This window comes from Uloborus diversus, chromosome 6 (assembly GCF_026930045.1).
Source record: "Uloborus diversus isolate 005 chromosome 6, Udiv.v.3.1, whole genome shotgun sequence".
NCBI classification, from domain to species: Eukaryota; Metazoa; Arthropoda; class Arachnida; order Araneae; family Uloboridae; genus Uloborus; species Uloborus diversus.
In genome coordinates this window covers 78,323,335-78,395,423 of record NC_072736.1, presented here as the reverse complement: position 1 = coordinate 78,395,423, position 72,089 = coordinate 78,323,335, and the positions used below count along the sequence as shown (strand labels likewise).

The following is a 72,089-nucleotide window of genomic DNA, read 5'->3' as shown; positions in this document are numbered from 1 at the left end:
AAATAAACTAAATCAAATCCATAGTTCTGTTAATTAAGCTGATTCAAAACAACTTCTGTGCAAAATGTTCCATTCTAAATTTAAAATTCCAATTTAAACAACAACTGTAGGGGAAATGACCGATAGTAACACTAATAAACCATCACAACAAAATTTGATACTCTAAACCTAGTTATTTTACTAACAATATGGAAATATAAAAATTTTAAATTTCTACATTTGGCGGTAGTCATCCGATTTCGATCCTTTAGGAGGTAATCTTTGCCCTATTTGTGACAACACGGCAGCACCAAAATTATATATAGTGTAAAAAGCTAATCATATTTCGGTGACAAATATAAAAGGTTTATAGGTAGTTTGAAGACTCAATTAGGAAACATTTTGCTGTAAGTCATCAGATGTTATAATCTAAAAGTTTAAACGAAGACAAATCTCTTGTAAAAACTCTAAGAAAAGTTGTAAATTAAAAATCTAGATACGATTTAAATTGATATTTTGAAATTATATAACAACTAGAAAATCGCCCGTCAAGATATGATGGATGAAAATTGATTCCACATTTGAACGAAGAAATTGCCTGTTTGGTGACATTTTGATAGTTGACATTTTAAACCGTAACTCCAGTGGATTAACCCTAAGTTTCAGTAGATAACGTTCATTGTTGCCACTTTTTCGTTTCTTTAGTGCCCTGAAATGACACAGTCTCACAGTAAAACAGTTAAGTTACTGGATCCAATTCAGCCTTGTTATAATAAAGTCTTTCCCTGCATTTTAAACATTACCAAAACATGTTATCAAATTATCATGGCGTGTAGCAAATTTCATTGTTGATGAGATCAAGAGCATTACTCAATCATAGGCTATTATATATATGAAGATTAGAACAACAACTATTATTCTTGCATTCGGAGTCGACTGTGCTTTTTAACCATGAATGTACAGATACTTATTAAATAATTCTTGAATACAAAGAAGTCAGTAAATAGCTGTCAAAAAATTTGCTAAATGAAGCATATGCACGAATATTATATAGTATTTATTTCGAAAAATGGAACCAGAAGATAGAAGAAAATACATATTTTCAGTTAAACTAATTAATAACTTTTCCTTTTGACCTCGTGAACACAATTCAGTTAGTATTTTAAAATAATGATTTAAAATAATTTCATTGTGAAATATATATGTATAAATAAACTTATACATCTTTACACATGTGTTAATCATTTCAAACTTAAAACTAAGAAAACCAAACACATCCATTTTTTTTTAATTCAATTTCTTTGTTTTTTTAAACTTTGATATCACTGAAATCAATTTTGTTGCATTAGTATTAACCTTTATTTATTCATCTTTTTTTTACTACCTCCAGATACATATTTTTTCTTTTTTTTATAAATCATATATAAAAACGCAAGAGATAAAACATTCGTAAAAATTCTAGTTCTTTTAAGTACATTTTTGCTCAGAAAGAGTGAAAGAAAAAAAAATCTCTATTACCTTGTGATGAAAATGAACTAATATTCAGAACGAATTTCCAGACATTATTTCCATGGTTGTAGAAAGGCAATCTACAACCATGTTGTAGAAAGGCATTTACAACTTTTCTTAGAGTTTTTACAAGAGATTTGTCTTCTTTTAAACCTTTAGATTATAACATCTGTTGACTTAGAGCAAAATGTTTGCTAATTGAGGCTTCAAACTACCTATAAACCTTTTATATTTGTCACCGAAAAATGATTATCTTTTTACACTATATCTAATTTTGGTGCTGCCGTATTATCACAAATAGGGCAAAGATTACCTCCTAAAGGATCAAAATCGGATGACTACCGCCAAATGTAAAAATTTAAAATTTTTATATTTCCATATTGTTAGTAAAATAACTAGGTTTAGAGTGTTATATGAATGCTAAAAGTTGCGAGCTATCGGGACACAATGATATAAGTAATTCATCATTGTTGCGAATGAAAATTATAAGTGAAATAAATCGAATTGATTGGTTAAAAAATGAAATGATATTCGATGCTATTTTGTCTGTACAAAATTTTAAATAAATAAGAAAACAATGCATAAAATTGCTTCTACTGTTAAAAAAAAAAAAAAAAAAAAAAAAAAAAAAAAAAAAAACTGCAATACAACTTACTTAGTGGGGGTTGGCTAATTTTTTCTTATGTGTTTGTGGTTTTGCTCCTAATTTTTCCCTTTAACTTTGGAGGAAAACTTTCGTGCAACCAACCCATACCAATGGCAGTGATAAAGTGAACGTGTGATTTCTGCACAATCCACGACTCTAGGAGCCTTAGGCACCTTCTAAAAAGACGGCGCTATATTACAAGGGCGGCTGACCTCACAAGTGTCGCTTTCCTCTTTGTATGACCTTCCTGCAAAAACATTCGTACAAATTTCCTGTCTTCAACATTTTCATCATTGATGACTCTCATCAATCTTTCGTTGAAAATAAATGTTTGTTTACGAGCTGCCGGCGATTTCTTTGCGAGGAGGGGCACTAAGATAATGTCTCCTTTTTTTTCGGATAGCTGCTGGCGATTTTCTTGCGGGGCAAAGGGTTAATGTCTCCTTTGGGCAGGTCTGCGACGCGTACCACGGGTTAAAGACTTCTGTCGCCCCTCCCCCTCCCCCCACCACTCCCAAAGTTTCTGTTGTTCTGAACTAAACTGAACGTGAGAAAGTTGTCGGTTAATGAAAATATTTAGGACAAAAGAATTAATTCATTAATTAATTTTTTTTGAAAAATTCTGTTTATGTAAGTGCGGGGGGACCAGAAAACACGAAAGCTTGAAATTAAGAGCCTTTTCAAAATTTTTAATACTAACTTTTTTCTGATTTAGACATGAAATGATAATTTGGGAGGAAATTGTCTCTACATTGTACGCTTTACAAAAAATCTTTTTGGTTCTTAACATTTTTAAAACAAAGCCATTAATGATAAAAATATAATCTATATATATAAAAATGAATGTTTGTCTGTATGTCATCCATGAACTCAAAAACTACCCGGCAGATTTGGCTGAAACTTTCACCGTTTGTTATTTTTGGTACTGGGAATGTTTATAGACCAGTTCGAAAAAAATCCGATCGATAGTTCCTTTTTTATTCTAATTTAAGTCACAATCCATTGGATAAATACGAATAAAATTATCGGCAGCAGAAATTAATTCGCGTGAAAGATCTCATTGATAAGAAGTTAGTTGTTGCCATTTTTCTTGAGTTTGAACAAATAAATTCTTTTTTTATTGTTTTATGGCTTTTCAAACTTATTATGGGATTTAAAACTTTTTATATTTGATATTTTTAGCTATCGATTGATCTTGCAAACTGCGTGAGTACAAAATTTGAGTATAGTCACGGCTTCACTTGGTACCTGGACCGATAATTATGAAAATTGCTATATATATGTATTTTTCCACGGAGAAGGTGCATAATATGCTCATTGAAGCCACTCGCCACCAGGTGGCACTGCAGAGTAGCAACTTCTGCCCCGTTCAACCGATTGTCATGAAAATCAGTATAATGATGTATTTTTTTGTTGGCGTAGCAACGCGCGTCGGGTACAGCTAGTGCTATATAACGCTTAAAATTTTAGAAAGAGAATTGAGTTTGTTTCATAAATGTGTTAATTGCTTGAAAAAATGTTTTGTTTGTTTAAACGACCAGGTAAATCTTTTGCCTGGTTAAAAAAAAATGTCTTTCCAGACATTTTGGAACATGTTTCTCGTGTAACTACTAAATGCTCAGATCATGAACGAGTAAGGTATGTGTGAATTACTTGTAGCCTCGTTTTTGGACGATAAAGAATGAAAAATATTCGCAATAATCTAATTAATTATCTCATCTACTTTTAAAAACGTATAGATATCTTCAGATCGTATTGTCATACGCCCAGCTTAATCATGCCAATCTTAAATTTATATTTGACCGAAAAGTTCGATGAAATATTTGATCCCGCACTACTTTCTTTTTTGCTTATTAGTGAATTCCAGCGGTAACGGTTTCTGTTTGTAAGCATATCAAAATGCATATTTTTTTAAAAACTGATGCATAGACCTTTATACACGTCATAGTAAGTTGCTAAAAAAAAGCCAAAGCCGAGAATTTTTTGTTAGTAACTTCTTTTTTAAATCAAATTTAAAAAACGGTATCGAAAGAACATTTTTGCGACATGATTTTCATGCTACCATGTTCTCCTCAAAAGTTCAGTCAAACTATAAAAGATAAAATTCTATAAAAATTAGAGCTCATACTGGAGTGTTCAGTAGTTACAATTCCAACTCTAGTTTTTAAAAATGTTTATTTTTAGCATATAAATTATGTATTTGTTAAGGGTAACGGAAGGACGAGAAGTCCAAAACAATTAAAGGTGGAAAATTTCAACTTACAAACATTTGTTCAGCTAATACAATGATATCTAATGCCTGGGCCATCTGTTATAATTCTGAATTCTTTTAATACTCAGTAATTTTATCATAATCCATAGACCATTTACCTTCTTTCTCAGTGAACGCGAAGATCATTCCCACATTATTATGCATTCTCAAACAAGTTGTTTCAATTTCTTCATTTTCTATGTGAAGTACCTGTCCAACATTGTTCTTGTTAATTTCTTTCCCTTCCACCCAACTAACAAAAAACTTGTCCAAACGTTGATGAATCCTTTGGCATATTATTATGATTTTATGTTTTTGATTCAACACTATCTTCATTTTTAATATTATTTATAACTGAGAGTATGTTGACTTTGAAGTAAAATCTCGTTCGATTTGTTGAAGTACTTACATATATTCAATAACATATAACACTTGTTACAGGAATAAAATAGCGCATATTTTGTGTGTAAGGATGAGAATGGATCTCTTTGGACCTTTATTTCTCCATGTTTTTGAAAGATGATCTATGAATTTACTGATCTCTTCGCAGTGCGTTTAACGGTTAAATCAATGCTCTCAACAGTCGTTTCCTGTGACTTGTGGCAACAAATCTGAAAGCAGTTTCAATATTGTATTGTTCAATATAAATTTCAAGTTTATAAGCAAATGTTTCTGCTTGAACTGGCTTGTCATTTCTCAAACATGTCAAAATGATTTTCACATGCTTAGGAATTTTTAAGTGTAGTTTTCATGGTTTTCATCACATACAAAAGCATAAATAAAATCACGGAGCATTTTTTAAGAAAAAATAAATAAAAGTATGATTTTTAAATAAAAGCACACATAATAATAAAGCACAAATATTACTCTTATATGTTTTAAATATAATTACTAACTTTAAACAATAGTTTTTTTTAATACTAGCATTCTAAAATTTCACCCCTTTATCAGCTTATAGTTAAATGTTTTTCCGTTACCGTATTTTTTTTGTCTTTCCGTTACCATTCAAAACCATATAAATTAAATAACCACTAAAAATATAAATATGCCTCCTTGATCAGGAGCATAATTCTGCTTCGCATAAAAAACATTAGTTTCTATACCCAATAGGTTCTTGGTGAACTGACATGTAGAATTTTGGTAACGGAAGGACATTAAATTGCCACCTTAGAAATGGACCTATTTCATGGTTGAAAACAAAGAAATTTAAAATTACTTACCAAAAAGTTTAACTAGACATTCAAAAGATAAAAGTTAACCTGAATATTATATGCTAATAACAAGTTTATTGAAATTATAATTTCAATAAACCAGTGCGTAACAAAAAAGAGATTTTTTGCTCTGTCAAAATACAAAGAGAAATCTTGATTTTTGCCCTTGATTTTCTGGAAGTTATCAAGCTATTTGGGAAAAGCAGGTTAAAATTCAAGTTCATTGATTTCTGAAGAGAATGGCATATTACAAGTGGCAGAATATTAAGTTTTAAAATTCAAGTGTCATATCGCTTCTTTCCTGGAATTCACCTATTATATAATCGATACGCATTAATTACTCAAAAAAAAAAAAAAAAAAAAGAGTGTGTACTTATGTAGGGGAATGTGGGGAAAAGTGAAATGGCTAAAATGACTGAGCATATATCGGAAGTTTGTTTTGAAAATTATAGCACAAAAAGAAAGAATATTGTATTTTATAATAAAATTTTCATTGAAACATTATTTTTTACCTTTGGTAGTAGCTTTGAGTCTTCAAAAAATAGTGGAAATTTTTCACTTTTTTTTATGGGGCAAAGTGAAAAGTGAAATATTTTGCTAATGAAATATTTTATAATTGATGGTAAAAAATATTTGGATCAAATGAATCAGTAAATAAAATTTGGAATGAATAAATAAAAAGAAAATGGAACAATAAACGAATAACTAAAATAATTAATTAATTAATGTATATAGAAAAATAAATGAATGAGTAAAAAAGTAAACGAAGAAGAAAATAAGAGAATGAATGAATAAATAAGTGAATTAATAAAGGAAGGAATGTAAATGAGTTAATATACACATGAATACGTAAGTGTTTTAGTAAATGATTGAGTGAGTAAACGAAATAAGCTATTTCACTCTGCCCCATTTACTTTGCCCCGCATGTACTCGACTATTTGAGCAAAATATTTAAAACACGAATAAGCTTAATATTAACTAAATAAATATTGCACTACATATTAGAAGGTCTCAAATAATACATCAAACGTTAATAACAAGAATTTATTATTTTATAATAATAATAATAAAAAAATGACTTTCAACAATTATTACAGTAAGAGTATCTATTTTTGAAAATTACCTGTATTATCATATGCTTTAATATTCGGTGGTGTTTTTTCCTGACTGGAATAGACTAAATGTGCAACTACATTCTTAAAATATTACCAGATAGGTGGCGCTAAACGTAGAGTAAGTAATTCATCTTTTCACTATGCTTCGCTATTTCACACTGTCCACATTCCCTTACTTGTGTTAGAGGCAAAAGGACTAAAAAATTATGTATTGTTAAATACTTAATTTTTTTAGTCCTTTTCACCCACTTTTACAAGTATAGAAAACATAGGGAGTAGAGAACGGCAGTTTGAAATGTAAAGAAATAAATGTATTTGGTAGGATTTGAGATCTACAATAGCATAAATATCGAATGGAACGTATACAAAGAACAAAAGTACAACATTAAATTACTTTAGATCACATTAAAAGCAAAAGGTGCACTTGAATTTTTATGCATAACAAACGACGAGGGACCCAAAAGAAACCGGACCAATGGTGCGATGCCAGTCCTAGATGTAGTAGAGTGTTCTCCAGCTAGATGGCTCAAGTAGAGACCTTCACAAACCAGCTGTGCAAGTGGCATCAGTGTAGTTGATAACATCTGATTGTAGGGTTGGTTTTCTCAGGTGTTGTTGCTTTGCGACTGCGAATTTATTATAGCAAATTTGGAAGAACAAACTGTAAGCTAAAAATTTTGCTTCCTGCTTGAATAGTCGGCAACGGAATAGCTTACCAAATGCTTCAACAAGATTTCAAGGACAATGCTACGAGCCGTACAGAAGTTTTCGAGTGGTTTGGGCGCTTTAAACGTGGTAGCATGAGTGTTGAAGATCATGCTCGTTCTGAACGCCGTTCAACGTCTCGAAATGATGAAAACGTTGAAAAAACCCGCCAAAAAATCACCGAGAGTCATCATTTTACGATTGACGAAACTTTAGAAGAAACAAGAGTGAGTTGGTGCTTGCACGGGCGATCAGAAGAATGGTTCCTTCATCATGGTAATGCTCCCGCATACTTGAGCCTGCACCATTAACCGCTACTTGGCCTCTCAGGGGTGGCCAGTCGTTCCTCGACTCCCGTATTCACCAGACTTAGGCCCCTGTGATCTTTTTCTGTTCCCGAGGATGAAAAAAAATTTTGAAATCGAAGCGTTTTGATGATGTAGAGACTGTAAAAACTGCTTCGCAACGGGCACTGAAAACACGGTCAAATCTAAAGAGTTCCAGGGGAGCTTCTAACAGTGGAAAAAAATAAATAACAAGTGTATTTCATCTAAGGGTGAACACTTTGAAGGAGACAAAAGAAAATTTATGAACAAACTAATATATAAATATTTTAGAACAAAAATCCGGTTACTTTTGGGTCCCCCCTCGTATGATTCACGCGCGCAGAATGTTTGTTGTGCCTAAATATAGTCACGTAGATTCTAACTTGAGAAGCAAATTAGAAGTACCAAGGCAAGGAACTAACTAGAAAAGCAGTTTCCAATATTTCAATTGGAAACTTTTTACGTAGGGTGACGGCACCAGTAACATACAGTCGTAAGTTTGGATTTAAGTAGTAAGACTTTTAGGCGGGAAAAACGGATGTTGTTGCGACCCATGAATATGGTGCAACCATCTAGTGTTGTTATGAAAGTGAATTTTATGAGCTGGTTGGTATTTACACGGAATTCGTGGAAAGTCATGAATAGCCATTACAAGGTCTGCCGATGTTTCATGTCCGTTTAAATTTAATGAGGTTTTAAATTTAAAAATAAAGAACATTTGTACTTTTCAAAGAGAAAAGGGGAATTCTGTCCACTACTCATCCTTTCCTTATCATATTTGTTACTGGCAGGGTTGGCAAAAACCCGGGTTTTTTTTAAAAAGCCCATGGACCCAGGTTTTTTTAAATAAAACCCCAAAAAACTCAACTAAAGCTGGGTTTTAAAAACGAAATGTGGTTTTTTTTGTCTTTTTTTAAAGGAAAATGTGGGGTACTTGTAGCATATTGTAGCGTAAGTATATGGACAAAGTGAAAAAAGTTGTCTTAGGGTGAAAAAAGGTGGAAAACTAGCTAAAATTCAGCGTTTTCTGAAGAAAAGTGTAAAAGACGACACAACCCAAGAATGGTGAAGTTTCAGATTTTTTAGTTTCCATCATTACCAACAGTTAAGGCAAAGTTACTTCTTGAGTGATAAAATCTATTGTTCGTTTTTAATTACTACATTTTTTTATTTTATTTTATTTATTATTATTATTATTATTATTATTATTATTTTTTTTTTGCGTTTTACTTTATTGTATTTCATTGTTATGCAAAACTACTGTAGAAGCTCAAGTAGTTTAAAAATCCCTATTTACTGAATTCCAGCTTAATCAAGACATTTCTTTGAATTTTATGTTGCCTGTTTTTCTATTTCTGTGTACAGAGTAAGAAATATTAAACTTTTTCGTAAGATAATGAAAATACTGTACATCCTATTCTGTTTCCTGTCCGACTGTTTGTAAAACCTGTTAATTTGTAAAAAATATACCTTATTTATTCGAGATTTGTGATGTGTTGGGTTTCCGAAAATAATTTACATGAAAGCTTTTTTGTTCAAGTAGTTTCCTATGTACAATCTACAAATATTGAGAAAATCAGAAGTGCCAGGACTTAGTCAAGATAATTTGAGTTATTTATTGACCAGTTAAAGAAAAAAGTTAAATATATATTTTTTAAATCTTTGAAGTATTTTGTTAATGCCGTTAAGAGTTAAAAAATACTATTAAAGTTCAAAATTTATTTTTTATGTCCATTGTCTGTGGTTCAGAACAAAAAAGAAGTTTAAATTGTGAAAGTATTTAAATTAATTACTTTTTTAAAAAACTTCTCAGAAAATTTAAAAAAACCTAAAAGTGGGCTAAATAATGTTTTTCTTAAACGGGTTTTTTCAAAGAAAAAAAAAAAAACCCATTGGGTCCAACCCAATTGGGTCCAATCCGGCCAACCCTGGTTACTGGGTATCATTAGAATTGCCGGTGTCTGTTACTGAGGGTAAGTCTTTTTTTCGAAATTGAGCAAACAAAAATAGAATTATCTAGTTTAGAGGATTCAGAAGCAGCCAAGCGTTAGATGAGATGTAGTTGCATGAGAGAAAAATAGTTTTAAGAGTCAAAATACATTATGAGGCTCAGAAAACTGAGTTAACCGGAGAGCGATGTCTTAACATGTCTGTTATTGGTGCCATTACCCTATTTTCTGTTGATAATTGCTCTAGAAACAGGGACCTACATTCGGTCTTCAGATTTTGAACGAGTTTCGAAACATTTTTTAAAAAGTAATTTCGTATCTAAGCAACAAAATTGAAGCGATAAGAGAGTTGGAGCATAATTTTTTCTTGCTAACTTACGCTGGAAAAAGTTTCCGATTGTTTCATAATATCTAATCTTTTTATTTCAATTGTTGCCGCAAAATTGGATTAAAGTGAGAGTATAACAAATGTTCTCTGATTTTCCTTTTAAAAAAAGTCCTTATTATCTAAATTTTATTTAAATGATAAAAAACATGTGCAAAAAGTTTTGCGATAAGTATTCAACATTTTCTTTATATATGGAAAATTATGCAACTTATTTCTGCTCACGTAATAAGTTCTTTCATCATGGCGAGAATTATGTTCATTCTTTTGCTGTCCGGTAAGAATTTATTTTTAACCTAAAACGATGTCAGTGAAATTTTCGGATATTCTGTAAAAGTCTTCTGATAGCATATAGAAGCACAAAGTGTTTTTATGCATTTTCATGTGATTTAAGTAAAAATATTTCAGTGACGTATCTTAATACAGTGAAACCTGTCTACAACAATACTGTTTGGACCTAGAGGCGGCAAGTGCAGGGGGAGGGGGCAAATTTTTTTTTTAGGAAGTTTAAGACTATTTGAGGCTATCTTTAGTGACTGGGGGGGGGGGGGGGAGGGAGGGGGTTCTGATGTTCTCTCGCGTAACTCTTTTGGAATTGTAGTATGAAATCCTAAGAACTCAGTTTTGAACTTCCTTTGGGGACTTCAGAAAAAGATCCTATTTTTATAAATTGGAATCTTAAAAACGCACTTTTACGCTATCTGGGAGGATTATTCTCTTGCATTTTCCCTCTGAAACTGGAGTCTTTACAATGCAAATTTAGGTCATCTTTGAACTGAAAGGAAAGAGTGAGTATAGGCTCAGAGATTTTCTCCCGGAAAATTTTCAAAATTGAAGTTTTAAAACTGAAATTTTAAACAATATTTGGTGACGCTCGGGTAATTTCACCCAGAATGTTTTGAAATTAAAATCTTAACGTTGAGGCAATCTTTGATGATGAAAAAAGTGCGGGGCAGTTGCCCCCCCCCCCTCCTTGAGCCCCCGAATAGCTACCACTGTTGGGATCTAAAAAAGTAAGGTTATAGACAAGTTATCGTTGTAGACAGTTTGATTATTTATGCTGAGATTTTGCTGGGAAAATATCGTTATCGACAGGTTTATTGTTGTAGACAGCATTGTTATACATAGGTTTCACTGTACATAAATATCTTCTGTGCGTGTGTTTGTCACCGAACTTCTCCTAAACGGCAGGACCGATTTTGATGAATTTTGTGTGTGTGATTACAATGATTCGAGCATGGTTAGCGTCACAATTTGACCCGATAGTGATCATTTTTAAAATTAATTAATTAATTTGAACATAGGATGGTTATATTTCCCAAATGACTAATATGTACTTTAGCCTATTGTAGAGCGAGAACTGAAATAAATATTTAACCCGTTACCGCAGTATAATAAGAAATTCAGCTTTTCTTTTTGTAGTGAAAATTTCCTACCGTAATACATCAATTGAGAGTAGATAACAAGTAAGAAAACGAAGTCTTCATTTTTTAAGCTACGATCTCAAGACCTGTGATAAAGTTAGAATTAAAGTACTGAAAGAAATTGAGCTCCTTTCATTAGGTTCACATAAAACATGTCTTACAATCCTATTAGTTGAGCCGCATGACTTGAGATTATTGCCTCAGATTTTCCTCACCAAAAGATCAAAAACTACCGCCTATAGCAACCTCACATCCATCCGAGTCTTGGTGCCACTGGCAAGATGACTTTAAGGATTTTAATGGATCTTTGTTTTTATAACGACCTGTATATCTGACACATCCATTTATTTTATGCATGCTAACTCATACACCAAATTTTACCTTAGTGAAAAAAATAGAGGTATTTAGCATCAAAACCAGATCAAACCACTTTTCAAGATTTTAAGGAGAGACAAAAAGCATTCACGGATTGAGCTGTTATATTAAAAAAAAATAGCTTTTTTGACACTCGTTTTTAACTTAATTTCATTATATGCACTCTAAATCGTTTTGTAGATTGATAGCCAAAAAGTATGAAGGTATGGAATAAAAATACTTTGGAAAATTCTTGGATTGATCAGGAGTTTATACTGAATGTTTTATATACTTTTCGTACAATTAATAAACATACTCTTTTGCTCTTTTTTGCAATTTTAAGATCTGTTTTTCAAATCTAGTACACCAGATGCATTGAAATTACGAGTACGAAGTAATACGAGCAACAAGTGCTCTATTTGCAAGTGTCTTGAGACAAAATTTTTGTAAAATTAGAATCGTTATTTGTGATTTTGTAATAGCTTCTAGATAATCTCTCAAAACCATATAGGTGTGACAGACAATGAAAAAACCCGAGGTAGATAAAATAGGAAATGAAACAGGTTTAAATGAATTGCGGTTTTACATTTGTTTTTGTAGTTTGCAATAGCAGGGTACATTTTTTGTTGTGTATTTCTAGTTCTTGGATGTGTACTTGCTTCTCCAACCTGTACTATTGAAGAAGTCAACAAATGCTTAAGTGACAACGAAGACTTTAAGTTTATGGTTCTTGGAGAAACCTACCCGGAAGATGATGAACACTTAACGAAATTTTGCTTGTAAGTTAATTTTAACTAATTTAGAAGTAGAGTTGAATTGAACTATAAACATTTTTGTGTCGAATTTACAATATGAAAAGCTCTCAATTTGTGTTCTGTAGCTAGCATGCGACGCGCTAAATCCTCCAAATGTAATCTTAAATCTTTTAGAAAGAAAAGTCAGACGAAAATTCAGTTATGCGCTTAATTTATGCAGCTTTGAACAAGTATAGTAAATAGAAAAAAGAATTAAAAAAAAAAAAAAAAAAGAAACACTCTTACAAACGCTTTTAAACTGATGATTTTATTTGAATCAAAGAAAGCTCAGGAACCTGCATTATTTAAAAAGTTTCAACTGCCCAAAGTACAAATATATGCTCGCTTTCATGTTCAAGATTGAAATTAATTAGTTAACTTTGTAAACAAAACTAGTTTTATAATTACTACTAGCTGCGCCGCCCGGCTTTGCATGGTCTTCCTCAAATATAGAAGCTACGTCAAGTGATGCGTGTTCAACAATCAGGTTTAAACAAAAAAAAAAAAAAATCCAAAATTTCTCGACAAATCTCAGAAAAATTACCAAACAGGAAAATCTTTAAATCCTCCGATTAGAGGAAAATCCACTAAACAAAAGCAAGAATATTATTTGTTCATAGTCGAGAGAAAATGGCAACATATTTTTTTTTAAATGATTTGTTTTATTCACGCTAATTAAAACTGAGCTCACAGCAGATGATAAATTTCCAATTTAATATTGACGTTCCTTTACTTAAAAATACTTAATAATTACTTAAAAATACGTAAATCTACTTCCGTAGCATTTTTCTCGGGCTTTCAAATGAGACTGCAACCAAAGCAGTTGAATAATTTTTTCGGGTAGAAAGATCTAGAGGGTTCTAAAATTCAAATTCGAACGGTTCAGTATTTATTTGGAGCACGAAACCCTCCCCCCCCCTACGTTCTTTCTCTTGTTCCCAAATACCTTCATGCCAAATTTGGTCAAGATCCGATGTAAACTGTGGATTTGTATAAGGAACATACACAGATACATGTATACAGGTATATAGATATATTTTTTGTTTTATAAAATAGATTATTTTTCATCGTTTTTGCCAACAATTAAATTGGGAAGAATAATACAAGAAATACACCTCCAGCTTGTCACTTCCTAACCAGGTTGTTGAGTGCTAATCAGCACGAAACTGCAATCCTCGGCTGGACTGACTGAGCTGGCGTTGTATTTTTTGTATTTCTGCCTTAACAATGCTATAGGGTTGGTAACTTACTGAAAATAGGAAGAATGTTATCTATCCATTTATTATTATTTTTTGTTGTTTTGTTGTGCAACAGTTACAAATAAAACGCAGACATTATGACAGAGAAAATAAGCTAAGAAAAAGCCTTTTAATGTTCCTTCTTAGAATAATGAACTTTCTTTCAGAAAAGCTCTTCCACAGCTGGATTGTGCAATTGATTTTATTGAGCGATGTCCAAATTCTGAAATATCAAACTATCTTGAAGGTTTGAAGGATCAAAAAGCAGCTTTGGAAAAGTTATGTGACACATCTCTCTCATTTAGAGCAGGTAGTAACATCAGAACATTGTTTTTTTCTCTTCAAAATATGCGAATCAATTTATGCTTCGCTCACACTCACACACACGCATTTATTAACTTACACGCTAAGCTATATACAGGTCAGCTCTGTACTCTTAAGCAAAACTTTAAAAGTGTTGAAAGTTTTATGACTGTAGGTTTAAGGACTTATTTATTAATCAACAGTACTAAAGAACAACCAAGACTTGTGAGAAGAAAAAAGAAAATTTTGTCGCTAAGAAGACGAATGAGCGTAATTCAAAGAAATCGAAAAATGAGTTATGGCCACCACAGAAATGTCCAAAGTCGATTTTATAATGTTACCAATGGGCGTATCTCTAAAATAAACAGTAAAAAAGTCACAGATTCTCAAAGTGGTGGCAGTTCTCAAGCGATACTGTAAACTGGAAATCTTTAAATCGGTTTTCTGCAAAATGCTTAAAAGTGAGATACGTCCATTCGTCTTTTTAGCGACGATTTGTTGACTACATGGATACAAACACGGTCGAGAGTAGTTCGACTCTCTGCTGAATGAAAATGTAAACCCCTTTGCCAATACACAAAGCACAAACATTAAGATTGATTATGATTAAATGTATAAGTTGAATTGCAGAATGCATCTAAACAAGTAATTTTCGTCACATAACGTACGAGGAAAACAATAGGCTGTTGAACGGTGCTGAAAATAAAGGTACGAATCTTTAAGATTGCTTTCAGAAACAGTCCACCGGTTACACTACGAGGTTAGTCATGTTGCGGTTGTGATGTCACCAGTATTTTTCTGGTGAGCCCGGTAGAACAGCCGTGTTTTTAAACACTCGCGGTTACAGCGCGGTACGTTCTAGTTCAGCTATAGACGACGCTTCAATCAAAGAGAGTGCATAATTTGAAACATGACTGGATTGGACAAAAAATACCACGTGATCTCGCAGAAAACGTCGAGATGGGTGAGGACGGTTACAACAGGATCCACAGCCAGGGAGTGACCGCAAGCATTTCCGAACCTTTGTAGGTGACGTCAAAGGTTTAAATTTCCGATAGCTTGCGGAGACACTGGTGCGATCGCTCCTTGTTTTCAAACGTACCCTAAGAGCTGCTGTCTTGCACTCTGTCATTTTTAATCGTGAATTCTAGAAAAGAATTATTTGGTTTCACCAAGTGAAAGAAAAAGACATGCAGTTTATTTATAAATAGTGATACAGACAGGAACTCTCAGCTGGCTCAAAGATTATATTAGGAGCATTTTCTACCGATTGAAAAGTCCTTGTGGGAAACATGCTTCTTCGTTGAAAACAGGATATAGTGCCCTTCATGAGGAATGATGATGTCATTAAGTGTCAAAGACATTTTGCTTTGAGTTAGGCTAGCTGCTACAGGTAGAAGATAAAATTTTTAGATATATCCCTTGATAGTATAGTGCTTGAAATAAATCCATGTCTTTTCTAATTGATGAAATCAAATGTCTCTTCTGTAATTTGCAGTCAGAAAAGAGGTCGAATGCAAGTTGTTGATTTCCAGTGCTTTCGTACGGTTTACTGCTTGCTTTACGCCCATACATTTCCCACCGAATACTGTTATGCAACATGCATTTTGACCATCATGTTAACCACTGTAAGGGATTTCTAAATCAGTTTGTTTGACAACATCCTTACACAAAGAGAAGATCCGCGTTTCTTACTTGCCTGCATGATATGCATGAATGCCAAACGTAATTGATTCAAAAAGCGGCAAGAGATATCATCGCAAAGTTAGGTTTGGATATAATAAAATTGCCATGAGTGAAGCGTAAAAATGCTTACAACGCTACCTGGAAGCATACTTCGGATTTAGCATTATTATCTCAAAAACGGCATGACGTACGGGAAAAAATCAATTGCAAAGTTGTTCAGCAGTATCATCGAACTGAGAAAAAAAAAAGACATTTTCCACACAATAATGTGAAAAAAACAGTAGGTTTGAAATATTCCTTTGTTTGATCGCTAAGAGCAATACTGCACTTACTGGCATTGAGCCTCATCTATCTCTAATTCTCAAAATGGCATGTTTCAGTACAAATTACATCAGGACGTGGGACATCACTTGCTGTTAAACATTGTATAGCACAACAGGTGACACGCTGACAAAAGTATGCGGTAGGCGATTTCAAAGTTCCTGCAATGTTGGCGGAAAGGTTGCACACATTTGCTAATAATTCATTCTTACCAAATAAGGTGTAACGGGTTCGTGAAAGGAGACTCTTCTATGCAACCACAAAACCTGATGACTTATAGTTGGAATGCATTTTACGTTTTCTAGTTTTGACATTACTGTTCGGAAATTGTGGTTAGCTTTTTCCCCCGTGTCTTGTGCAGTTTTTGAGATAATAACGATAACTCCAAAGTTTGCCACCAGGTAAGGCTGAAAGCAGTTTCTTCCCATGGTAACTTTACTATACCTATCCTGAATTTTTATAACGATAGCCCTTGAACTCCAGAAACTATAGGCGTGGCAACGGATTTTAGAGAAGACCCTGTAAAATACAAACTATTTGAACAAGTGAATATTAGAGCAATGAATGCTAACGTAACATAGAGCAAGGAATAATGTCAAAACTTCTTGTTCTATGATGTTTACATTGTTCGCCTTATGAACGGGGGTCTAAAGGCATATACTATAACCGTGACAGCGGTTTTATTTAAAGCCCTGAATCGTGGAATAAAGTAGCGACACGTCCGCCACCTTGGGGGTAAACGATGCTTTTTTTTATGTCTGCTGTATTGAAGTAGCGTGTTTTGCTTCATGGTTGGTGTTTCTTATTAACTCCATCTTTATTCACATTCAAGAAACACTATAATCAAGAAATAAAGCATGCTACTTCACCATGGCAGAGGTAGAAGAAAGCATCGTTTAGCCTCAAGATGTCGGCTACTTTAGCTACAATTTAGGGCTTTAGTTGTATTAGGTTACTGGAAAGTCGCCCGTCAAAATATGACGAGTGGAAATTGCTTCTATTCTTCTACATTTTAACGAAAAAATTGCCTGTTTGATGATATTTTGAAAGTTGAAATTTCAACCCTAACTCCAGTAGATGAACCCTCAACTCCAGTAGATAACGTTCATTTTCAACCATTTTTTCGTTTCTTTATTCTCCTAAAAAGACTGTCTTACCAATAAAAGAGTTAAGTCATCGGATCGAGTTCAGTCTTGTCACAATAAAGCCTTTCCCTGCATGTTAAACATTACCAAAACATATTATCCAATTATCATGCCGTGGCGCGAGCTTCATACTTGAAACACGTGGGTTACTCGATCATCGGCTATTATTTATATGAGGAGAGGTTGAAGCATTTACCCACTAAACTTCGCTTACACTTATACGCCGTGACAATCGCTGAAACTCATGGCAACAAAGAGGGCGCTACAGGGAACCCCTGTTTTCCATTACGTTGCTATTGATTGGTAAATGCAGGGTTCTGTTCAGCGCTTCTTGCGGTCAAAACAGGTGACGTCCAAAACAAAAATAAACAAACTTTAAAACGTTGACATTGATTAGTGGATGCACAGCAGATCGTTGCATCGGTTTACCACAGAAAAGTCACAAATTGTCACGCCCCAAAAATGTCAGCGTCATCTAGTGGTTTAAGTTTTCTGGTTTTTTATAATATTACTATCTTTTCAGAGTACTTGGAGCACGCTGCTTGTATGAACAACAAAGTCTCAGCGGTTAAGGGTAAATGTGCTGATTACATGAATATGTTTGCGAACAATTTCAAGTAAGTTGGTTATCTTTGAAAGAAACATTTTTCAGAATTTGCTTACGTTTAAGTAATGCCGATTTGTGTCGATAATTCTCTTACCCTAACCCCTTTCCTAAAACGTGTTTTTATCTGTATTAATTGGTAACATTACAGGCTTGATCACGTGATTTTCGTTTTCGAAACAACGGCCCCGTAATACTAATTAGTATTATGGGGGCGTATTTTCGAAACGCAAGTATACGCGAGCTCCGATTTAGGCTTTATTTTGAGCGAAGCTGTAAAGCCGATGCGCAAATAAACTTTCTCAAAGTGAATATTTTAAATACTTCTGTGAGAAATCTAAGACAAATGCTAAAACCGTGGATTGAACAGCGAGCGCAAACAAACCTTTCAGAAACAAATTCAACCAAAATTAATAAGGCAAGCGTGCCAAATAAGGCCAATCTATGGTTCAGGGCCTAACATATTGTCCATTTGCAATTCAATTGGCTCCAAATTTTAGATTCATCACATGACTCATAAAAACGAAGATACAAATAACTACGAAGTGAAAATGCAAGTTTCAAGTATGCTTTTCAGCAGTTTTGATAAAGAAAGTCTATTTGGCCCTTTTAGGAACACGAATATATTTTTTTATTTTCAAAGTTGGCCCCAACAAAGCCAACTCAAAAAAAAGGGCAAAAAGCACTATCAAAATAAAAACAATAATAAAAAAACCCTATATAAATTCTTTATTGTCAATATAAACACTTTATAAACTACATTTGATGATTTCAAAAGCATTTTTGAAATTTCAATATTTACTTCAATAGAAATGAGAAAGATCAACCGCCATATTCAGAGCACTTCTAAATTCTTACTTTCTTGCACAGTTCATGCACTTATGTGCAACACACCAACGTAGAATCATTTCTACACTCGATCCTTCGGTTTCTTAATAAGGATATCAGATTTCTAATAATGCAAATCATGGCAGTATGGGGCTTCAATCTATTTCTCTAGGGTTACTCAGCCACAGGAAAAAATGACGGTATATGGCAACATTTTATTTGAATTCGTCAACTACATTAAAGAGGCCTTCTAGAACAATTAACAACTTGTTTAAACTAGTAAACTATAGTGGGCCATGAAGAAACGAAATTTACTTTTCGATAAGGTCAGGCAGTTTTGAGAAAACTCATTTCTGATATCTGTTGCTAAACTTTTGCCTTTTGAACACAAACTGCTTATTGATAACGCTTCGATTTCATCAATTAAACGTTCTGATGACAATAAAATCAAGGTCTAGCGAATATTTGCTATCTTTGACAGAAAGTGGGGGATTAGCGTTATTGGCATACATGGCCCTATCTGGTGCATTCACCTTAGAATGCATGCCAATAATCTTTAATTGTACTTCTTTCTAATATAAATTTACCGACTTTTTTTTTATAAAAGTTTCTGGTAAAGGGAAAATAATTCAAGCAGAAAAAATGTCTTGATGATGCAATGTGCAAATTGCCCAAAGCTTAATTACCAAATGCTCATTTATTTTGATTCTTCAAAACAAAGTTAACAGGTAAAAAGTTACTTTACATTATTAAAAGTGTCACTACACTGTTAAAAAAATCATGAAATTTTACAGTAGGATAAACGAGAGTTAAAAAACCCAAAATGCGCTCAGCATGATAGAACTCTGAACCTATTTATTGGCAGGCGGCTGTGCTGACTACCATACAGGTTAGGACGCACCGAGTGAGGAGAAATACAGTGTTATGTGCTTCGCACTGTAAGTCACGTGGTATATCAATTGGTGCTGCAATCGTTTATTTTTTTCGGTACAATCAACTGTAATTTTTTTCTGTACTCTAAACTAAACACTCCATTTCGCAGTAATATTTACCATAAAAGTTTCCTTATTATTTAACAATGTAGTAAAGCCACTTTTTTTTATACGTACGGGAGTAAAAGCTTAAAATCTTCTGGTGTGTCCCATACTCTGCGCGCATGAACTCGCAACCTAAAAAACTCGCTTAGTAAACCTTTAATTCTTTAATTATTATTATTGAAGCAATATTTATTTTTTATTATTACGTAGGTGTTCCACAGGGGTCCATAATTACCAGGTCTGTATTGAAGACTCGGTTGAAGAGTGCGGTGAGAAGGCAGCTGAAATTTTCAGAACCTTGTATGAGCCCAAAATGGATATTAACACGATATTTTGTGAAGGTGTAATCAAGTATCTGAAAGAGAAAGGAATCATTTCATAAAGCTTCGTTATGAAAGAAATTTATTATCTCCAAGAAATGTGTAAGCATTTATAAATAAAAAATAATTAAAAAAGTTTTGAATGTGTAATTTTGTTTTATTTGCTCTAAAATCACTAAGAAATGGAAAGCACAAAAATTTAGCTAATGCAAAAAAAGAAAAAAAAAAAAAGAAAGAAAATCTGTTTTAAATTTCTACAAAATAAATATTTGCAATAAACGAAACATAATCTTCACGAAACTGTCTTTCAAGATAAATATTGACCAGAAATATTTTCTCTTATGAATAATGGTTTTAAGGAAGAAGTACATCCATACCTACTGACAAAATCATATAAAATACATATTATATATTGAAACAAGCACATTTTTTATCAGAACGAAGAGTAAAACTTTTTTTGTTAAACTTTTGTCCCGCCAAAGCGAAACATTTATGGAGTGGTATGAAAATATGTAGCACCAAAACCAGTTCAACTCATAAATTTCCAAAAGTGTGTTGTAATTTGAATCTTTTTTGTTAGTATAGCGCCACATAGCGATTTGGGAGCGAATCCCACTCATTCAGATAGAAAACCGCTGCCAAGCCCTCATTTTATTTCAAAATAAATACAATCCTTTGTTCCTCCATGGCCACTGTAGAACACATACGAGTTACATCAACAGCATTATTGTAATAAATTGCTTGATCAGCTATCATTTTTGATTCTATAGTACAATGGTGCACAATCTACGGGCCGTGGGTCACATCTGGCCCACGAAGTTACTCGATGTAGCCCGTTGATTTGTTCAATGTTACAAAGCAAAAAGCAAGATTAGGAACAATCACAAATTTAAAGCCAAATATTCGGAGATACGTTTCTGATACACATGTATTTAATAAAATAAGCATGAAGTAATTGATAACAACAATTATTGGTTTTTAATTGTCCTTCCTTTTCCAAACGTTCCTATGTTATAAGGAAAAAATGAACTATTTTGAAATTAGAAAAGGAGTTCTGGTCGCGAGTATGATTTCGTTATGAGGTGCGACACTCGGGCAGAGGGCAGAAAAAGGTTGCGCAACGCTGCTACAGGCTATTGCTTGGCATAAAATTGATATACTACACAAACTAAATTAGAATTTAAAACGAAAGCGAAAAAAGCTTTTTTTTGTCTCTTCTGTAAAATTAAAATAATAATAATAATAAATAAATAAAAAATGTATTATTGAGCTGGTTTTAATACTAAACACCTCATTTTAATTCTTGTATAGGAATGTCCACTAACTTAATATTAATGAGCTATTCCTCATGGATTAGATACATATGAATGATAGCAATACAACTAACACTAAATTAAAAAATGTTTGGTCCATTTAAAAACTCGAAAATTGTTGCTAGACAACTAGAAAATTGTTGTACTTGTTGTAGAATATTAGAAAATTGAGACTAGCTCTTTTTTTTTGTTGATCAACCGATCTGAATATTTGAGTAGCAAAATCTGCAAAACATTTACCATGCATTGATAAACGGTGTGGTATTCTCAGAATTTGTTCCGCAAACAACCATTAAGATTTCCCATACTAGTTGACTAACAACAAGTAATATAATCGTTTCCATTTTTATTGCGATAGAAGAAAGTGACAATGAACTCTGTTTGGTTTTACCATGAAGGTTTACGCATTAGAGTAGTTTAGAACCATATGACAACTGCAGTATTATAGTATATAGTCCTATAGTTGTAATGGTGACTCAAGTATATGGCGTTTTAAAATGCTTTACCAAGGCACATTCATAATTTGATACTTCGAAAATGTACTAGGAGCAAGACAATGACAGGGGTTCTAAATTTACTGATCGACACAAGCTATGTAATAACTTTTTTTTAAGAATAATGGGCATTTTCCTTTGATAGTCTTTTTAGTAACACACTATTCTTCATACCTATTGCTAGGGGAGAATAATTTTACAGTGATAATATTTAAATACGATGGCATGAAGCAGTGATTAAATGTTGTATTGGGAATTTTATTTGCAGAGTCAAACCTTTCTTGCAGCATTTTTTCAGCTAGTTTAATATACTGAATGCTCACAAGGATACATGCAATGGTTAATAGCAAAAATGCAGAAGGTATACATTTCTGTAGGAATTAAAATGTGACTTCTAGTAGTTCTTTGCAAGCTAGTCTTAGTAGTGTCAATTCTTTTTACGGTTCTTCTGATTCTGTTACAATGTCCACTACCGTGTGATATTGCATAGAAATGCCATTCTGCTCTCAAGTTGACATCCGTTTCGTGATTACATAAATTAAGAAAGTTCTTTCTATTGTTGTTGTGTATTTGAGTAAAGTATTTCAGTACGCCACATGCTGTGTCACCACCAGAACTATAGTACTACTGTGTGAGTTCATTTTCTTAAAACTTTATTGGAGCAAGAAATGAAAAACTCACCTTTTTTTTCCTTTCAACTATGTAGATAATGCTTTTGCACGTGTTTAGGCAAGTTACATAAGTTAATGTACAGAGCGTATGTTTGTATGTATTGAAAATTTGTGTGTTTAGATAGTCTATAAATTAACTACTTAAGCTGTCAATCATGTATGAACTACTCATTTATGTCCAAATATTTCTAAGTTATCAAATTAAAATAGTTTTTTTTATACTTAAAATATGTTTTTTCAGTATAATATATTATATAGGCCATTTAAGAAAGTGCAATGTAGTTTTCACACTTTTTATTTCTGTTTTAATGCGTAAATTAACTAGCAAAATTGCTCAATTTCAAAGACCTGTATCTTTTTCACAAACCAAATACACAAAACAATATATATAAAATGTATAGTACTTGAATGGAATATTCAATTGGCCAAGAAATTTTATTTTTAATTCCATCCCCTTTTGGTTTACAGGGGTCTAAAAATGTCATTTTTCTGAATTTTCTGATCTTTGAGGGGCTGTAATTTGTAAAGGGTAAACAAACACACAATTACAGATTTTCTCATTAGTGTGACTCCAGTGATTAGTTTTTCCATATTTCATTTTGCGTTTCCGTCCCCTAAGCGAGTTATGACCCTTCGAAATGAGCAAAAATTTTACATTTGACCTTGAACTTTAACCTGTTGCCATTATTTTAATTATTAAGTTACACCCACGTAACTCAGCATGTGAGACTATCATCTTATGCACTTTAACATCAAAGCGTAAAATTAACTGCCATATATGTAATTCAAATAGATTTTGGCCAAAATGCAAAGGTCTAAAAGTCCCATTTTTGACTGCGAAAATCACTTTTGATGACCCCTAAAAAATCAAGGGTTAAGGTTAGAGAAAAAATAAAAGTGGTTTCAAACATCATTCATATGCATCTTTTTGGGACATGAGTTTCAAAAAAATTAAAAATGGTCGAGCGAACTCATCCGTTGAATCTGTAAAGTAAAACATGATTCTCCATTAATGTTTCCTGTTCTGACAAGGTCGGCATTCGGCGAATGCTTCAAGAATGCCCAAGCCATTATTCAAATAGCCGAAAACACTTGTGATCTTGTCTGGAAATGTATTCAGTTTCATCATTATTTTTAAGAATCAGTCAGAATTTTTCTGATAAACATTGATTTGCGATGAACATAACTTGAATTTATCCATTTTTTAACCATGCTGGTCGAAAAATTTGGGGGTGCGACCTCCCCCTCTCGCCCCTCCTATTTGCCGCCCCTGACACTGGCGATTGAACTTAAAGTTAGCTACATTTTGTTCTTCAGAAATGTAATACTTCGTTTAATTTGTAAAAGGAAGTAAAAATAAGTCTTACCGGCGACTAAGATTAAAAAGATCATTTTCAGTTATTTTGAAATGCGTTTCAATAAGTAAAAATTGTCAGCAACGTCTCTCGTACTTAAATAGCGAGACAAACTGATTCGTTTTTATCTTGAATCCAATAAATTGAGATACACCATTTATCTTTTTCACACAGGTAGCTGAAATAACCATTTGTGCTATCGAAAAAAAAAGAAAAAATATTACCTTGAAATTTGTAGTAATACCGCATAGCAAATTCTATGAATATTATGTTTCAATATTATTAAAATCTTTAATTAAATATTTTCTTGTTTTTACTTCCTTTTACAAAAAAGGAAGTATTGTATACGCAAAAAAAATTTCACTCAAAAATCGGCCTTAATTTCCAATTTGCTCACCCCTGTATGAATGTCGAATTTTTTTTCAACCCGACCACACGCGGATAAGTGCCTAAGAATGATAGACCTCCGAAATATCCATTTTGACAATCCCCGAGTTAATTACAACGAGTTTTCTCGTGACGTCCGTATGTATGTATGTGCGTATATGCGGATGTGCGTATGTACGTCGCATAACTCAAGAACAGTATATCCTAGAAAGTTGAAATTTGGTACGTAGACTCCTAGTGGGGTCTAGTTGTGCACTTCCCCTTTTGGTTGCAATAGGGTTGCTAAAGGGAGCTTTTGCCCCTTTTTAAAGGGAAATTATTGTTGATTTCGATGCAAAGTCAACTGATGTTATAATTTGGCGGACACTTGGCGATAGATCGCCAGTCTTTTGGTTGCCAAGTTTTGTTGCCAACTTGGCGAAAAATTTGCCGATAAAAAATATTTATTTTTTTTAAAATTTGGTTTCAATTTGGCCTTTGTTGGAGATATTTAGAGAGTTAACTATTGAATCACATGAAAATTGCCAATAATGGGGAAATAACATTAAGTTGGTGTAAAATTAAGTCATGTGACGCGAACATCAGCTCGTTTGTTCAAAGATTAAAATAAAACCATTCGCTGTTTTAGTTCTCCAGAATCCAATCCGTAGGCAACATTTTCACACCAATAAGTAAAACAGTATACCTATTCGTATCAAACTTTCTGGGGTTGCCTCTTTCTTGAGGAAACTGTTAGTCACATCATGTGTGATTCTGAAGTGTTTTTGGCTATAGATTTGAACACTGTAAAAACGATTCAGAAACGTTCCTGGAAAATAATAGGCAGCTGATGTGCCCAATTTCTGCCAGTAATATATCTCGCAAAAACCAGGTACGTTTTCTGCTAAAATTCAGTAACCTTCCTGAAAAATCCAGAAATCTTCCCGGTTAAAGCCGGTCGTGTATATAAAACTTCAGAGTAATCTTAGGTAGGGATAGTATAACAGCTTGGCGCCTTCCTGATTTATCAAGACAATTCCAAAAGCAGTATTGCAAACATGGCCAAAGCTAAGCCAGAATTGCAAGTAAGTTTAAAGCATGTCACTTGATTGTAATTCTCGCAAAGCTACGTAGTCCATGCTTATCCGCTCCCTTCGGAAGTATAATCAGCGTGGACGAGCCGTAGTCGAACTGAAGCCGATACACCTTATTAATGCTCACAGTTAAACTTTAAACTGGGAGCTAAAAATATTTTTTATAACAGAGAGAAGTTTGTATTCATGCAACTTGTAGCAATTCAGGAAACTTTTTGACAGTGATACTCGATATTTCAAGGAAGTGGATAAAAACCATTGAAATCCCGAAACGTTACACGTAAATACTCAGTAACGTTTCGGATTTTTTTTTACAGTGAACACCTTGGTCGTCATTTGCTTGAACCATAGAATATTCATAACATTCCTATTAGGTGTTCGTTGAATTTTGCTTCAACTACTGGTCTGTTATAAGACTACTGTTTGGGGACTAGTACAATAGACCTATGGTCGCACTGCTTGGTTCGATCGAACCCCATTCCTTTTATTTCATTCATTCATACCTACTCGTATTAGGTACAGTGAGACACGAAAATTCAATTAAATTTCTTGTTATTAAAAAGTACAGAAATTAAAGTTTTTCAAACGCTACAATATTTGCCACGGTAATAGATATTATGAAAGTGGATCTAGAATAACAAAAAATTCATGCAAATGAGGAAAAAAAAAATGAAATTCAATTTTGTTTCACTGTTCACCTGGTAAGTGGAACCAGGGAGATAGATATTTTTTAAATAAGCGAACTTTGAAAGAATTTAAATTTACCTGGAAAAATATGAATGATTGTTGTCGTTTGGTTTTGGTATATGAGTATATGAAATACTGCCTTTGGCAAAGTAAATTTTATATCGTCTTGACACACAGTAGTGACATCTATCAAGTATTTGTTTGGGACTGAGATAGCATGATTTAGATGATTTTGGATTAGTTAATTGACTTAAAGTGTCATCTTATGGTGTAGCATTAGATAAGGATGGAATTCTTTCATTGTAGCCTTTGTGTATTCCTAGTACAAGAGCTTATTTCCTGTATCTTTCAGAAACTCTGCAAAATAGCTAACCTGACTTCCTTTTTTCTAGCCATGTTGAAATTTTGAAATGTGGAAAAATAATATTACATTTAGCGTATTGCAAGGTAATAAAAAATAATGCAAATTGAATATGTACGAAATGGAAATATTTATGTGATATTATATAGCTATAAAAAAGTAAAAATTTCATTCAAGCACCCTTATTTTGTTGATGCAATGCAATCAAACTTATTATTTTATTATTTGCATCAACAAGCAAGTTGTAATTAAATTTAGGTCACTGAATAGTTTCTCCACTTTTAATGTAAAAGTGCTATGGGAGCAGTGAGAAACGACTTAATGGTGTCTCACTATTCTTGCCTCAATGCTGCCCTCATTGCAAAATACAAATTTCATAACTGCCATTCTCAGACTAAGAAAATTAACAACATCTTTTACTGCTAAAATGAATGTTAATTATAAGTTAATGTAACATTAATATCAAATGAGTTAGATGAACTGTAAAGTTTATCTAACAGTTTTGAAACATTGTGAAAAACAATGGAATATTTTACTTCATTGGGTTCAAACTATGATTATATTAATTTAAATAAATACCTTTGTGCTGCAAAGTAAAATAATAAACAACAACGCCTTTTGCTTTTGCCGGATGTCTTTCATCCATAACTCATTTCTTTTGCATTGAAAAAGGCAAACCTTGTAACGCCGAAACACTGTCTGCAGTAATCTGCAATTTGTCCTTTTTGCCGTTGTTATTTCTTATATTATTATGATGACATAATTATTTTTCGAACATGAGACTTGAAAGCAAACTTTTTTCTACAATATTGTTCACATTATTTTGAAATGACTTTTTAAAAGTTTTACCAGGAAGGAAATATCCAGAAAAGAAAGTGCTGTTGTCTCACTGTTCTCCCTGTCAAGACTGTACCTACAGTGGCTAGAAGGGATAGTGTGCCGTTCGCCGTTGTTCTGCGACGTTTTTTCTGTACTCGAAACCGAGCCTACCACTAGATGGCGCTCTATCCAACAGCGAGGTAAACTTCAGTGGTTTAACAGTGGCTAGAATAGATGTTGTTCGCTACTGTTTTTTTTTTTTTTTTCCACTCGAAACCAAGCCTATCTAGTTTTATGATAATATGATGTAAACGAACCAGTTCATAGAAATGTCAAGGAATTATCGACAAAGGCAGAAGCGTACGAAGGGGTTGACAGGAGTGGCTCTCGCCAGGGGTGCAGCAGCTGGAGGGGGGGGGGGGACTAATATTTAAAAAAAAGAAAGAAAAACAGGTTTGTTTTGGATTTTTTTTTTTAAAATTGACCATACAAGTAGAAAAATACTTTTACAAAAAAAAAAACTGGCAAAAGTGCTATAGGGAAAAATGAAACAATCCTTAATTCTGATAATAATAATAATAATAATAAGGGAATTTTACCCCTTTCGTGAAATTCTATTCCGATTCATTAAGTTAGATAGACTTATTTACACAATTTCCTTAACTGGGAGCGATGGTGGAGGGTGTTCTATGCTGAATGATTCCGTTCTTTTTTTCTTTTTTTTTTCGGGGAGGGGCGATATTTTGTAGTGAATAGTTTGAAGTGTATTGTTTTTCTTAGGCTAAGTCCTATTGTAAGAGATAATATAAGCATAAAAAGTCTTATTTGAACAAAATATTGGGAAGCCTTAATTAGCGAATATGTATTTAGTACTTTTATTTTGCCTGTATGTAAATGGTCGTGCTTTTTAGTCAATTTCAGATTAGTCGTGTTTTTTTTTTTTTTGCTTAATAACTATAATAGCATTTTTTAAATGCTTGGATTTTTATTTTATTTATTTTTTTTTAATTAAGGTTTTTTTCTTTCTTTTAGTAAATGTGTAAATTATGTTTATTGTACATTCTCCTAGTGGTTTCTGGTTTGAAACAAACTCTATTCAAAGTTAAAGGTGTTTTGAAAAATAATAGATACATTGCGCTATAAACGGAACGAACAATGTTGATTCGCATTTGGCTCAAGAACGTACATAACTTGTATTTATTAACGCATTGCTAATAGTATTGGTTTTATTAAATTTATGTGAAATGATGTGGGAAGAACTAAAATTTTTCGGGAGGGAAAAATTCTCAATTTGCTGAATGAAATCCCAACTGTACCGAATGATAAAATTCGAGCATGCACACATATACATAACATCTACAGCGAAGGAACATTGGGCATCATTGAAAACAATTTGAAAAAAAAAAAAAAAAAAAAAAAAGGAAAAAATTTGAAGTTGTGTCTCCTGATTTATCAAATCAATTCGGCGAATGTCCCCCTCCCCCCCCCCCCAAAAAAAACTTTTTGGGAAGTCACAGTGACCTTCAGTGACTTCCCATCGGGGCCCCCTTGTGGGGGGGGGGCGAATTTCTGAAGTTCGCCATAGGCGCCAAACCCCGTAGGTACGCTATTGGACAAAGGCACTGTTTTGTGCCAACTTGGTAATACCGGATACTAAAAGAATGAAACTAAACCTTCATTGTTTCGTACTCCGTCTGATGAGAGCGAAAGAAAACTCTGGGAAAAGTCCATTCAGCAGACAACTCTCTGAATGAAATGTGCGTAGTCTGTAAACTACACTTCTCTGATACCTTAATCGAACGGAATTTTCGGCATGTGATAAATGGAGAAGAAGTATTAATTTCACGGGAATGATCCATTTTACATCCCGATGTGGTCCTTTCAAAATTTCAAAACTTGCCGAATTAATTATCGTTTGAAGTATAAAAAAGACCACTTCCTAAAGATCGCCCATTCTCGCACGCAAGAAAGAAAAAAAATTATCTACGGATGAAAAATTTTGTCAGCCAACCTTTCTTATTGCTGACTGTTCTAACATCAAATTACCAGACTTTTGAACTGAAATAAAATTTATGAATAAAAACCACTGTAGGTGTTTTCTGTCCACCCTCAAACTCGCCCTCTGTTGAAATTAGAGAGATATTCGAAAATTGGGAGATTTTTTTAAAAAAACTTATTTTTCAATTTAACAGGGGTGAAAAAATCGCGAGAAAGTCCCGCATCAAAATATTTTTCGAGTCAGATTTCCTATAAGTGCGCGATTCTTACGCGCTATCCAGGGCAAACTAAGCCCTGGCATAAATACCTCCAAATGGTTGAAGTTATTTTCGCCAATGGCTAAATTAGTAAGGTTTGCCATGCCAACCTGAGGACCCCAGAAAAGGCTGCGGCCTAGCCCCCCCTCCCCCCCCCCCCCCGATGATCAGGCTTGGCTCTATCGGGAACCCTGCATCTTAACGACAGCAATCTATTTATTGCTCCAAATTTTTCTATTAAAAAGATGACTGAATGATTTTAAAAGAAAAATAAATAAATTCGAATATTTTCCGCATTTTCTTTTAGTGCTAAAAAAATGCGAAAAGTAAGGGAGTAAATGAATCTTCTACTTTCGCTCCAATAAACTCACAGCTACCTCGCTACCGATACTAGCGCCACCTCCTGGATGGCTTAGTTTCGGGTTCAGTTTTTTCGCACCGAACGGCACACTAGGTATTCTAGCCACTGTACTGTACCTACTGCTCCCCTATTCTACGTCACAGTGGGTTTTGCTGCTGTCTCTTGCTTGTTGTAGCAATCTTCTGCTGCTGCCCGAGGTGTTTTGCAATAATTAAGCCTTTTTCTGACTGTCGAATGGAGGGATCTTGTTAACCGAAGTAGTAGAAGCTTGAGTGTTTCTCTTATCGCGCGATTTCTCATGTACATATTTTTTTTTGAATGTGAACGTTTTTCTCATTAAGCCAGTGCTTGGGTGACTTACTGAGAGATTATTTTTATTTTGTTTAATCAACTATTTAACCAGGTGTGTACTCAAATAGGCTGTAAAAAATGAATAAAACACTTACATATTATAGTTGTTGAATTGCGCCTGCCTTCTTTAGTGGGCAGAGAAGTCTGATTGCGGCAGGAAGGTCCGGATTCGAATCCCGGCTCGGGCATGGACCTACTTTCTCTCTCCTGTCCTTGTTCTTTCTTTGTGTGAATGTGATGTTGTGCTGTGAATGGTTGCCTACCTTATAAACGGGTCCTTATGGCATGTGTGTACTGTAGAAGTCGGACTTCACACCAAATTACGATCCAGTTGGAACAGTGAAGCAGCGTACCCCAAATTGCCAGCCTAGCTGGCACAAGACAACAGCAACAACAGTTGTTGAATTCGTGAGAAAGGGGTGATGTGAGAAAATTCCTCTGGCTACTAATTTGGACGCGAGTTCTGGAGATCTATTGATTTTTACATTGCTTGTTTTCTTAAAATCATTTGTCCTCATAAAAAGTTGGATTAAGTACAGAATTGTAACAATAAAACCGTTTGGTGACTGAATCTTGCGGAATAAATGATTGGAACCAGAAAACACGAAAGCTTGAAATTAAGAGCCTTTTGAAAATTTTTAATATTAACTTTTTTCTGATTTAGACTTGAAATGATAATTTGGGAGGAAATTGTCTCTACATTGTACGCTTTACAAAAAATGTTTTTGGTTCTTAACATTTTTAAAACAAAGCCATTAATGATAAAAATATAATCTATATATATATAAATGAATGTTTGTCTGTATGTCATCCATGAACTCAAAAACTACCCGGCAGATTTGGCTGAAACTTTCACCGTTTGTTATTTTTGGTACTAGGAATGTTTATAGACCAGTTCGAAAAAAACCCGATCGATAGTTCCTTTTTTATTCCAATTTAAGTAACAATCCATTGGATAAATACGAATAAAATTATCGGCAGCAGAAATTAATTCGCGTGAAAGATCTCATTGATAAGAAGTTAGCTGTTGCCATTTTTCTTGAGTTTGAGCAAATAAATTCTTTCTTTATTGTTTTATGGCTTTTCAAACTTATTATGGGATTTAAAACTTTTTATATTTGATATTTTTAGCGATCGATTGATCTTGCAAACTTCGTGAGTACAAAATTTGAGTATAGTCACGGCTTCACTTGGTACCTGGACCGATAATTATGAAAATTGCTATATATATGTATTTTTTCACGGAGAAGGTGCATAATATGCTCATTGAGGCCACTCGCCACCAAGTGGCACTGCAGAGTAGCAACTTCTGCCCCGTTCAACCGATTGTCATGAAAATCAGTATAATGATGTATTTTTTTGTTGGCGTAGCAACGCACGTCGGGTACAGCTAGTGCTATATAACGCTTAAAATTTTAGAAAAAGAATTGAGTTTGTTTCATAAATGTGTTAATTGCTTGAAAAAATGTTTTGTTTGTTTAAACGACCAGGTAAATCTTTTGCCTGGTTTAAAAAAAAAAATGTCCTTCCAGACATTTTGGAACACGTTTCTCGTGTAATTACTAAATGCTCAGATCATGAACGAGTAAGGTATGTGTGAATTACTTGTAGCCTCGTTTTTGGACGATAAAAGAATGAAAAATATTCGCAATAATCTAATTAATTATCTCATCTACTTTTAAAAACGTATAGATATCTTCAGATCGTATTGTCATACGCCCAGCTTGATCATGCCAATCTTAAATTTATATTTGACCAAAAAGTTCGATGAAATATTTGATCCCGCACTACTTTCTTTTTTGCTTATTAGTGAATTCCAGCGGTAACGGTTTCTGTTTGTAAGCATATCAAAATGCATATTTTTTTAAAAACTGATGCATAGACTTTTATACACGTCATAGTAAGTTGCTAAAAAAAAGCCAAAGCCGAGAATTTTTTTGTTAGTAACTTCTTTTTTAAATCAAATTTAAAAAACGGTATCGAAAGAACATTTTTGCGACATGATTTTCATGCTACCATGTTTTCCTCAAAAGTTCAGTCAATCTATAAAAGATGAAATTCTATAAAAATTAGAGCTCATACTGGAGTGTTCAGTAGTTACAATTCCAACTCTAGTTTTTAAAAATATTTATTTTTAGCATATAAATTATGTATTTGTTAAGGGTAACGGAAGGACGAGAAGTCCAAAACAATTAAAGGTGGAAAATTTCAACTTACAAACATTTGTTCAGCTAATACAGCAGTCTGAAACAATGATATCTAATGCCTGGACCATCTGTTACAATTCTGAATTCTTTTAATACTCAGTAATTTTATCATAATCCATAGACCATTTACCTTCTTTCTCAGTGAACGCGAAGATCATTCCCACATTATTATGCATTCTCAAACAAGTTGTTTCCATTTCTTCATCTTCTATGTGAAGTACCTGTCCAACATTGTTCTTGTTAATTTCTTTCCCTTCCATCCAACTAACAAAAAACTTGTCCAAACGTTAATGAATCCTTTGGCATATTATTATGATTTTATGTTTTTGATGCAACACTATCTTCATTTTTAATATTATTTATAACTGAGAGTATGTTGACTTTGAAGTAAAATCTCGTTCGTTTTGTTGAAGTACTTACATATATTCAATAACATATAACACTTGTTACAGGATTAAAATAGCGCATATTTTGTGTGTCAGGATGAGAATGGATCTCTTTGGATTTTTATTTCTCCATCTTTTTGAAAGATGATCTATGAATTTACTGATCTCTTCGCAGTGCGTTTAACGGTTAAATCAATGCTCTCAACAGTCGTTTCCTGTGACTTGTGGCAACAAATCTGAAAGCAGTTTCAATATTGTATTGTTCAATATAAATTTCAAGTTTATAAGCAAATGTTTCTGCTTGTACTGGCTTGTCATTTCTCAGACATGTCATACCAAAATGATTTTCACATGCTTCGGAGTTTTTAAGTGTAGTTTTCATGGTTTTCATCACATACAAAAGCATAAATAAAGTCACGGAGCATTTTTTAAGAAAAAATAAATAAAAGTATGATTTTTAAATAAAAGCACACATAATAATAAAGCACAAATATTACTCTTATATGTTTTAAATATAATTACTAACTTTAAACAATAGTTTTTTTTTATAATAGCATTCCAAAATTTTACCTCTTTATCAGCTTATAGTTAAATGTCCTTCCGTTACCGTATTTTTTTTTGTCCTTCCGTTACCATTCAAAACCATATAAATTAAATAACCACTAAAATTATAACCATGCCTCCTTGATCAGGAGCATAATTCTGCTTCGCATAAAAAACATTAGTTTCTATACCCAATAGGTTCTTGGTGAACTGACATGTAGTATTTTGGTAATGGAAGGACATTAAATTGCCACCTTAGAAATGGACCTATTTCATGGTTGAAAACAAAGAAATTTAAGATTACTTACCAAAAAGTTTAACTAGACATTCAAAAGATAAAAGTTAACCTAAATATTATATGCTAATAACAAGTTTATTGAAATTATAATTTCAATAAACCAGTGCGTAACAAAAAAGAGATTTTTTGCTCTGTCAAAATACAAAGAGAAATCTTGATTTTGCCCTTGATTTTCTGGAAGTTATCAAGCTATTTGGGAAAAGCAGGTTAAAATTCAAGTTCATTGATTTCTGAAGAGAATGGCATATTACAAGTGGCAGAATATTAAGTTTTAAAATTCAAGTGTCATATCGCTTCTTTCCTGGAATTCACCTATTATATAATCGATACGCATTAATTACTCAAAAAAAAACGAGTGTGTACTTATGTAGGGGAATGTGGGGAAAAGTGAAATGGCTAAGATGACTGAGCATATATCGGAAGTTTGTTTTGAAAATTATAGCACAAAAAGAAAGAATATTGTATTTTATAATAAAATTTTCATTGAAACATTATTTTTTACCTTAGGTAGTAGTTTTGAGTCTTCAAAAAATAGTGGAAATTTTTCACTTTTTCTTTTATGGGGCAAAGTGAAAAGTGAAATATTTTGCTAATGAAATATTTTATAATTGATGGTAAAAAATATTTGGATCAAATGAATCAGTAAATAAAATTCGGAATGAATAAATAAAAAGAAAATGGAACAATAAACGAATAACTAAATTAATTAATTAATTAATGTATATAGAAAAATAAATGAATGATTAAAAAAGTGAATGAATAAGAAAATAAGAGAATGAATGAATAAATAAGTGAATTAATAAAGGAAGGAATGTAAATGTGTTAATATACACATGAATACGTAAGTGTTTTAGTAAATGTTTGAGTGAGTAAACGAAATAAGCTATTTCACTCTGCCCCATTTACTTTGCCCCGCATGTACTCGACTATTTGAGCAAAATATTTAAAACACGAATAAGCTTAATATTAATTAAATAAATATTGCACTACATATTAGAAGGTCTCAAATAATACATCAAACGTTAATAACAAGAAGTTATTATTTTATAATAATAATAATAAAAAAATGACTTTCAACAATTATTACAGTAAGAGTATCAATTTTTAAAAATTACCTGTATTATCATATGCTTTAATATTCTGCGGTGTTTTTTCCTGACTGGAATAGACTAAATGTGCAACTACATTCTTAAAATATTACCAGATAGGTGGCGCTAAACGTAGAGTAAGTAATTCATCTTTTCACTATGCTTCGCTATTTCACACTGTCCACATTCCCTTACTTGTGTTAGAGGCAAAAGGACTAAAAAATTATGTATTATTAAATACATAATTTTTTTAGTCCTTTTCACCCACTTTTACAAGTATAGAAAACATAGGGAGTAGAGAACGTCAGTTTGAAATGTAAAGAAATAAATGTATTTGGTAGGATGTGAGATCTACAATAGCATAAATATCGAATGGAACGTATACAAAAAACAAAAGTACAACATTAAATTACTTTAGGTCACAATAAAAGCAAAAGGTTCACTTGCATATTTATGCATAACATACGAGGGGGGACCCAAAAGAAACCAGACCAATGGTGCGATGCCAATCCTAGATGTAGTAGAGTGTTCTCCAGCTAGATGGTTCAAATAGAGACCTTCACAAACCAGCTGTGCAAGTGGCATCAGTGTAGTTGATAACGTCTGATTGTAGTGCTCGTTTTCTCAGGTGTTGTTGCTTTCCGACTGCGAATTTATTATAGCAAATTGAAAGAACAAACTGAAGCTAAAAATTTTGCTTCCTGCTTGAATACACTGTAAAAAAAACTAAATTTTGCAGAAGTTATCCGTATTTTTTACAGAAAAAAACTGTTCGTAATAAAATACAGGATTTCTCTGTTTTTTTGAATCTATAACCGGTTATACTTTGTTTTTCTTCGAATCTTCGAAATTTCACCCGCGTGTTTGGTTTTTGGTTCTCGTGCTCGAGTTTTTGATCTTATATTTATTTAAAGCGAGTAAGTCTTAAATCGTTTGCAACTTCCATTTCATTGCATCCTAATCAATATTTTATTATTATGTTTTTTTGTCATCTGTTACAGAGGCATATTCGGAAATTTACCTTTGTATACATGTATTTCGTAGTAGTATAGTAAATATTGAAATGGATTTATGAAAGTATAGTTTCATTTCTTAATCTTCATAAAATAATAAATCAGCTTGAATAAATAATAAAAATACGGAAGATTTCTGTAAAATAAACGGAAGAAAACTGGCGTCCTGGCTGACAGTTTTTTTCTGTAAATTTTACAGATTTTTTTTACAGTGTAGTCGGCAACGGAATAGCTTACCGAATGCTTCAACAAGCTTTCAAGGACAATCCTATGAGCCGTGCACAAGTTTTCGAGTGGTTTGGGCGCTTTCAACGTGGTAGCATGAGTATTGAAGATCATGCTCATTCTGAGCGCCCTTCAACGTCTCGAAATGATGAAAACGTTGAAAAAATCCGCCAAAAAATCAATGAGAGTCGTCGTTTTACGATTGACGAAACTTTAGAAGAAACAAGAATGAGTTGGTGCTCGTACGGGCGATCAGGAGAATGGTTCCTTCACCATGATAATGCTCCCGTACGCTTGAGCCTGCACTATTAACCGCTACTTGGCCACTCAAGGGTGGCCAGTCGTTCCCAGACTTAGCCCCCTGCGATCTTTTTCTGTTCCCGAGGATGAAAAAAATTCTGAAAGTTAACCGTTTTGATGATTTAGAGGCTGTAAAAACTGCTTCGCAGCGGACACTGGACATGGTCAAAGCTAAAGTGTTACAGACGAGCTTCTAATAATGGAAAAAAAATAATTAACAACTGTATTGCATCTAAGGCTGATCACGTTGAAGGAGACAAAAGAAATTTTGTGAATAAACTAATATATAAATATTTAAGAACAAAAATCCGGTTACTTTTAGGTCCCCCCTCGTATGATTCACGTGCGCAGAATGTTTGTTGTGCTTAAATATTGTCAAGTAGATTCTAACTTGAAAAGCAAATTAGAAGTACCTAGCCAAGGAACTAACTAGGAAAGCAGTTTCCAATATTTCAATTGGAAAATTTTTCACAGAATTACGTTGAGTGACAGCATCAGTAACATACAGTCGTAAGTTTGGATTTAAATAGTAAGACTTTTAGGCGGGAAAAACTGATGTTGTTGCGACCCATGAATATGGTGCAACCATCTAGTGTTGTTATCAAAGTGAATTTTCTGAGCTGGTTGGTATTTACACGGAATTCATGGGAAGTCATGAATAGCCATTTCAAGGTCTGTCGATGTTTCATGTCCATTTGAATTTAATAAGGTTTTAAATTTAAAAATAAAGAACATTTGTACTTTTTAAAAAGAAAAGGGGTATTCTGTCCACTACTCATCCTTTCCTTATCCTATGTGTTACTGGCAGGGTTGGCAAAAACCCGGGTTTTTTTAAAAAAAGCGCATGGAACCAGGTTTTTTGGGTTTTTTTTAATAAAACCTTACAACACCCAACTAAAGCTGGGTTTTTAAAAAGAAATGTGGGTTTTTTGTCTTTTTTTAAGAAAAATGTGGGGTACTTGTAGCATATTGTAGCGTAAGTATATGGACAAAGTGCAAAAATTGTCTTGGGGTGAAAAAAGCTGGAAAACTAGCTAAAATTCAGCGTTTCCTGAAGAAAAGTATAAAAGACGACAAAACCCAAGAATGGTGAAGTTTCAGATTTTTTATTTTCCATGATTACCAACAGTTAAGGCTTAAGTTATTTTTTGAGTGATAAAATCTATTGTTCGTTTTTAATTACTACATTTTTTATTTTATTTTATTTATTATTATTATTATTTTTTGCATTTTACTTTATTGTATTTCATTTTGTTATGCAAAACTAATGTAGAAACTCAAGTAATTTCAAAATCCCTATTTACTGAATTACAGCTTAATCAAGACATTTCTTTGAATTTTATGTTGCCTGTTTTTCTATTTCTGTATACAGAGTAAGAAATATTAAACTCTTTTGTAAGATAATAGCAATACTGTACATCCTATTCTGTTTCCTGTCCGACTGTTTGTGAAACCTGTTAACTTCTAAAAAATATACCTCATTTATTCGAGATTTGTGACGTGTTGGGTTTCCGAAAATAATTCACATGAAAGCCTTTTTGCTAGAGTAGTTTCCTCTGTACAATCTACAAATATTGAGAAAATCAGAAGTGCCAGGACTTAGTCAAGATAATATGAGTTATTTATTGGCCAGTTAAAGAAAAAAGTTAAATATATATTTTTTAAATCTTTTAAGTATTTTTTTATTGCCGTTTAGAGTTAAAAAATACTATTAAAGTTCAAAATTCATTTTTTATGTCCATTGTCTGTGGTGCAGAACAAAAAAGAAGTTTAAGTTGTGAAAGTATTTAAATTAATTACTTTTTTTTAAAAACTTCTCAGAAAATTTAAAAAAACCCAAAAGTGGGCTAAATAATGTTTTTTTAAATGTTTTTTTTTTCAAGAAACCCATTGGGTCCAGCCCAATTGGGTTTAATCCGGCCAACCCTGGTTACTGGGTATCATTAGAATTGCCGGCGTCTGTTACTGAAGGTTGGACTTTTTTTGGAATTTGAGCAAATAAAAATAGAATTAACTAGTTTAGAGGATTCAGAAGCAGCCAAGCGTTAGATGAGATGTAGTTGCATGAGAGAAAAATAGTTTTAAGAGTCAAAATACATTATGAGACTCAGAAAACTGAGTTAACCTGAGAGCGATGTCTTAAGCATGTCTTTTACTGGTGCCATTACCCTATTTTCTGTTGATAATTGCTCTAAAAATAGGGACCTACATTCGGTCTTCAGATTTTGAACGAGTTTCAAAACAAAAAAATTAAAAAGTAATTTTGTATCTAAGCAACAAAATTGAAGCGATAAGAGAGTTGGAGCATAATTTTTTCTTGCTAACTTATGCTTGAAAAAGTTTCCGATTGTTTCATAGTATCTAATCTTTTTATTTCAAATGTTGCCGCAAAATGGGATTAAAGTGGGAGTATGACAAATGGTCTTTGATTTTCCTTTTAAAAAAAGTCATTATTATCTAAATTTTATTTAAATGATAAAAAACATGTGCAGAAAGTTTTGCGATAAGTATTCAACATTTTCTTTATATATGAAAAAGTATGCAACTTATTTCTGCTCACGTAGTAAGTTCTTTCATCATGGCGAGAATTATGTTCATTCTTTTACTGTCCGGTAAGAATTTTCATTTTAACCTAAAACAATGTCAGTGAAATTCTAGGATATTTTGTAAAAGTCTTCTGATAACATATAGAAGCACAAAGTGTTTTTATGCATTTTCATGTGATTTAATTTAAGTAAAAATATTTCAGTGACATATCTTTATACAGTGAAACCTGTCTACTACAATACTGTTGGGACCTAGAGGCGGCGAGTGGGGCTTATAAGTGCGGGAGCAATTTTTTTTTAGGAAGTTAGACTATGTTAGGCTATTTTTAGTGACGGGGGAGGGGGGGGGGTTCCGATGTTCTCTCGCGTAAATGTTTTGGAATTTTAGTTTTAAAAACGCCGTGTTAGTAGAGTTTTGTCAACTTTTGGGGAACGGAATGGAGTTTTCAGGGCTGTCCTCGTATTTTTTTTAAAATAAAGTCTAATTTCTAATAATAACAAAAATTAAAAAAATGGACTGACTTTGGTAATGTAAGTGTAAGGAAGGCTCTTCCTGGGGAATTTTTTTAAAACTGATGTCTTAAAGATGCAAATTAAAGCCTTCTTTCTTAAACTTAGTAAGGGGTTTGAAGTTCGCTCCCAGAAATTTTGCAAAGTTCAAAACGTTTTCTAAACGTCTTCTAAAATGTTATTTCAGACTTCTCTTTTATTAACTTAATGAAGAATAAAAGGGTTCGGAGGTTCTCCTAGATTTTTTTTTTTTTTTGAACTGATGAAATCCTAAGAACTCAGTTTTGAACTTCCTTTGGGGACTTCAGAAAAATATTTCCGGATTCTTCTTTTTTTTTCCTTTTTTTTTAAAAATAAATTGGAGACTTGAAAACGCAGTTTGACGCTATCTGTGGGGATTCTTCTCTTGCATTTTTTCCCTGAAACTGGAGTCTTTACAATGCAAATTTGGGTCATCTTTGAATTGAAAGGAAGGAGTGAGTGCGCTCAGAGATTTTCTCCCGGAAAATTTTCAAAATTGAAGTTTTAAAATTGAAATTTTAAACAATATTTGGTGACGTTCGGGTAATTTCACCCAGAATGTTTTGAAATTAAAATCTTAACGTTGAGGTAATCTTTGATGATGAGAAAAGTGCGGGGGCAGTTGTCCCCCCCCCCTTGCCCCCCGAATTGCCGCCACTGTTGGGATCTAAAAAAGTAAGGTTATAGACAGGTTATCGTTGTAGACAGTTTGATTATATATTCATGCTGAGATTTTGCTGGGACCAAGGAAAATCTCGTTATCGACAGGTTTATTGTTGTAGACAGAATTGTTATACTCACCAAGAAACATCACGAGTTCAGTAATCATGAAAAAAGTTAAAAATGGTCGCATTCGAAAGAGTATGTTTAGAAAAAAATTTGACCCAAATATTGCGTGCCCTCGTCCTTTTGTTTTTGAGATGTGGGGGGTCAAAGTCTGTCGAAATCTTACGAAAATTCGCCAAATTTAAAGACTTGGCAAGAAATGGAAAATACCACGTGATTTCATCGCCTGAGTCTAGCAAGACTCTCATTTCCATTTCTGGTCATATGCAAAGCGCGTAAACGATGTTTCGAATTAACCCTTTACTTGTGTGGGTAAAATTAAAAAGTAACTATGAAGCCTGTGAAATGGAAACTAGTGAGCTTTATCCAGAGCAGTTACAACTTTATAACGAAATTGAACGTAGGATTTAACTTTGTAATCGTGATAGTAATGCATTTCAGAATTTAAGTGCATTTCAAGTGTGTTTTACTTAACTAATTTAAGTTTGTACTCTTGTAATGAAATGTGTTGTAAGTAATTAATAATTATGTACGAGAATTAATATGAATAAGTAAAAAAAACATGCTTATTAAAGCTTATATATTGAAAATAAAATGGATAGTTTTTGATGTTGAAAGAACATGATCATGGATTGTAGTATCCCAGCTCTTATTTATTTTTTCAAAAGTTATTATCATTCATGAAGTTTTATTGTCTGACCACTGCTAGCGAAAATGTTTAATTTAAAATCGAAAAAAATAATAACTAAAAAAAGAAAACAACGGATAGTAAATGTCAAAAATTTGTACAGCAAAACTAACGATGTCGGAAATTACTTCATAACAGATTCTTATCAAAAATTTTATAGTCGACGTTCATTACAACAACCCCTGTAGTTCGAAAAAGTCTGTCACTGCGGCTGAAAGTCGCTATAACCTAAATGCACATCATATTGCATGTTATTTAGTCATTTTTAAAAATACTGAAGTCACTTTTACCAATTATGTTTCACGTTAAAAGGGAATTAAAATACGAACAAAATAAAAATCAATACAGTTTTTTTTTTTATTTGACTTGTTAGAGGGTTTACACATAACTTGAAAACGATACACATAACGAAAAACACACTGGAAATAACTGACAGAAATAGTTTTTTTTTAATTTGAGAACATGGTTTGAAATCTATAAAAATGTTGTTTTCTTCGTATTTAGATGCTGTTGAAGACTTAGATTTGCGACTTTTCAAAAAAAAAAAAAAGACTTTAAAGTGTGTTTACCGTTTCTCTACGGTTATCATATTTTTTTCAAAACAGTTTCATCATCAAATAAACTCTTTCAGTGGAAATATTTCACCCGCAGAAGCATAAAAGTTTTAAACATCAGTTTTTTAACAGACAGTCTTAAGAATAACAAAAAATTCCACTGTTTTTACAATAAAATAAAACAAATATTTCGGACTGTGGCGTTTTCCCCTATACAGTTGCACGTTAATATCCCGGAACACAAGCCCCTAAAAATTTTAATGCCGCAATCTGTGCCACGAAACCCCCCGCCATGGTAGTCACCCCGAGTAAAGAATTAATGCGATATTTCTCACGCGCTTTGGTGGTGACCAAATATGGAAGTGAAATGTCTTGTCAGATGCAGATGTTGAATTCGCGCCGTACCTTCCATTTCTGAACAAAACTCGCTAAATTTGGTGACTTTACTAAAAATTTCGGCAATTTTTAAGACATCATATTTCGATAACGTGGTCACGAGGGCACGTAGTTTCAGTGCCATAAACATGTTTTCCAATGCTCTTTCGAATGCCACCAATTTGGAATTTTTTTGAATTTCCTTGATCGTGATGTTTCCTGGTCAGGTTTCACTGTATATAAATATCTTCTGTGCGTGTGTTTGTCACCGAACTTCTCTTAAACGGCAGGACCGATTTTGATGAATTTTGTGTGTGTGATTACTATGATTCGAGTATGGTTAGCGTCACAATTTGACCCGATAGTAAATACTTCTAAAATTAATTTAAACATAAGATGGTTAAATCTCCCAAATGACTAATATGTACTTTAGCCTATTGTTGAGCGAGAACGGAAGTAAATATTTAACTCGTTGCCGCAGCACAATAAAAAAATCAACAAATCAGCTCTGCTTTTTGTAGTGAAAATTTCCTACCGTAATGTATCAATTGAGAGTACATAACAAGTAGAGAAAGGGAAGCCTTCATTTTTTGAAGCTACGATCTCAAGACCTGTGATAAAGTTAGAAATATAGCACTGTGAAAGAAATCGAGTTTCTTTCATTAGGTTCACACAATCGTAGTAGTTGAGCCTTATGACTTGAGATTATTGCCTCAGATTTTCCAAACCAAATGATCAAAAACTATCACCTATAGCAACCTTACATCCATCTGAGTCTGGGTGCCAGTGGCAAGATGACTTTAAGGATTTTGAAACTAATCAGTACATTATGAAACGAAAAGATGGTGAAATTTATAAAAGAAACCGATTTTTTTCCGTCCAAATAAATCACAACAGGGTAGCTCTGTTCACAAAAGATCAGTGAAGTAGAAGATTTTTGTCTTTGGCGAAAAGAACAAATCAGGTAATTTTTGAAGATCATTCAAGTACGCAAGGAAAGTGAAGAAAATGCTCAGCAAGAGAGTGGGATTGTCGCTGTTCCCGCTTTTGTTCAAAAGATCGGACAGCTAATTGATTGGAATTCGTTTCACTCCTTAATCGGCTGGATTACAAGAGCATAATCGCTTGGCGAGTTCGGCGAAAAGCAATATTGTACCAGTTCTCTAACAGCAAGTAAAGTTTTATTTATATATTTAAAATTCATTCATAATTTTTATTATGTTTTGTCAAAAAAGGAAATCCCCTCCATCGTTCGCAAAATTTTTTCGCAAGTATTTAACGGTCCTCGAGTTTTTTTTTTTTTTTCAGAAAAAAGAGAAAGAAAAGCAGAAAGGAAAAGAAATAAAGAAAATAACTTAAGAAGAAAAAAAAAACCTATTACAAGTCCACGAACTTTTTCCAAAAGTTCTTCCCCGACATCGACTCAAAAAAAGGTTGAGAAACGGTGATGTAGGGTGTTCAAAAAATCACGATCTATTTCCATGAACACATTAATTGACTTCTTTCTCAAGTGTTAGAAGAAATGTTCTCCTTAGAAGAAAGAATATCCATCGTTTCTTGGAAACTGGTGGCAAAAGGTATGAGGATGTGCCTCAGCGCTATCAGCAAAAACACGGAGAAGAGCCACAAACAAGGACCAAGACCTGGCTACTTGTGGACGAATTCTGGCAAACCGGTTGCATGGCGAGAGAAGAAGTTACGTACAACTATCAACAGCTGATGATTCATCGACATTTGTTGTCAAGAATTTGTTTTTAAATTGCCTGATACCGACTCTTATTGGTGGCTGTTTTCCGTACATTCGCTGTTCCAGCTGGCAACCTCGTCATAAGTTTTAGCACAAACTTTCCAGGAAGCGACGGATATTTTTCTTCTAACTGAAAAACCATACGACAGTGCAAAAATGAAAAAAAAGAGTGAAATAGATAACAATAGTAAGAGCATAGTAAAACTCGTTTTTGGACGCATAAATTATTTGCCCTTGTGTTCCCGTTATCGAAATATAAACTCTCAAAGACTGCCAAAATTTTAAGAAAAGTCGCCAAGTGCGGCGAGTTTCGGTTAGTGATGGAAGACATCTTTCATACGCTTTGCAGGTGTAGGTCCTGCCACATGCAGATTATAAAATCACGAGGTACCTTCAATATCTTGCAAAGCATTTAAACTTTCTTCAAACAACTGTGAAAGAAATGAATACGTTTGTGTTTCCATAAAAATGAACCGTTGTTTTTATAACGACCTGTGTATCTGACACATCCATTTGTTGTATGCATGCTAACTCATACACCAAATTTTAAGTTGGTGGGAAAAATAGAGGTATGTAGCATCAAAACCAGTTCAAACCACTTTTCAAAATTTTAAGGAGAGACAAAAAGCATTCACGGATTGAGCTGTTATTAAAAAAAAAAAAACCGCATTTTTAATTGCGTTATATGCACTCTAAATCGTTTTGTAGATTAATAGCAAAAAGTATGAAAGTATGGAATAAAAATACTTTGCAAAACTCATGGATTGATCAGGAATTTATACACAATGCTTGATATACTTTTCGTACAATTAATAAACATACTCTTTTGCTCTTTTTTGCAGTTTTAAGATCTGTTTTTCAAATCTTGTACACCAGATGCATTGAAATTGAAGTAATACGAACAACAAGTGCTCTATTTGCTAGTGTCTTGAGACAAAATTTTTGTAAAATTAGGATCGTTATTTGTGATTTTGCAATAACTTCTAGATAATCACTCAAAACCATATAGGTGTCATAGACAGTGAAAAAACCCAAGGTAGATAAAGCAGGAAACGGAATAGATTTAAATGAATTGCTGTTTTACATTTGTTTTTGTAGTTTGCAATAGCAGGGTGCATTTTTTTTTGTGTATTTTTAGTTCTTGGATGTGTACTTGCTTCTCCAACCTGTACTATTGAAGAAGTCGACAAATGCTTAGGTGACAACGAAGACTTTAAGTTTATGGTCCTTGGAGAAACCTACCCGGAAGATGATGAACACTTAACGAAATTTTGCTTGTAAGCTAATTCTAACTAATTTTGAAGTACAGCGTTGAATTGAACTATAAGCAATTTGTGTCGAATTTACGATATGAAAAGCTCTTAATCTGTGTTCTGTAACTAGCATGCGAAAGCGCTAAATCCTCCAAATGTAATCTTAAATCTTTTAGAAAAAAAAAGTCAGACGAAAATTGAGTTATGCGCTTAATTTACGCAGTTTTGAACAAGTATAGTAAAAAAATCAAAGAAAGCTCAAGAACCTGCATTGTTTGAAAAGTTTCAAATCCCCAAAATACAAATATATGCTCGCTTTCATGTACAGCATTGAAATTAATTTGTTAAATTTGTAAACAAAACTAGCTTTATAATTACTACTAGCTGCGCCGCCCGACTTTGCACGGTCTTCCTCAAAAATAAAAGTAACGTCAAGTGATGGGTGTTCAACAATCAGGCTTGAACGAAAAAAAAAAAAAAATCCCGACAAATCTCAGGAAAATCTTTAAATCCTCCGATTAGAGGAAAAATCACCAAACAAAAGCAGGAATATTATTTGTTCATAGTCGAGAAAAAACGGCAACATTTTTTTTTTTTAATGATTTCTTTTATTCACGCTAATCAAAACTGCGCTCACAGCAGACGATAAATTTCCGATTTAATATTAACATTCCTTTACTTAAAAATGCTTATAACTTTTTTGGCGGTGATTTTAGTCTTTGTGGTTTTGAAATCCGAAAGATGTAAATCCACTTCTCAGTAGTATTTTTCTCGGACTTTCAAATGAGACCAAAACCAAAGCAATCGAATAATTAATTCGGGTAGAAAGATCTCGAAGGTCCTAAAATTCAAATTCGAACGGGTCGGAACTTTTTTGGAGCTCGAAACCCTCCCCCCATCTACTTTCTTTCTCGTGTGCCCAAGTACCTTCCTACCAAATTTGGTCAAGATCCGATGTAAACTGGATTTGTATAAGGAACATACACATATACATGTATACAGGTATACGTATATATTCTTTGTTTTATAAAATAGATTATTTTTCATTGTTTTTGCCAACAATTAAAATATGAAGAATGTTACAAGAAATACACATCCAACTCAGTTACTTCCTAAGCCGGGTTGTTGAGTGCTAATAAGCACGAAACTGCAGTCCTCGGTTGGACTGACTGAGCTGGTGGTGTTTTTGTATTTCTGCCTTAGCAATGGCTATAGGGCTGGTAACTTACTGAAAATAGAAAGAATGTTATCTATCCATTTATTATTATTTTTTGTTGTTTATGGCAACAGTTACAAATAAAACGCAGACATTATGAAAGAGAAAATAAGCTAAGAAAAAGTCTTTTAATGCTCCTTCTTACAATAATGAACTTTCTTTCAGAAAAGCTCCTCCACTGCTGGATTGTGCAATTGATTTTATTGAGCGATGTCCAAATTCTGAAATCTCAAACTATCTTGAAGGTGTGAAGGATCAAAAAGCAGTTTTGGAAAAGTTATGTGACACATCTCTCTCATTTAGAGCAGGTAGTAACATAAGAACATTGTTTTTACTCTCCAATTTTTTCGAATCAGTTTATGTCTCGCTCACACTCACACACACGCATTCATTAACTTACACGCTAAGCTATATACAGGTCGGCTCTGTACTCTTAAGCAAAGCTTTAAAAGTGTTGAAAAATTTATGACTGTTGGTTTAAGGACTTATTTATTAATCAACAGTACTAAAGAACAATCAAGGCTTGTGAGAATAAAAAAGAAAATTTTGTCGCTAAGAAGACGAATGGGCGTAATTCAAAGAAATCGAAAAATGAGTTATGACCACCACAGAAATGTCCAAAGTCGATTTTATAACATTACCAATGGGCGTATCTCTAAAATAAACAGTAAAAAAAGTTCCTCAGATTGGTGGCAGTTCTCAAGCGATACTGTAATCTGGAAATCTTTAAATCGGTTTTCTGCAAAATGCTTAAAAGTGAGATACGCCCATTCGCCTTTTCCGATTCCGATTCCGAGTCACAACGGACTACAACTGTATTTATGTCGAGGACTGCATATTAAGTGCCTTGCCTCCATTATTTTATATACCGATAGATGGCAGCACCATCACCGGATCGAACACTTAATGAGAATTTAGAACTAGTCCAGAAGCTAATAGCTACCTGGTGCTAGCACCCCCAGAGGTATCGTTTCACTTGGAGGACACTGAGACCACGAGCTTATTTAACGTCGCCCAGTCCCCTTTAATGACGACGGTGGGTCTTCGACCATCGAGGTTCGAACCCAGGACCCTCCGGCCCCGAATCCGACACTCAACCGATCGGGCTACCACGGCCCGATCGGCTTTTTAGCGACGATTTGCTGACTACATGGACATAAACACGGTCGAGAGTAGTTCGACTCTCCGCTGAATGAAAATGTAAACCCTTTTGCCAATACACGAAACACAAATATTGAGTTTGATTATGATTAAATGTATAAGTTAAATTGCAGAATGCATCTAAACAAGTAATTTTCGTCACATAACGTACGGGGAAAACAATGGGCTGTTGAACGGTGCTGAAAATAAAGGTATGAATCTTTAAGATTGCTTTCAGAAACAGTCCACTGGTTACACTACGTGGTTAGTCATGTTGCGGTTGTGATGTCACCAGTATTTTTCTGGTGAGCCCGGTAGAACAGCCGTGTTTTCAAACACTCGCGGTTACAGCGCGGTACGTTCTAGTTCAGCTATAGACGACGCTTCAATCAAAGAGAGTGTATAGTTTGAAACATGACTGGATTGGACAAAAAATACCACGTGATCTCGCAGAAAACGTCGAGATGGGTGAGGACGGTTACAACAGGATCCACAGCCAGGGAGTGACCGCAAGCATTTCCGAACCTTTGTAGGTGACGTCAAAGGTTTAAATTTCCGATAGCTTGCGGAGACACTGGTGCGATCGCTCCTTGTTTTCAAACGTACCCTAAGAGCTGCTGTCTTGCACTCTGTCATTTTTAATCGTGAATTCTAGAAAAGAATTATTTGGTTTCACCAAGTAGGAAAAAGACATGCAGTTTATTTATAAATAGTGATACAGACAGGAACTCTCAGCTGGCTCAAAGATTATATTAGGAGCATTTTCTACCGATTGAAAAGTCCTTGTGGGAAACATGCTTCTTCGTTGAAAACAGGATATAGTGCCCTTCATGAGGAATGATGATGTCATTAAGTGTCAAAGACATTTTGCTTTGAGTTAGGCTAGCTGCTCCAGGTAGAAGATAAAGTTTTTAGATATATCCCTTCATAGTATAGTGCATGAAATTAATACATGCTTTTTCTAACTGATGAAACTAAAGGTCTCTTCTGTAATTTGCAGTCAGAAAAGAGGTTGAGTGCAAGTTGTTTATTTCCAGTGCTTTCGTGCGGTTTACTGCTTGCATTACGCCCATACATTTCCCACCGAATACTGTTATGCAACATGCATTTTTACCATCATGTTAACCACTGTAAGGGATTTCTAAATCAGTTTGTTTGACAACATCCTTACACAAAGAGAAGATCCGCGTTTCTTACTTGCCTGCATGATATGCATGAATGCCAAACGTAATTGATTCAAAAAGCGGCAAGAGATATCATCGCAAAGTTGGGTTTGGATATAATAAAATTGCCATGAGTGAAGCGTAAAAATGCTTACAACGCTACATGGAAGCATACTTCGGATTTAGCATTATTACCTCAAAAACGGCATGAGGTACGAGAAAAAATCAGTTGCAAAGTTGTTCAGCAGTACCATCGAACTGAAAAAAAAAAAAAGACATTTTCCACACAATAATGTGAAAAAAACAGTAGGTTTGAAATGTTCCTTTGTTTGATCGCGTAGAGCAATACTGCACTTACTGGCATTGAGCCTCATCTATCTATAATTCTCAAAATGGCATGTTTCAGTAAAAATTACATCAGGACGCGGGATATCACTCGCTGTTAAACACTGTATAGCACAACAGGTGACACGCTGATAAAAGTATACGTCATGCGGTTTCAAAGTTTCTGCAATGTTGCCGGAAAGGTTGCACACATTTGCTGATAATTCATTCTTACCCAAAAAAGATGTAACGGGTTCATGAAAGGAGGCCCTTCTATGCAACCACAATACCTGATGACTCGTAGTTGGAATGCATTTTACGTTTACTAGTTTTGACATTACTGTTTGGAAATTGTGGTTTGCTTTTCCCCCCCGTGTCTCGTGCAGTTTTTGAGATAATAACGATAACTCCAAAGTTTGCCACTAGGTAAGGCTGAAAGCAGTTTCTTCCCAAGGTAACTTTACTATACCTATCCTCAATTTTTATAACGATAGCCCTTGAACTCCAGAAACTATTGGCGTGGCAACAGATTTTAGTGAACACCCTGTAAAATACAAACTATACAAACTATTTGAACAAGTGAATATTAGAGCAATGAATGCTAACGTAACATAGAGCAAGGAATAATGTCAAAACTTCTTGTTCTATGATGTTTACATTGTTCGCCTTATGAACGGGGGTCTAAAGGCATATACTATAACCGTGACAGCGGTTTTATTTAAAGCCCTGAATCGTGGAATAAAGTAGCGACACGTCCGCCACCTTGGGGTTAAACGATGCTTTTTTCTATGTCTGCTATGGTGAAGTAGCGTGTTTTGCTTCATGGTTGGTGTTTCTTATTAATTCCATTTTTATCCACATTCAAGAAACACTATAATCAAGAAATAAGGCACGCTACTTCACCATGGCAGAGGTAGAAGAAAGCATCGTTTAACCTCAAGATGTCGCTATTTAAGCTACAACTTAGGGCTTTAGTTGTATTAGGTTACTGGAAAGTCGCCCGTCAAAGTATGACGGGTGAAAATTGCTTCTATTCTTCTACATTTGAAAGAAAAAATTGCCTGTTTGATGATATTTTGATAGTTGAAATTTCAACCCTTACTCCAGTAGATGAACCCTAAACTCCAGTAGATAACGTTCATTTTCAACCATTTTTTCGTTTCTTTATTCTCCTAAAAAGAATGTCTTACCAGTAAAAGAGTTAAGTCACCGGATCGAGTTCAGCCTTCTCACAATAAAGCCTTTCCTTGCATGTTAAACATTAAAAAAACATATTATCAAATTATCATGCCGTGGCGCGAGCTTCATACTTGAAACACGTGGGTTACTCGATCATCGGCTATTATTTATATGAGGAGAGGTTGAAGCGTTTACCCACTAAACTTCGCTTACGCTTATAGGCCGTGACAATCGCTGAAACTCATGGCAACAAAGAGGGCGCTACAGGGAACCCCTGTTTTAAATTACGTTGACATTGATTGGTGGATGCAGGGCTCTGTTCAGCGCCTCTAGCGGTCAAAACGGGCGACGTCCAACCAAAAATAAAGAAACTTTAAAACGTTGACATTGATTGGTGGTTGCACAGCAGATCGTTGCATCGGTTTACCACAGAAAAGTCACAAATTGTCACGCCCCAAAAATGTCAGCGCCATCTAGTGGGGCCATGGTTTAAGTTTTCTGGTTTTCATAATATTCCTATCTTTTCAGAGTACTTGGAGCACGCTGCTTGTATGAACAACAAAGTCTCAGCGGTTAAGGGTAAATGTGCTGATTACATGAATATGTTTGCGAACAATTTCAAGTAAGTTGGTTTTCTTTGAAAAAAGCATTTTTTAGAATTTGCTTACGTTTAAGTAATGCCGGGGAAGATTTCGATAATTGGGAATCTGGCGATCTTTCTTAATTGGCGTCAGTTTTTGTTTTCAGCGCCTGCGCGAGAGGTATTTTTCGTAGCAAATCTAAACAAAGAGAACGGAAACATCTATTCACATAGGGTTACTATAAATCAGCAGGGTTACCAAAATAAAATTATTTACGCCAAAAATACGACGACCGCGCCAGATTACCAATTATCGAAATATCCCCTAATGCCGATTTGTGTCGATAATTCTCTTACCCTAACCCCTTTCCTAAAACGTGTTTTTATCAGTAGGTTCAGGGTTATCTATGGTTCAGGGCCTAACATGTTGTCCATTTGCAATTCAATTGGCTCCAAATTTTAGATTCATCACATGACTCATAAAAACGAATATACAAATAACTACCAAGTGAAAATGCAAGTTTCAAGTATGCTTTTCAGCAGTTTTGATAAAGAAAGTCTATTTGGCCCTTTTAGGAACACGAATATATTTTTTTTTATTTTCAAAGTTGGCCCCAACAAAGCCAACTCAAAAAAAAAAAAAAAAAAAAAGGCAAAAAGCACTATCAAAATAAAAACAATAATAAAAATACCCTATATAAATTCTTTATTGTCAATATAAAAACTTTATAAACTACATTTGATGATTTCAAAATCATTTTTGAAATTTCAACATTTACTTCAATAGAAATGAGAAAGATCAACCGCCATATTCAGAGCACTTCTAAATTCTTACTTTCTTGCACAGTTCATGCACTTATGTGCAACACACCAACGTAGAATCATTTCTACACCCGATCCTTCGGTTTCTTAACAAGGATATCATACTTCTAATAATGCAAATCATGGCAGTATGGGGCTTCAATCTATTTCTCTAGGGTTACTCAGCCACAGGAAAAAATGACGGTATATGGCAACATTTTATTTGAATTCGTCAACTACATTAAAGAGGCCTTCTAGAACAATTAACAACTTGTTTAAACTAGTAAACTATAGTGGGCCATGAAGAAACGAAATTTACTTTTCGATAAGGTCAGGCAGTTTTGAGAAAACTCATTTCTGATATCTGTTGCTAAACTTTTGCCTTTTGAACACAAACTGCTTATTGATAACGCTTCGATTTCATCAATTAAACGTTCTGATGACAATAAAATCAAGGTCTAGCGAATATTTGCTATCTTTGACAGAAAGTGGGGGATTAGCGTTATTGGCATACATGGCCTTATCTGGTGCATTCACCTTAGAATGCATGCCAATAATCTTTAATTGTACTTCTTTCTAATATAAATTTACCGACTTTTTTTTTTATAAAAGTTTCTGGTAAAGGGAAAATAATTCAAGCAGAAAAAATGTCTTGATGATGCAATGAGCAAATTGCCCAAAGCTTAATTACCAAATGCTCATTTATTTTGATTCTTCAAAACAAAGTTAACAGGTAAAAAGTTACTTTACATTATTAAAAGTGTCACTACACTGTTAAAAAAATCATGAAATTTTACAGTAGGATAAACGAGAGTTAAAAAACCCAAAATGCGCTCAGCATGATAGAACTCTGAACCTTTTTATTGGCAGGCGGCTGTGCTGACTACCATACAGGTTAGGACGCACCGAGTGAGGAGAAATACAGTGTTATGTGCTTCGCACTGTAAGTCACGTGGTGTATCAATTGGTGCTGCAATCGTTTATTTTTTTCGGTACAATCAACTGTAATTTTTTTCTGTACTCTAAACTAAACGCTCTATTTCACAGTAATATTTACCATAAAAGTTTCCTTATTGTTTAACAATGTAGTAAAGCCACTTTTTTTATACGTACGGGAGTAAAAGCTTAAAATCTTCTAGTGTGTCCCATACTCTGCGCGGCTGAACTCGCAACCTAAAAAACTCTTTTAGTAAACCTTTAATTCTTTAATTATTATTATTGAAGCAATATTTATTTTTTATTATTACGTAGGTGTTCCACAGGGGTCCATAATTACCAGGTCTGTATTGAAGACTCGGTTGAAGAGTGCGGTGAGAAGGCAGCTGAAATTTTCAGAACCTTGTATGAGCCCAAAATGGATATTAACACGATAGTTTGTGAAGGTACATTCAAGTATCTGAAAGAGAAAGGAATCATTTCATAAAGCTTCGTTATGAAAGAAACTTATTATCTCCAAGAAATGTGTAAGCATTTATAAATAAAAAATAATTCAAAAAGTTTTAAATGTGTAATTTTGTTTTATTTGCTCTAAAATCACTAAGAAATGGAAAGCACAAAAATTTAACTAATGCAAAAAAAAAAAAAAAAAAGAAAAGAAAAACAAAATCTGTTTTAAATTTCTACAAAATAAATATTTGCAATAAACGAAACATAATCTACACGAAACTGTCTTTCAAGATAAATATTGACCAGAAATATTTTATATCATATAATATATATGAAATGATGACTTCAGAGTCATTATTTGCAATAATTTTTTCAAATAAATGTTGATTTTAAACAGCGAAACTCTCCTTTTTTTCTGTAGTTACTGCATATTAATGATAACTAGTTCAAATGAATCATACATGTCTTTTATAATATGGTTGAATTTATTTGAAAAATGTATTTTTCCGGATCAAATCAAACAGATTGCTTGCGTAGAGGGAAACAAATATCTTTTGGATGTAGTTGCCTAAAATTGATTTTTTCCACATACATCTAACATTTTAACTGCTTTTGGTGGGCTGCTCTCTAAGGTTTATTTAACATATTTAACATAGGTTGAGTATCTTTGAAATTGACTGAATCTTACAAGGAGGCTTAAACAAGGTTTTTGAAACAAGGAAAGAAACCTCGAACTAGGATATCGCCTAGTCCATATTCCTAAATTTTTGAAACTAAATCTCACTTAATTTTCACAAACTGGCACAACTGTCAAGTAGTGAAACTTCAAGCTTCCATTCATTTGTAGAACAAAAATTTAGATGGCAAAGTATGGTAAATCTTCGTTGTCAGCCTTGGGCAGCATAAACTTTTCATATGAGCTCAATACGTTTGGATAGTAGTAAGGCTGATAACTTAGATTTTTCTTATAGGCATGGTGAGGCAACGTGATGGATACATCAAATGCAAAATAATCCCAGGGTTTGTTTGCCGTCTTTGCAAACTAATAGCCAACACAGAGCGAAAAACAAAGAAGTGATTGAATCATATTTAATGCACATTTGGGTGATTCTCCAAAAACCTGACATTTTCCAATCACATTTTTAAAAATAAAATAAAAATGCTGAAAAAAACCTGAAAAAAAAAATCATACTTACTCTTTGCTAGGAACTTATTAAGAGAAAAATAGAGGGAACTCACTTTATGTTACACCCTCAAAAGAGGGGTAAAATTTTCATACAGCAAGAGACTGACAAGCAGCACCAGGAGAGTTATAAAATGAATTTCTTCATGGGTTATCTGAAATGTAACTATAGTAATAAAGAAATAACTGAAGATTAAATAAAAAATATGGTTATTAAAAGACAAAGCAAAATTTGTGTAAAACCTCCCTTAACGGACACCCCCAATTTCTTCGAGTACAATCTCCACATAGGTATTTCCATATTATTCACTCTGAATAGCTTACACTTCGAAGAACGGACATTCATTTCAACGGAAAAAAATCGATTGCTACATTAAAACTTTCTTTAAGTTAGCCATACACAGTAAGATAAAATTTACAAAAAGAAAATTTACCTTCTCATTACTTGCGAGTTGTTTTATGATTCAGAATATAAACAAAAAGGGAATCGGAAATATTAATAACATATATTTTACTTTTGATTTATAAGTAACTACGAAATTTATAGCAACTTCACTAACTATTCGAGCAATATTTAGAAAAACATTTGTCTATCCAATAAATCTCTTTTGGAATGATTTGTTTGAACAACAACAAAAAAATATTAAATAAATAGAATTATTCCACTGATACATTTTTCATTTATCGTTTGACAAATTTAACTTTCTTTTTTTCAATCAATCTTATTTTCCAACTAATGTATTTTAAATAAATCCTTCTATTCTTAGAGATGCATTCATTACCAGTGCTTGTGAAATAATTCTAGGAGAGTAATTTTTTAGGACAGGAGTATGTGTGTGACACTTTTTTAGGACAGGAGTATGACATTTTCCACACAATTTGCCTGTTGCGTAAGCAAAGGATTATAATTAAGGTAACTAATGTTATTTTTCGATTTTAACCTCTTAATTCAACTACACAGTATGAGTATAATTATTATTTTTCTTTAATTTAACACAGAAAATTTGTCCCAGGAGAATGACAGCAAAAATATTTCATACCCATTTTTGAACTTCAAAATTTTAGTAAGAACAGCAGACAAGTTATATGAACTTAACACTCAAGAAATCTAAAAAAATGGTGATAATAAATAGTGTTGGAGCACAGAAAAACAAAAATTCCTATTTTTAATCTATAATAATTGAACTCATTCTTAGGACAGAAGAATGACAGGAATCCTGGGGGCAAAGTCTAAAACGATGTAAGTTGATGATTTAAATAATTTAAGTCATTTAAAGAGTGTTATTTTACACTTTTAAGTATGCTTAATTTTGTACTACAAATTGAATTTGTGGAAGGTTGAGATAAAATTTTTAAATGATTTAAGTCCATTAGAAAAACAGCTAGGGACACGCCAAAAGGTCTGATTATTTAAAATTTTTTGTAGAAAAGTCTAAATGAATTATTGTTTTAATAAGAGTAAAATAACATCCGATAATTTATTTCTAACTATTAACAAAATGAAAACACTTTCTGAGCTAAATTATTTTTGTATTGGGCTACTGGGACATAATATTGTTAGAATTTTGGAAAATCACCATTTGTTACTTTTCTGTTGGAAATTTTCACATACCTATTTCTAAAAATCTTGTGTATAGTATGAAAAGTAAATTGTAGTTTAGTTTTTGTAATAAACTAGTTTATGAATACATGATTTTTAAAATAAAATAAATGCCTAAATATTTCCAAACAAATGTTTAAGCTGAATTTCATCACCAGATGCTAAATTATGAACCATTTCTACATATCTACAGTGACTCCCAAAAGTGTTCGTACACCTACAGATTCCAATGAAATAGGACCCTATCCGTTGGTTAGAATTAATATTTCGGAATAAATATTTAGTAATAAGATCTATGATCAATTTTCAACAAAACTACATGAAAATGATTTTAAAAATATTAAAACTTAATTTTTAAAAAATCAAAAACCAAAAAGTGCCGGAAATTTCATGTCACAAAAGTCTTCGTACACTTTAAAAAATGTTTACATGTTATTGAATAATCTAACTTTTTATTAAGCTATGATTTAGTAGAATATCATGCAGTATCAACAACACCTTTTAAACGTCTGGGAATAGATTTTATTACTTTTCTTTCTTTTTTTTTTGCGTAATTTCTGAGTAAGTGTTCAATCACACTTCGAGCCTTACTGTTTCTAGCTCTATTTTCGTTTCAAAGCCGTATTTTCGTAATTTAGCCTCCAGATATCTCTAAATATGTTACATTAAGTTCAAATCTTTAGATTGAATGGGTATTTTCTAAACTTTAGGACAATTTTTGAGGCACTAGACGCAAACGTTGAAAACCGTGTGCTTCTTATCGTTATCTTGTTAAAAAACAAAGTTGTTTTCAATAACCAAATTTTTGGCTAAGAGTTTCAAATTGGTTTTTAAAATATTTAAATGAACATCATGATTCATTATTTCATGAAAAAATTCTAAACTACCAAGTCTTGATGCTGATATGCACTCTCACACAAGAACACCTTCACCGTCCTGAATAACTGGTCCGACTAAGTTCTTAAGATTAAGTTCCTAAGTTTTTCTTCTATTTACAATTATGCAACAATTTAACCAAAATTGTTGAAATCATTTTGATTTGTAAGTAAGACGTAATTCCAAAACGTTTTGAACTTATTTATCATTGATTTTGCGTAGAAAAGCGTAAGCTTTCTGTTTTTCGCACTGCCAGGAAAAATTCTGCAGGAGGAGGTCCCTTTCAATCCAGTTAATAAAAGAACTTGGCGAACAATTTTAGGTGAAAATTAAATGTAAAAATATTCATTTAACCATACAGAAACTTTTTGCAGCACTCAAATGTGTATTTTTCTGAAATTTTTTAACTGTTAATCTCCGACCACGCTTTGTCAACTTTGCCGGTTGGCCTTTTCTTACCTTGTTTTCGGTCCGATTCTTTACTTTAAAGCATTTTATCAAGCACTTAACTATAGAATGGAATAAACTAACTAATTTAGAGACATTTCAAACCAATTTACCGCTAATTTGAGGAAAAAATTCAAATTTCGAATGGTGTTTGTGGTTTTTTACGAATGCCAGCCATTTTAAAGTAATAAGCACAATATTAAGGAATAAATAAACAAAAAAATCTCTTCTAAGGTCGAGCATCAAGTCATGGGAGCCACACTATAAAATGTGAAAGCTTTAAAAGAAGTTTTAAAAGTTTTTGAATATTTTTATTCGAAAATACGTATCAGAACTGTTACCGTTTGCAAAAGAATTCTTTCTTTGCGATGCATAAATGTCATACTTAATATCTACAATCGTATCTGCTTTATTGATGGAATTTCAATGGGATTTCAATGGGAGCACAACAAATGCTTTGTGATTTCTCAAATAAAAGCTACTATTATCTCGCATATGATAAGATACATATTGACTGATAAGAATTATAAGCGTAAGGTTTTTTGATAGACATCAAATTTTTCGGCCGTAGGAGAGTTATATGATTGATTATTGTTCACGAAGCATTGTTTGAAGATGGCTGTAAATATGTTTATTCTTTTGTTCACCGGTAGGAGTTTCTTTTTAGCTTTTAATTAGATAAGTGTAAATGCTCATACAATTTTCATTTTCATGTTTAATTTGAAGCAAAAATTCTAATAGTAAGCAGCATGATATGAATGCATTTATCCATTTTTTGTTTAAGTTATTAAACTACATTTTTAGTTTATTAAAAAGAATAAATACACTCATGTAAAACAAGAAAAAACTACGTTTTATTGCACGAAATTTGCAGATTGCTGCATACACGAGTTTTAGGAATGCAAGAGGCCCGTATATAAATGCAAAATAAGTTAGTTTATGGATTAAAAGACATTTGACCTAAGAAGCTTTAGCTTTCGCCGGATGTCTTTTCATCTATTAGCTCACTTATTTTGTAATGAAAAAAAAGAGTTTTATGTAACCCCGAAACCCTTTTATGCTGTAATCTGCAATTTTTGTGCAATTAAACGTAGCTTTTTCTTGTTTTACTTTTCAAGCACGAAGGTAATTATTCAACTTTAAGTTGTGTGAAAAAACAAATGTTTAATTTTCGCCGTAATTAAGTTATAGATTTATTTGATCTTTCTTAACTACCCAATTGTGTTTTCTTCACTGTATTTTTATATCATAACTTGGTTATGGTTAACTTGGTATGGTTAAATTTAGGTTTAACCATACAGTTGAACGAGTGCTGCTAAATAACTGTGTTTATTTTCGACTTACTTATCCAGCGTACTAAAAATATATCCCATCACTATTACTAACTTAATATAAATATTTAGCACCATCAGTTTCAAATTTGTGATTGCTGCATTTACGGACAATTTAGTGCTAAATTTTATAAAAATAAATAAAAAAAATCAAAAGCAAAATGAGAACAGTGTCCCTGCTTTGTAGTTTGGCTAATATAAAATTCATTACTTTTTTTGTATTATTTTGTTTTATTTGTCATCGTGTTTTGCAATAGAACATCAGTAGGAATCAATAGTAATCAAATACATTTCTTTTTTAAACTAAGAAAATATAATTAAATAAAAAACAATGTTTCCCATATAACTGTTAGAAATCATCCCAGAACATTTGGGATATTCAAACCTTCATGTGCTGGGTTCCAGAACACAACATGAACGTATTCCCAAAAACTTCCTACCTTTTAAAATAAAATTTTGAGATTTGCATATGGTGTGGGAGAAGTGGTGGACTCTTCCATAGCGTTCAAGACGTTCGTATACGTAGTTACCTGGACCCACAAGGGACTAAAAATTATCAGACGTAATCATAACTTCTGTGTTTTGAAAACTTAACATCATAAAATAAATAAGTTGTTATTTCTGTTGTTACTAATCTCAGATTGATCAGGAAATACAGAAAAGAGGGCTGACTTAATTAGTTCATAAGGCAGTGAGAAGAAAAGGGATGTAAGTTATCTCCAAAATTAAAAATTTGGAGATGACCAGTACTTACATGGTAAGTGAACCTCTCCCCTGTCTTGGGGCAAGAGATGGTACTAGTAGCCCTGGTAGTTGCTGCTAGACAGCATGATTTAGAAAAAAATTTCAATGAAAGCCTACCTAGGATGTTATCCTTAAACGCATTTTACTCAAAACTTAAAAATGTCCATTTGCTTCTCACTGCCTCAATGACACTGATTGTGCTTGTTCATTAACATGTAGATGAAAAACATCCTGTTTTGATTCTGTGAGAATTGCAGCATAACCGTAATTTGATGTTTTACCAATGCCAAATTTCAGTTTCTTTCTGGCTGTTTGCTTGGTTATTCCTTTGCTGCAACTTTGCGCTTTGCAACTTTTCCAATTCCTATAAAATCTCGAGATAATGCGCCCCGTTTAATCAAATGAATGTTTTAAATTTCATATTGGCTTCTGTTGAAACTGGATGAATGTCTTCCTAGTGACTGAAGTACTGTCGACTCCTGCTACTACTTGATTCGACTTACCGGAAAGGACGAACTAAACGAAGTTTAGTGTTAATGCGAATTCCTCATCGACTACACGATTTTTTTCAAAAAAAGTATCTGTTTCGTTATTGGCTACTAAATATTGATTTCGTGAATGTTTTTACACCAATTTAGCGTCACTGACAGCAAAAGTTCTCCTACCAAACTAGTCCACGCATCGCACCGTTATTGCAACAAATAACCACTCAGCATCTTTCATTTTTTTCATTTTAATTACTAAGTTGATGAAATATAATGACACCTTAGTGCACTGTTTCATCTAAAGTTTAAAAATGGGAGAAAAAAGGAAGTTTGTGCTAAAAAAAAAAAAAAAAAAAAAGGAAAAAGAGAAAAGGTTAAGCTTTTCGATATGCTTAAACAACTATACAAAACATCGACGGTAGCACGACAATAAATCTGAGTGAATCTTCCATACGTACAATTAAAAATTAAAACAAAAAGATATTCGTAAAAGTTCAGCACTTTGTTTCAATATTTAAGCTTGCGGAGTAGTGTAAGCAAAGTAAATAGTATTATGAAAATGGAAACTGCTCTTGTACTGTGGATTAAAGAGGTCAGAAAGAGAGGCTGTTGCCATAAATGGAAACGTTATAAGAGAAAATGCGAAGCAATCGCATTAAAAAATATATTAAAAAAGAGTAACGATCTGATCATAGAGCATAAATCATCATCATCTTTATTTTTCAACTCATGAATAGTATTACTAAATCTATTGCACAGTACTATTATAGTGCAGAATTAACTTATTGCTACATACTGTGCGTGCCGTGTTGTTTTATTTTATGTCTTTCTCTCCCATTGATCATTCATTTTGTGCATCTTTAATTATTTTATGTTAAATAAAACGGCTTTTTTTATTTTTTAAAAACAGTAAAAGTTCAGTTCTTTATGTAAGAAATTGTAATGTGTAGTTTAGGAATGTTTTGAAGCAAACAGTTTAAGGGTTTTTAACAGTATCTAGAAGAATTCGATATGTTTCTAAAAAAATTGTATACGTGTATTTTTTTACAACGCAAAAATTTGACGTACGCGAGGAGTCTTGGAACACATCCCTCGCGTAAGTTGGGCCTTGACTATATTTCCGTTCTTCCTTTGTGACATTGGTATACTGGATCCGACGTAGCAAAAGAAAAACAAAAGACAGAGCAACATATTTACGGTTAGAAATTAGAAATCTACCGTTTTTTGTTGATTGTGCGAAAATCATAGTTTTGGATTTTCTTAAAAGTTTTAGAAAATTGACGGTATGAGACACTTTCTATTCTAAACAAACTCAGAAAACCATACCTTCCCACCTCACTAAGGTTTTAAGCTACAGATTATTGGTCGCATTCAACAGCCGAGTTAAGCAGGCATTCGAGCCCCGAATAGAAGGGTTCTGATTTGTCGAAGAAGGCTTCCATCCACGGTGATGTCTGGCTCAAGTTTAAATCGACAAATGAATATGGCCATAAGAAAGTTACTCTTAACTACTGGTTACTTACCGCTAAGGTACACGGAGATCCGTAACGTCTTTGGGGTTCCACATTATTCTTTTCTCTAATAATTACATTCAGCCTTTATTTACATTCAGCGTATAACTAGTATTATTTTAAAATTTTAGTTTTCGGATGTGCATTCGCTACAACTTGTACTGATGAAGAAGCCAACAAATGCATTACCAATGATGGTGATTTCGATTTTCTGCACCTTGAAGAAACCTTTCCACATGATGAGGATCATTTAACGAAGTTTTGTTCGTAAGTTGCTTATTTTTTTATTTTAATTTTGATGGGAAACGGACGGGCTTTGACCAGGAAAGGCCATCCTTTTTGACGGCATTCCTGACACCGATTCCTTGAAACAAACAAAATTTCTAGTTGTGGCATCATATTGAGAGATTATAGGAGGATGCTGAAATTTATTTGTACGCAAAAAAAAAAAAAAAAAAAAAAAAAAAAAAAAAAATTAATTTGAATTTTGACATTTTGCATTCAAATTATGTTTTTCGCAATCACGAGTGTGTGTATGTAGGCGTATGTGTTTGTGTGTGGGGGTATGTGTGTTTGTGTGTAGGGTATGTGTATGTGTATAGGCATGTGTGTTTGTATTTGTGTGCTAGCATAAGTGTGTGGGTAGTTGTGTGTACGAACGTGTGGGGGGTGGGGTATGTGTATGTGTGTGTGTAGACATATGCGTTCGTGTCTGTGTGCAGGCATGAATGTGTGGGTAGTTGTGTGTATGTTTTTGTGTGTGTGTATGTGTAGGTGTCTGTATGTATGTGTGTGTGTTTGTGTGCGCGTGTGTGTGTGTGTAGTTGTGTATGTATGCGCGTGTGTGTAGGACATGGATGCAACCTGGAGACGGCTTTCGCTATAGGGGCAGCATCCGGAGGAGCCGGTCGGCGGTGATGGAGCGGAGGGTGGCAGTGGGAAAATAAAATGATAGCACGCCAAAAACAATCAAGTGAGAAAAATAAGCAATCGTGATTGCTCCAAAAAATTTAAAAAAAAAAAAAATTGAATTTTGACCTCTTGAATTCAAATTATGTTTTTCGCAATCACGAGGGTGTGTGTGTATGTAGGCGTGTGTGTTTGTGTGTGGGGGGTATGTGTGTCTGTGTGTAGGGGGTATGTGTATGTGTGTAGGCATATGTGTTTGTGTCTGTGTGCTGGCATAAGTGTGTGGGTAGTTGTGTATATGAATTTGTGTGTGTGAGGGGGGGGGGGGGTATGTGTATGTGTGTAGGCATATGTGTTTGTGTGCAGGCATGAATGTGTGTGTAGTTGTGTGTATGTGTGTGTAGGTGTTTGTGTGTGTGTGTGTGTGTGTGCGTGTATGCGCGTGTGTGTAGGGTATGGACGCAACCTGGAGACGGTTTTTGCTTGAGGAGCAGCATCGTGAGGACCCGGTCGACGGTAATGCTGCAGAGGGTGGCGGTGGAAAATAAAATAAATGAGAACAATAAGCAATCGTGATTGCTCAAAAAAAAAAAAAAAAAAAAAAAAAAAAAGATCAGTATACAAATGTGGATACATTCGAAACATATTTGGAGCACATGTCAGTGCACTTTTTCTTTTTTTTTATATTTTAAACGTAGGACATTTGGAATACATTTTGGAATACATTAGTGCACATGCAGGCAATTATAGTTGGGGCAATCCTAATTTAGCAGCATCGTAATAATGTGGTTAGAATCTGCGTAGCCTTCACAATGGTACCAGTTTAGGTTTGCTCCAACTGTAGAATAATTTTTCAGAATAAAAGTGTTCCAAACGTGCTTCCAATGTGAACTGGGAGTATGCGGTGTCACATTTATACTATTATTTGTGGTTTATTTGTCATAAGATTATACTAAAATTTTGAGTAAAAATTACATTAACTTAACAATACGTTTTTTTAGCAAAGCCTTTTCGTTACTGGACTGTGCTCTTGCATTCGTCGACCGATGTCCGAGCTCAAGATATGCAAACTACCTCGAAGGTATGAAGGGACATAAAGCCGTTTTCAAGAAGTTATGTGACACATCAAACTCATTCAGAGCGGGTATGTATTGATTAGCTTATTTTTTAAAGCATTTAAAACTTATAATCTTATTTTTTTAAAGTAAAGCTCTAAAACGTATAAATTTATTTTTTAAAGTAAGGATTTAAAACTTATAAACTCATTTTTTAAAGTAAAGATTTATAATTTATTTTTTAATGAAAAAAAATTAAAACTTTATTTTTTAAAGTTGAAACTTATTTTTTAAAGTAAGAATCTGAAACTTTTTTTTTTAAAGTATGGATATAAAACTTATTTTTAAAGTGAATGAATTTACTGGCGAAGGCAATCTTATCAAATAATATCTAATATTTGATGGAAGTAAGACCGTTTTTATTTGATTTTATTATTTAACAAATACTCGAATATTTGAAATAAGTTGGTTCGTACAATGGAGCTTCTTGAATTAAGAGCCTTTAATAAGCAATATTGCGTCTTTGTAGCAGGGTTCTTTATTTGTCATTTGATGAGATTCTTATTTTTTATGTTTACAAAACCAAATTGTATTTTCTTTTTCGATTAATAGGGTGAGCCGTCAGTAATTTACCGCCAGCCAGTAATTGACCACTGGAGCACAAAAATGTACCAAACGAGAAAAAATTAGTAAACATTCTGTATCTAATTGCTAGAACTATAGCATCTCATTAAATGCTTCCTTAAAATTGAAAATTGTAAGTAAGTTTTTTCGATTGGAGGTTAGGGACTGCACATTTACAAAGCCATCGAGAAAATTTCAAGAACATCATTTTTCTTACTAGTGAGAATGTTTATGAGATGAAACGTTTAATCGTATTTCTACAGGTTAAACTTTATTCTACAGGTCCATTTCTATAAGAAATGCTGATAATCCCTGCTTGTTCCAAGTACATAAAAACTTCCGTTTATTAAATACTAATTATTTATTCTAGGATTAAAGTGTGGTCAATAATGGATTTCTAAAACATTATCCATGCCAGTGATTGACCAGAACGGTCAAGTAATAAACTTTTTTTTTCTCAAAACGGAAGTGAAAAAAAAAAAATTCTTCAGAAAAAGTTTTTTTTTTTTTCCAGTAACTGACCTGTGCGGTTATTTAAAAAATATTCTAGGTCAACCCTAAAAAATGCAGATAATTGCCACGTCTCTAATGAACGTATCTCATAAGATACGTCCAATAATGAGCAAAATTTAGTATTTAAACATTATCTGGAAATATTTTAAATTTAATTGCATTACATGTAAGTAGATTCCCTCTTATATAATTAAAAACTGAGCGTATGTATCTATGTATGTACCTATGTATGTAGGTATGTCCAAGTTACTTCTCCTGAACGCCAATGATCTGACCATCGAGCCAGGTATCGATAGATTCCTAATTTTCCCGTCTTTAGGTTTGCCTATTTACCATAATCCTCCGATAATAATTAGCGGATATATCAATTAAAAACTATTAATTATGACACTTAGATCTCGACATAAAATCCCTATTTTTCGAAGGCTTTTCTCCATTCAAATGATTATTCAGTGCTTCATCTCAACTTTTCGCAACAACGCTTTTATTAAAATTTATAGCATGAAGAAAACGATATTGAGACGAAAGATCTGTTGCCATTATTTTTCTCGAATATGAACAAGTAAAATTCTTACTTTTGTTTTAAAGGGTTTTCCTGTAATCGGGGGATTCAAAATGTTTACTTTTTGGGTATTTTTCCGCAATCTGCAGCAAAATTTTGCTGTTTTTTTTGGGATCAAGCATGAGTGTTGAACACGCGTCCCTTGACATAACTTTTATTTCTGAGGTGGACCGAGCAAAGCCGGGCGACGTAGCTAGTGCTCTTCATAAAATTTGTGCAATGAAACAAAGATTTAACATATTTGGACTGTATATATAGTTTTTTTGCTATAGATGCTTCTGCGTAACTTTCCATCCAATTTCTCAAAAGTTACTAACTATTATTTGCAATATTCTTGTTTTTTCAGAGTATTTGGAACATGTTTCCTGCGTGAATGATAAAATTTTGGCAGCAAAAGAAGGTTGTTTAGATCACATGGATATGTTCGTAGAGGGTTTCCAGTAAGTTAATTTTCACTTTATTAGGAATATTTTGTGATTTCAGAATTCATAAGAGATAAACTAATATACGATTTCTTAGTTTTTAAATCTTATTTGAATGTGCTAAAACTAATTTAAAGTCTTCCACGTAAAAAAATGAAAAAACAACTTTTTGAAGCAAATATTCCTTAGTCTGTTACTTATCCTATAGACAAAAATTAAGAAAGTAGAATCAATCGAATTCAATTAGAGGCACTGAAAAATAACATTCAATTTTGGACTAATAGCCTTTCAACATCGGCGTGTAAGAGTAATCATATACAGGGTGTTCCGTTTTAACCTGCAAGACCTCTATCTTCGCAACCGTTAGTTCTAGATGCATACTTCCAACTGCAAAAAAGTTCCAAATCAGATGCAGGGTTAAGATATTGAAAGTTTGAAGCAAAAACAAAAGTGAGTCAAGAAATACAAAATTTAACTTTTTATACGTGCCATAGGACTCCTAACTTATATTCAGGAAAATAATCTCCGTTGAAAAATTATTCAAACACAAAAAGTTTGACATATAGTACTACCAATATTCACCGAGTCACAACGTTTTGTGACTTACACCGTTTTTCCAGCGCCGTCAATAACACTTTTTGGGGGAAAATCTAACAGCTAACAAGGGTTTAAAATTTTATGTGTGCAGGGTGTGGTTCTTAAAATTGATTGAGGTTTTGTAGTGTGTTTTTTCGTAACATGGCATAGCATTTGGAATTAATTTTTGAAAAGCAAAGAAAAGTATGAATACTTTGTTTTTTTACTTCGACAACCCGTTATTCTTCCGGAGCGAAGGGCGATAAGTTCTAATCGTATCTTCTATATGGTCCCTTAAAACTTTGAACTCGAATATTTTCTTGAGTTTTGGTCGCACAATTCGCACTTGAATTCGCACTTTGAATTTTGGTCGCACAGGTCAATTTTTTTTTTTTTTTTTTGTGTTAGTAATATCTTTCAATGGAGATTGTTTCCCTAAATATAAGTTAAAGGACCTAGGGTCCGTATAAAAAGTTAAATTTTGTATTTTTGATTCATTTTTATTTTCGCTTCAAACTTTCACCATCTTAACTCTGCATCTGATTTTTGCAATTGGAAGTATGCATCTAGAACTAGCGGTTGCGAAAATAGAGGTTTTGCAGGTTAAAGCGGAACAGCCTGTTGTAGATGTTTCAAAGTAAAAATTTCAAATTAAATCATTGTCTCATCAGCACCTTTTAAGCTTTCTGTAGTTATGAATAATGCTTTAAATAATTATTCCCACGAATTTACGCAGATCACAAAACAGGATGGATCCTGACAGTATTTTCCTAACTAAATAGTGTAACTTTCACCAGATGTGTAGATTTAACACAAAACTGAAAAGAAGTACAAGAACTGAGCTCCCGCGGACTACTAGCTCCTCCTCCTTCAAAACACTGACTTTAAGTGATATTGACAATTCTAGAAATCCTAGCATGTATACATTGCGTAGTCCCACTGTGAACAAATGACCCTTGTCAGTCCTTTGAGAAAACGAGTCAATTCCTTAAAATAGGCAGAGAAAGAAGAAAGGACGCGTGCCATATTCTGGAGTTAAGCAACATTTTGGCGATAAGAAAAAAATAAAAACCAAATACTTCAAGTATATTTTTGTTATGTGATTATTTAGACCTGAAAGGCTTAAGTTGCAGCAATAACTGCATCAAATTGGCGAAAATGTAAAAATCACAAGCTTTGCATTCTTTATTGCAACCCTACTCTCGTCAATTTTCAATTGAAATTAATTATAGAAGGAGTTGCTATATCTGACCAATGGCTTCCGAAAGAAGTAAAATCATGCCCACTCACTTACGTAGGATATGATCTGTTCAATAAGACATCTGCTTTGACCGCACAAAATTAAGATACTTTACCCAATTGGCTATTTTTTAAATTCCAAGGTAACGTATTAAAGCTCTAGAATCAATAACGCACTTGCAAATTCCGTTCAAACTTTTTTCTCCATATCACCCCTTCAAGAAAGTGCACTATCCTGAAAGAAGCGGAGCCATGGGTCAACTCTTTGCGGACAGAATTTATTCGCATATAAAAACATTGCTGAGTCACTCCCCTCCAGAAGAAAATTTCGGCTGCGGTAGTGGCCCTGATTATAATAAATTTGTAAAGAGACGGAAGGATTATTAAGTATGTTTCCAATTATTTATTTGATTACTTAATCGGTTTTGAAAATTCATGTTTTTTCCTGATTTGGAAACTAAGAATACTTTTAAATTACTACTTTTTATTCTCTTTCTATTTTATCAAAAATTTTCTATGTAAATGTATTGTACTGTTCATGTTATAAAAGAAGATCCAGAGATAATTGATGTCTTTTTTTTGGCGCAAATGGATATTTCACATTTTTCTCGGTACTTTTACTACACAAAATTGTTTCCATCACGCAAATATAGTGAAACATAGTTCTGCTGATAAAAAGAGACACTTTTGAAAACTTCTCATCAATTGAGGCAATGGGGAGAGAAGGGATGTAAGTAGATTTTTTCAAGTTTTGAGCAAAACCGTTTGAAGTTCAGATCCTTCGTATGCTTTAATTGAAATTGTTTTCTAAATAATGCTGTACAGAGTTGCGCAACAGAGCTACAAGTAATATCTCTCGCTCCAACACCAAGAAGAAGTTCCTCTACTATTTGTACTGGTTATCTCCAAATTTTTAATTTTGCTACCTAGGTACATACATCCCTTTTCCTCTCATTACCTCAATTGATTTTCATTTTTTTTCAAAGTTTTCAGAGTGAGTCTAAATTTTTGCACTGATAAAAAGAATATTAAAACAAAATGCTATTTAAGATTTAGATATATTTGTCTTTTTTTTTTAATTCTTTTTTTACAATTAGATCCTTGTCTTATTACATTTTTCTTTCCCAGTACAATATTAGCTGAATGCATGTATAGTTAATAATTGAAAGTTGAACATAAAAAATGACACACATGATCAGATCCAAATAGACATGATAAGAATGGAAACATGACCAGATCAAAAACTGAAAATAAACTTGGAAGAATGACTGTTTAAGAAAAAACTTCCTGGGGCGCCGTGAAGGGGTTTTGCAGTCGAATCCTATATAACTTTGTTTTTCACATATATTACCGATTCCTATATATATTTTTAAGTTATGGTAAAATACTCAACCAAAATTTTAGCTTTCCTAGTACCTTGGAGCGAAGTTGAAAATCGTCTAAACCTTCTCAGAACTAGGACAGGTGTACTATAACTTTGTGTGTGCAACTAAGTGTACTAACGTTGTGAAAATGTTTCTTTAAATAAGGATAGAAATAAAAGGAAATTATGTTCAAATCTGAGAGTCTTTTTTTTCAAATGAATTTGCTTTGTTTGTGCAAGACTGATTAAAAAAAATAAAATTGACGATTTTGTGACAGAAAATTTCATGACTCCAAAGTAAATATTTTCTTCATTTTTATTTTATTTTCTGTCTTTGTATTTGTAAATTTAATCAACTGAATTTTATTTAGTTATAAAACAGAAGTACTTTAAATATTTTGCTTATGAGAAAATAATGATAGTGCATCTAGATTGATCATCTATTTGGTTTTTCTTAAACCACTTGGTGATTGTACCTTGAGACAGCCAAACATTTTGCACCTTAGGACACGTTCCAAGGTACAACATATGCATGGTTCTTAATAATTAATTTATGTTTCAGAACATGGAACGATGTTCTAATCTTATACAGTCTTTTAAACAAATTTAATGTTAGATAATAATTCATCATTCATAATTCTTAATTCATAATTAATTATTCATCATTTATTTCACTACCAGGAATTTTTTTTTTTGCTTTCTGATGCAAAATTAGGTTAAGTAATAAGTTGTTTCCTGAATAATGAAGACTTTCCCGACAATTTTGTTGGATGTCTTTTCATCCATAAGCTCATTATTTTTTGCATTGAAAAAGGCGTTCCCTATAACGCCGAAACACGTGTCTGCTGTAATTTACAAATTTGTGCTTCTTCTAACGTTGTTTTGTCTTACTTTATGCCATATTTATTTTCTTTTATGATTATCTTATTTTTCTACTTTTCTTTTATACTATAGTTACTCGAACAGATGTCAAAAGTGTTCGGCTTGTTTGTAAATCGATAAGTTACTTTGAAATGATTAAATTATAATTTATTGAATAAAACTCCATTTTAATTGTATATCATAAAAGTCAGTAATCGATATAAAGTTTTCCATGAAAGAATAAATGTTTGAAATAAGATTTATCGAGTGAAACAAAATTTATTCTGTAAATGTTTTAACTTCTTCATTTTAAATATTGTATTTGAAAAGCATATGGGTCATTGCTTATGGTTACTTCTAGTAGGTAACACTTTCATGCAAGAATGAGAAAAAAAAGAAAACAAAAGGTTTTGAACTTGAAAAATATTTGCGTTCAAAAGTTACGTCTTCTGGAGAATGACCCATATGTAATAGCTTTACTTCGAAACATATCCATTTTTGAATTAAATATTCTTTTTGCTTTTCTGATATTTTCCTTTAGTCGATTTTTAAGCAGTGAACGTGTTTAGCTTAAAAATCAAAAGATAGATGCTTACCAAAATATAAAAAAAAGGTATATTTTATATTTTGTACTAAGTGTTTCATTACATTGTAAAGCATTACAGTATATTTGTTTAGGCTGAAAGAAAAGGAAATACTTTGGTACGTTGCAGTACCTTTTAGTTTAAAAGTTATATCAAATAAGATTTATACACTGTATCTGTTTAAATCTCTTGGAAACGTATTTCCATGAGCTAATAAGATATTTCCTGTGCGCCAAATTTGAATTTATTGTTTTTAGTGGATTATGTTTTTGGTTTGTCCTTCAAAATTTTGAGAAAGAGCAAAATTATTATTTCTTCCCTAAAATCTTGGTAATATGGATCTCTGCAACTAAACCTTTCATTAAATAATAAGTTATTTGGTTAAAAGGAGCTATTAAAGAGAAAAATCCTTGTGAAATCTGTGGTAATTGGAAACTCGAATTAATCATCAAGTAGAAAGCAGCCCTTAAAACCTGAATGTATTTAACCCAACCTAAATAAAAACTGCTTCGTGTTTAACTTCTTAGAATCCTTATATATATAATAGCCTATGATCGAGTAACGCGTGCGTTTCTGCAATGAAACTCGTGCCACAACATGATAATTTGATACTATGTTTTGGTTATGTTTAATATTCAAGGAAAGGCTTTATTGTAACAAGGCTGAACTCGTAGGGTACATTAACTTTTTTACTAGTAAGACTGTGTCATTTCAGAGGAATGAAGAAACGAAAAAACTGTCAACAATGAACGCTACCTCCTGGAGTTTAGGGTTAATCCAATGGAGCTAGGGTTACAATTTCAACTATCAAAATATCAGCAAACAGGCAATGGCTTTGTTCAAACGTAGCAGAGCAGAAGCAATTTTAACCCGTCATACCTTGATGGTCGACTTTATAGTTACTTAATATTAGGCTTAACATTTGGCATTTATTTTAAGTTTCTGCAATATTAGGTAATCCTTGAACTAAAAGAAAAAAAAATTAAATACATAAATACATACGTGAAATACACCGCCAGCTCAGTCATTTCCAGCCGCTTGCTCCGGTCACTCGTCTGATCTGCTAATTCTATATTAGCTACCAGCTTGTTTCGCATTCTTGGATTCCTTAAGAGGTTTTCCATCTCCAACCGAAGTCACTTTCCTATGCCGGGCTGATGAGTGCTAATAAGCACGAAACTGCAGTCCTCGGCTGGAAATGACTGAGCTGGCGGTGTATTTCACGTATTTCTGCTTTAGCCCTGGCTAATGGGCCGGTAATTTACTGAATACATAAATACATACTTCAATGGAGAAGCTAAACATTACGTTATATTACATTTTTTCGAAACAAAATATTTATTCAAATTTACAGAAAGATCTACTATTGTTTTTCAGTGTACATGTTTAACTAGAAAGCAATCTAATTTGCTTTAAACTTTTAAGTATCTTTTCTAATGTAAACCATAGCTGAAGCTTTTTCAGTTTAACTATTTGCTATCAATTAAAAATATTCTTCATAATTTATCGAAGTATAACTTTGGGATTATATTTGAAGAATTATAACCTATGTTTGTCTACATGAAAACCCTCAGACAGGAGTTCCGCATTTGTTTTGTTTCTCAACACAGCATGGATATGGAAATGATATTATTTATTCAACAAATGCAGGGTATTGAACTGTTATTTAACTTAAATCTATAGGTGCTCTACAGCTGTGAATAACTACAAGACCTGCATCGAAGACGCAGTGAAGGGGTGTGGAGACAAGGCAGCCGAAGTCTTCCGAACCTTATACCACCCTCGAATAAGCATTAACGTATCATTTTGTGAACAGATCCTCAAAAATCTGGAAGATATGGAGGATTAAATGTATTTGTTTTTATCCGACTACTTGTATTTGTACTTGATAAATAAAAAATCAATGTTTTTTTCCCTCATTTATTTCAATCAAATAACAACTGCAACGAAGTCATGGAAATACTACAAGGGTTTAGGTTTGGAAAAATTCCTGCAAGCCAAAAAAAAAAAAAAAAAAAATAGATAAGTTCACTTGATATGGATCAACTTTCATTAATTTTCCGATTAGAAAGCCAGTAATTATGGTTAACTAACTCCTTTTAGTTTACATTATTTAAGTGCACTAACTTTTACAATAACTTTAATTTAGTGAGGATTTTGTAAATTTTTAAAGAAGGGGTTTTAGCTACAATTAGAACTGATTTCTAATTGGGGATCAGGTAAGGAGAAAATTGTTTTACATACACTAATTTAGTGCTTCTCAACCTTTTTTACTTTGCGGCACACTTAAGAAATTTCTAGATCAACGGGGCACACGGAACTTAATTTCGCAATGGGAATGTAGAAATGCTTTTATCATTCACTGGCAAAAAGACGTGGGAGGGGGGGGGGGGTGCTTTTTCATATGAATAAAACAATTATAACTAACGTAGTGTATATAAATTTATTTAGAAAGTAGAAATATTTCTAATGTATTGAGGTTGTTAATAAACAACAAAACTACTTATATCAGATTTTGTAGTAAGTTACCACCCTAATCCAGGGTTAAGGCAGAAATACTTAAAATACACCACCAGCTCAGTTATTCCATCCGAGGACTGCAGTTTCGTGCTTTTTAG

At 33.2% G+C, this 72,089-nt stretch overlaps 3 protein-coding genes across 3 annotated transcripts; all 3 read left to right on the top strand.

The window, feature by feature from the left end:
- The first annotated feature begins 10,319 nt into the window (after positions 1-10,319).
- On the top strand, positions 10,320-20,224 carry LOC129224833 (uncharacterized). Its single transcript, XM_054859380.1, has 5 exons — positions 10,320-10,353; positions 12,495-12,633; positions 14,054-14,196; positions 17,865-17,958; positions 20,021-20,224. The coding sequence occupies exons 1-5, from the start codon at positions 10,320-10,322 to the stop codon at positions 20,190-20,192; spliced, it is 582 nt and encodes a 193-aa protein (XP_054715355.1). The 3' UTR covers positions 20,193-20,224.
- An 18,641-nt stretch (positions 20,225-38,865) lies between these two features.
- Positions 38,866-52,704, top strand: LOC129225080 (uncharacterized). The gene is made up of 5 exons (XM_054859634.1): positions 38,866-38,929; positions 44,683-44,821; positions 46,179-46,321; positions 50,348-50,441; positions 52,452-52,704. Exons 1-5 carry the CDS (start codon positions 38,896-38,898, stop codon positions 52,621-52,623), a joined length of 582 nt encoding a protein of 193 aa, XP_054715609.1. The 5' UTR covers positions 38,866-38,895; the 3' UTR covers positions 52,624-52,704.
- Positions 52,705-57,222: 4,518 nt separating this feature from the next.
- LOC129225194 (uncharacterized) lies at positions 57,223-71,386 on the top strand. The gene is made up of 5 exons (XM_054859762.1): positions 57,223-57,341; positions 60,895-61,030; positions 62,674-62,816; positions 64,773-64,866; positions 71,155-71,386. The coding sequence occupies exons 1-5, from the start codon at positions 57,308-57,310 to the stop codon at positions 71,318-71,320; spliced, it is 573 nt and encodes a 190-aa protein (XP_054715737.1). The 5' UTR covers positions 57,223-57,307; the 3' UTR covers positions 71,321-71,386.
- Positions 71,387-72,089: the final 703 nt, after the last annotated feature.

Bases quoted from the DNA above. Each gene is read 5' to 3' on its own strand.
- LOC129224833 (XM_054859380.1), top strand. From the start codon at position 10,320: ATGGCGAGAATTATGTTCATTCTTTTGCTGTCCG. The intron at 12,634-14,053 runs GTAAGTTAATTT...ACTTTCTTTCAG, and splicing joins CACTTAACGAAATTTTGCTT to AAAAGCTCTTCCACAGCTGG. The intron at 17,959-20,020 runs GTAAGTTGGTTA...ATTATTACGTAG, and splicing joins ATGTTTGCGAACAATTTCAA to GTGTTCCACAGGGGTCCATA.
- LOC129225080 (XM_054859634.1), top strand. From the start codon at position 38,896: ATGGCGAGAATTATGTTCATTCTTTTACTGTCCG. The intron at 38,930-44,682 runs GTAAGAATTTTC...GTGTATTTTTAG, and splicing joins GTTCATTCTTTTACTGTCCG to TTCTTGGATGTGTACTTGCT. The intron at 50,442-52,451 runs GTAAGTTGGTTT...ATTATTACGTAG, and splicing joins ATGTTTGCGAACAATTTCAA to GTGTTCCACAGGGGTCCATA.
- LOC129225194 (XM_054859762.1), top strand. From the start codon at position 57,308: ATGGCTGTAAATATGTTTATTCTTTTGTTCACCG. The intron at 62,817-64,772 runs GTATGTATTGAT...TTGTTTTTTCAG, and splicing joins ATCAAACTCATTCAGAGCGG to AGTATTTGGAACATGTTTCC. The intron at 64,867-71,154 runs GTAAGTTAATTT...TTAAATCTATAG, and splicing joins ATGTTCGTAGAGGGTTTCCA to GTGCTCTACAGCTGTGAATA.